Source organism: Pygocentrus nattereri, chromosome 12 (genome assembly GCF_015220715.1).
Source record: "Pygocentrus nattereri isolate fPygNat1 chromosome 12, fPygNat1.pri, whole genome shotgun sequence".
Lineage (NCBI taxonomy): Eukaryota > Metazoa > Chordata > Actinopteri > Characiformes > Serrasalmidae > Pygocentrus > Pygocentrus nattereri.
The window spans coordinates 9531363-9595634 of record NC_051222.1 but is presented as its reverse complement, the minus strand read 5'-3'; the positions used below and the strand labels follow the sequence as shown (position 1 = coordinate 9595634).

At 41.4% G+C, this 64272-nt stretch overlaps 4 protein-coding genes across 5 annotated transcripts; 3 read left to right on the top strand and 1 right to left on the bottom strand.

The window, feature by feature from the left end:
- Positions 1-4396: 4396 nt before the first annotated feature.
- fbxl18 (F-box and leucine-rich repeat protein 18) lies at positions 4397-22015 on the top strand. The gene is made up of 6 exons (XM_017717272.2): positions 4397-4554; positions 5532-5720; positions 6981-8327; positions 9583-9809; positions 14117-14335; positions 21319-22015. The coding sequence occupies exons 1-6, from the start codon at positions 4534-4536 to the stop codon at positions 21467-21469; spliced, it is 2154 nt and encodes a 717-aa protein (XP_017572761.1). The 5' UTR covers positions 4397-4533; the 3' UTR covers positions 21470-22015.
- Positions 22016-28141: 6126 nt separating this feature from the next.
- LOC108439104 (endonuclease domain-containing 1 protein-like) lies at positions 28142-31011 on the top strand. Its single transcript, XM_017717310.1, has 3 exons — positions 28142-28225; positions 29873-30212; positions 30336-31011. Exons 2-3 carry the CDS (start codon positions 29919-29921, stop codon positions 30846-30848), a joined length of 807 nt encoding a protein of 268 aa, XP_017572799.1. The 5' UTR covers positions 28142-28225; positions 29873-29918; the 3' UTR covers positions 30849-31011.
- Positions 31012-36199: 5188 nt separating this feature from the next.
- LOC108439103 (endonuclease domain-containing 1 protein-like) lies at positions 36200-39404 on the top strand. Of its 2 annotated transcripts, none has more exons than XM_017717309.2 (3): positions 36200-36293; positions 38185-38517; positions 38641-39404. In XM_017717309.2, the coding sequence occupies exons 2-3, from the start codon at positions 38215-38217 to the stop codon at positions 39151-39153; spliced, it is 816 nt and encodes a 271-aa protein (XP_017572798.1). In that variant the 5' UTR covers positions 36200-36293; positions 38185-38214; the 3' UTR covers positions 39154-39404. The 2 variants fall into 2 exon arrangements, with proteins under 2 accessions (XP_017572798.1, XP_017572797.1); XM_017717308.2 differs by having other exon boundaries at positions 36221-36293; positions 38182-38517.
- A 12297-nt stretch (positions 39405-51701) lies between these two features.
- On the bottom strand, positions 51702-58414 carry LOC119264799 (endonuclease domain-containing 1 protein-like). Its single transcript, XM_037543777.1, has 4 exons — positions 58336-58414; positions 55552-55784; positions 55054-55438; positions 51702-51862 (listed from the first exon to the last, which is right to left on the bottom strand). The coding sequence occupies exons 1-4, from the start codon at positions 58412-58414 to the stop codon at positions 51702-51704; spliced, it is 858 nt and encodes a 285-aa protein (XP_037399674.1).
- Positions 58415-64272: the final 5858 nt, after the last annotated feature.

Here is a 64272-nt window from a genome sequence, read left to right as displayed (position 1 = left end):
TGTATATATATATATATATATCATTATCCCATCTCTTCCCTTGTGCTCACTCAGAAGTACAGCCACCTTCTGATTGCGGTTCTAGAATAGGGTCAGCATTATGGCTGCTGAATAGGGTGGGCATCACAATGCTGGGCTGTTGTTGCCTGTTGGATAATAGCAACTGTCCATGATGACAAACAGCTGAATGTGCACTGTGATGAACTGCCCACTATTCATGCACAGACACTATATGACCATAGAAGATGACTTGTAAAGTTTTGTTGGTGTAGTTTGAGAGATTGCAGAAAGCTGTGTGTTTTTGATTTAATGTAAGTGGAACCAGAGGTTGCCACCCCCCCCCCCAAGTCATTTTGGGCTGTTTCTCTTGGTCCATTCATCAACAGCAGCGATAGTCTTATGGGTGCTAATGCTGTGTGTGGGCATTCTGTGATTCAGTACCGTAGGAGGATCAGTACAGGTTGTGGAGGCTTGCGGTGATTGATGCCGGAACAGGGAGGTCGTTTTCTTGGTAAACGTCTTGATTTAATGGTATAAACCAGACTTTGTAGATGTTTTGCAGGAACCAGTGGAGAAACTAAGTGCAGTTTGTGGGTCAATTTTGGCCGAATACCAATCAGCCGTGAGAAGTTTGCCAAACTTTGATTTGTGGATTTGTTCACAAACCCCTCGAATCCAAAGGCAACACCCAGTGCTTGTAACCGACTGTTAACCACGATGGGAGGTGCTGAGCAGCATTCATCGGTCGATAGGAAGGAATATGAGGCCATTTTACAGGAACAGCCTCAAATATCCATATGAAAATCTGAAATATGGCGTATGATATGAGGCAAATCACTGCTGTCAGAGCAAAACCTCATGTCTCCTATTTTTGTCATTTTTCAGTTTTTGACACAGTTTAAGTACCAGCAGGTCTTTACATTGTGTGTAAATTTTATGATGAAATGACCAAAAGAAACAGCCCAAGCGGACACGGAAAAATGCCTGGTTCCATTGACTTACATTAAAAGCAGAGGATGTTTTTTCCTTCTCCTGTAAAGTTACTATTTTGGAGCTATGAGGCTTTGTTCCGACAGCATTTTACAATCCATGTACACATATTTAAGTATCAAATGTTGGGCATATATGCAAAATTTGCCTGGTTATAATTGTTACTATGTTACCTGATTAGTTTTTAACATTTAAATGTCAGAGAACAATTTTCTCATTAATTTCACGCTTTAATGAAGTTTGTGTGCATGCCTGTAAGCTGTATTTGTGCAGCTGTTAAGCTAATCTTCAGGTCATTAGGTATTTTGTGGATAAGATGCATCAAAACTTTAGATTACATAACAGGAAGCAGACACATATCAACTTTTTAAATCTAAATGAGGCCAAGACAGAAATTCTCCTATTTGGCCAGGAGAGACCTTCATGTAGTCCTCAATGGAACCTAGGCCAATGGCAGACTTTTATTCAGACCTCGGTCAAAAATCTGGGTTTTATATTCGATGAGGGTTGTTTTTACCAACTCAGACAGCTAGCCAAAGTTTTTTATCCGTTTTTTAGCCATTTTTATCTTTCTCAGACTTTGATATAGTAATTCATGCATTTATTTCCACAAAGCTCGATTATTGTAATTCACTATACATTGGTGCTGGTCATTCGTTGGTTGCTAAGCTACAGTTGGTGCAAAATGCTGCAGCGAGGCTTTTAACACGTACATCCCAGAAAGAACATGTTACTCCGGTTTTGGCTTCACTCCATTGGCTCCCAGTTGTTTTTAGAATACAGTATAAACTTTTGCTTTTAGTGTATAAATCTCTGCATGGGTTAGCTCCCAGCTACTTGGCTGAATTGCTTGTGCCTTATGTTCCGCCACGGGGCTAAGATCTGCCGATCAGCTTCGGCTGGTGGTCCCCAAGTCGAGGCTGAAACAGAAGGGGGCCCGAGCGTTTGCTGTGGCTGCCCCGAAACTGTGGAATGAGCTGCCGCTGCAGATTCGATTGGCACCCACTCTGTCAGGTTTTAAATCTAGTCTTAAAGCTCATTACTATTCCATGGCTTTTACGTAATTTGTTTTATAATTTTCTTTTAAATTGTTTTTACTAGTACTGTAGTTTAAGGTTTGTATTTGTGCAGCAGTTTGGTCAACTAACGTGTAAAATGTGCTCTATAAATAAATTGACATTGACATGTTTTCTATATTGTTAAATATCTGTTGATATGTAGCTAAAATATATTTCCCATATTACTGTGGTCAGAAGAACGCAAATCTCCATTTTTGTTGTTTTTGAGTTTTTGACTTCATTTGAACATTTTTTACCTTGTGTGTAAATTTTGTGATGAATGGACTAAAAGAAATGACCCAAAACGACATGGAAAAATTCTGGTTCCATTGACTTGCATTAAAAGGAAAGTAGGTTTTTTCCTTCACCTGTAAAGTTCCCATTCTGGAGATACAAGGTTTTGTTCCGACAGCAACGATATGTTGCCATATATCAGATTTTCGTATGCTTACAGTTTCCTCAAGAGGTTCCCAAATTCGCTGTCGAACTAGTTCAAGGGGTCTTTATGATCACCAAGGGCCTCCTTGGCCATCAGATCTAAACCTCGTCCAGTCATAATGGGAGGCTCGGAGAGTGAATATAACACTGAAGTACTGAAATACTGTGTAGAACTGCGGTGGATCTTCACTGCAGCGGCAATCGGCACAGGAACAGAAGATTGTTGGGCACTGTTCTTCTCTATTTGGATCCTTTTGGTCTGAAGTAAAATGATGAAGACCAGAGTTGAGACCAATCGCGAAGCAGTACAGATCCTGTCACCAGGGTAACACAGTGAAACACCAGTGGAGCAGTGACTAAATGGTACTGAATAAAGTGTAACTGGGTTAAAAGTGTATTTCTTTCCGCACAAATATACTTAGAAGTACAAGTTTTTGAAATTGATCTTTCAGACCACTGGCATTTGATTTGAGGACCATGTGCGGAAGTGTAACTAGTTACTGAATGCTTTATAACTTTATATCAGTATTTAGACCTGTTATAGTCATATGCCAGAGCTTGAATACTCCTGGCCAAATTTCATGTTGTTGATTTTCTAAGTGAAAACATGTTCCTGCGTCTTTTACAGTGAACACACATGAATGTGTTGTCTTCCTGCAGATTGTAGTGCATAATTTCTCGTTTTCTGAGTTTGAAATACTGGAGGAAATAAAACTTTTGTGCCCGCGCTGTTGAACTCAGTTAAAAATAGTTAGAAACGCACAAATCGTTTAGTTGTGAGTCATGGCTACTATTTCATGCGGCGCCCCTAAGGTGACATGATGATATTTTAATAAGGTGTGGCCACAAATTGTTATATTAAGGCCACAAGTTAAGTCTTCAGTAGAAATTTGTGGCCTCGATATAAGAAATGATCGCCTCAGTATGTTAATTTGTGGCCTCAATAAAGTAATTTGTGGCCTCAGTACAGTAGATTATCGCCTCAATTGGTTAATGGCTAGTGGCCTTAATATTGTAGCCACTAGTTAATTTTCTCATAACTCGTGGCCTCAGAATATTAATTTGTGGCCGTCATACAGTAAATTGTGTAAATTGTAGTAAATTGGTTTCTCAATATGATCATTTATGACCTCGATATAGTAATTTGTGACCTTAGTATGTTAATTTGTGGACTCTATATAGTAAACAATGATCTCATTATAGTCATTTGTGGCCTCATTACGTTAATTTGTGGCCTCAATATGGTAATGTGTGGCCGCAATATGGTAAATCGTTGCCTGAATATGTTAGTTTGTGGCCTCGATATGTTAATATGTGGCTTTAATATAATAAATTGGTGTCTCAATTTGGTAATTTGTGGCCATAATATAGTCATTTGTGGCATCGTTATAGCAAACTGTTGCCTCAATATAGTAATTTATAGCATATAATATTTATAGAATATAATAAACTGTCACCTCAATATGCTAATTTGTGGCCTCAATGTAGTAACTTGTTGCCTCAATATAGTTATTTGTGGCCTCAATATAGTCACATGTGGCCTCATTTGGCAAAGTGTGGCCCCTGTATAGTTATGTGCGGACTCAAAATAGTAATTTATGGCCTCCGTGTGTTAATTTGGGCCCTCAGGGTAGTAACTTGTTGCCCCAATATAGTTATTATAGTTATTTGTGCCCTCAAAATAGTAATTTATGGCCTCAATGTGTTCATTTGTGGCTTCAATATAGTAACTCGTGGCCACGCCTTATTAATAATGATCACCATGTCACCTTAGGAGCTCAGTGGGTTTACTCTCATTCCCTTTTGTGATTAAACTCACTGAACCGCGCTCAGTGACTCGGTGACTCAGTGACTCGGTGACTCGGGCTGAGAATGAATGAGACAGAGCCCGGCGCCTCCCGGAAGCCGGTGCGTCTGCAATAACCTTCCTACAGCGCACGGAGCTGCAGAGATGAGGCTGTGCTCGGGTTTATGAGCCATGGCTGAATAATATCCGACAGTCTGATATGGAGTCGTGTTTACCGTCAGCCCGCGTGTGAAAGACGGCATGGACGGTCAGATCGAAGCGGTGGGTGTCGGTGATCCGGGTCACCGGCGGCGCCTCTTATCCCTGTTAGCCAACTAGCGCGCTAAGGGTTAGCCGACTAGCGGGTCTCCTCACAGTTCAGCGCCTCTCAGATTTGAGTGTTTTAAGCGTTTATTGAGAAGTGTTTCCAGCAGCAGAGCTGATAATGGACGTGGTCTAGTTATGTTTTATATTTATACGTTACTGTTATGAAACGTTAGCGCGGACAGCGACGTAGCTGTGTGTGTTTACGTAGCTTAACCTACATGGGGATGGGCTGGGCTTGAAGTAGGTTAGCCAGGTGGACCCCATGATGTATATTGAGATGCTGTATATCCCTATTTAAGCTTCAGTTTTGGAGGAATCGACCACCTACAAAACATATTTACCCTAAGACTGTCTTCCTGTGTTATTTTGGCCCTGGAGCTATGAGGCCAGTGTAGATATGATCAGTGCTTCTCAACACTGTCCTGCACATTTGAATGCTTTTCCAACCACTTTACCTCCGTAATGGGCTGTTAATGAGCTGATTTGTTGTTGTTGGATCAGGCCTGTTGGAAGCAGGGAAAACACTTACAAAGTGCAGGGCAGTGGGCCTCCATGACCAGGGCTGAGAAACAGTGATGTAGCTACAAGTTTTATCCTCGTAGATCCACCGCAAAACTGAATGATCAAACTTTGGCTAAGTGGAGACTTTGGTCGCCCAGTAAACCATTCCTTTAAGCCAGAGGTGGGGAGCTGAGAGACCGAGTCCATCACTGTTCAGTGATTTCCCTGCTATAACACACCAGCCAAACAGCTTAACTAACAGCTGAGTGGAATCAGGTTTCAGTTTCAGTTTCCATTTTCAAGTTTATTTGTCATTTGCACAGCAGGTGTGTAACAGCAGGGAAATCACAGCCTATGCAGGGTTCTCCACATCCGGCGTTCCTCACCCCTTTGCGTTCTCAAGTTTGTGCTTCCCTTGCTCATCCCTCCAGGACCAGTGCTGCTCAGACACGGCTTCTGTAACCATCTCCGACTTCTCGGACGAGATTTTGCTCAACGTCCTGACGTACGTCCCAAGCCATGACCTGGTCACCAACGTGAGCCGAGTGTGCAGGAAGCTCCGGACGCTGTGTCTGGATAAGAGCCTGACTGCCCACATACACCTGCACAAAGAGTACACGGTGAGGATCCCCGGAGTGAGACTGCTGAGCTGTGAACAGGTCTCCTCGGGTCTGTCCATGAGTGAAGCCTATGGGACGTGCAGTAAAACATAACCTTGCTATTAGGAGGAGTGTTCCAGCAGTGTGTGGCGCATAGGCACTTCTATTATACTCTCTTTGAAGCTCGCATACTACGGCCAGTCCCTGTGCGGGAGCAGTTTGTACAAGAAAGCAATATTGGGGCAACACAAATCTGTTTTGATTCACTGATGTTTGTCATTTTCAGAAATTTTGCTTGTAGACGATGAGTGGGCCAAAGCATTACTTGCAGTTGTCAAGACAAGACAATTCGGTTTGAAAGTGATTTTAACTTAGAAACTATTAGAGCAGGTATGTCCAGGACAGTCCTGGGTTCCATAGTCCAGCATGGTTTGGCCGTTTACCTGCTCAAATGGACCAGTTTCAAATCAGCAGTTAGGGGGTTTCAAGTTGTCATGGTTCCCAAACACCATTTAAAATCTATGTATGTCATTTTTAATATTTCAGTAAAATTTAATTGATAACTTATTGGGCGATGGTTTGTAGAACGTATGTGCCTGTGTTTTTCAATCCGTCAGTAAGTAAGGGGTCATTCAGGGTTGTATTCTTTAATATTAAGGATAATAACGGTAGATGCAATATGATACGATTGTGAGAAACTGTTGTATATGGAAGTCATTGAAGTTCTCCTGGAAAGTCCTGAAAAATGATATCCTAAAACTGAGAGCACTACACGGTGCAGAGTAGCTTTTGCACACTGGGCACTTCCTGTGCGGAATTTCTTTGTGTGTGATGCTCCTGGTTTCCTGAGCAAAGCAGTAGCCTACGTAATGAGTGATTTTTGTCTGTGCTGACCGGTTGAATCAAAAGGAAAGCAGGCCATTTGTGACAGTTGTGGTCACTGAGTACTCTGAGCTGTATTTCACAGATCAAAATGAACACAACATGCCTAAGTTTAGCTTGATATCCCAGCAGCACAACACTTGCCCTGTTATGAAGTAATATCATTTCAAATAGCATGTGCCGGAGCTGATATATATTAAAACAGTAACTAGCTAGCAGAGCTGATTGCTTAGCAACAGGGAGACGTGCAGCCAGATACAGCAGTCTAGAAAAAGCCTTGTGTTTTTGGTCTTCAGAAAGAGTGCAATGGTGATCAAACATTGCCAAACTGCTTCTCATTAATGTGTGAAATGAAACGAGGATTATCACTGTTTATTTGAATTTCTTTTTTCCTATTAGGCAACCGACGAAGCTGTCAAACACCTTCTGAGGGAGCTGTCCAGCAATATCCAGACTCTGAATGTAAGTGGCTGCTATTGGCTGGCTGGCTCCACGTTGGACCAGGTAACTCGCTGCAAGAGCATGGTCCAGCTGGACCTGTCTGGCTGCCGTGTAACTCCGGCGCGCCTGTCTCGCTTGTTGAGCTCACTACAGTGCCTGCGCTCACTGGCCCTGGATGTGGGCCCTGGGTTCGACCTTCAGCAACTAAGTGCAGAGGGCAAGGCGGCTCTTGCCCGGCTACACGAACTGAAGCAAACGCTCTTGACACCCTCGTATGGCGTGGTGCCGTGCTGCAGTGCATTGCGGAGCCTGCGCCTCTACCTTGAGGCAAGTGAGGGCTGGCAAGAGGCCGGAGGCTGCGCTCAGCTGATGGTGGGCCAGAGCAGCGTGCCACATTATCAGAACCTGCGTTGGTTTTCCGCCCGTCTGGCACCAGGCGAGGTCAATCGCACCTTGCTGGCTCTCTACCTGGCCGTCTTCAGTATGCGTGTCCCGGAGGGCCTTACAGGGTTGGTCCTTTTTGTGCCTGGCCTCGCCCCTCCTAGGCCTGTCGCAGTGACGGCACTAACGGAGAGCATGGCATCATCCTCAGGAAGCAAGGTCCGTGCCCTGCAGCTTCCACGGACTTGGCTGGATGGCACTGTGTTGGGGCGGGTCTTGGCACACGGATGCCCAGCCTACCTGAACTTGTCCCGTTGTTCAGCTCCAGGATTTAATCCTCTGCATGTGCTGCTGGCTGCAGGCCGGGACCTCTCGCCGCTTCGTGGTCTTAACCTGCGTGGCTGTGGCCGAGGCTCATTACCAGAAAGCTGCAGCAAAGGGGAGGAGGAAATGGATGCAGAGAGCGTCAAAGCACTGACTGACTCTTGCCCCCATCTCACACACCTCAACCTGTCCGCCACTCACTACCATCACAATTCTCCAGCCGGACAGGACGGGCATCTGTGCGGCGCTTTGGGTCGTCTTGCTCACCTGCGGTCACTGGCACTCCCTGTGTGCGCATTAGCGCAACGGCCGCCAGCAGCAGCTCACGTCACAGACTCGAGTACGCATCTTTCCTCAGAGTCGCTGCTCCTCGGGCTAAAGAAGAACCGCCGGATTGGTGTGCCCACCTATCAGCCAGAGGTTGTGGGGGGGCAGGGTGGAGAACGGGAGGAAGCAGCTACCTCCTGTGTCCGGTCAATGCTGAAGGGCTGCCTTCATCTGGTGGAGTTGGAGCTCATCGGTGCCAGCTTCCTGTCAGCCATGCCACGGAATGAGCCAGCCATCCGCAAAGACCCCGCCGCCTGCCCCTGGGCCTGCCAGGTAGGGTTGGCTGATGAGACCGTATACACTGATCACATTCTGACCACCTCCTTGTTTTTACGCTTATTGTCCAGTTCACTATCAGCTCCACTTTGTAGTTCTACAGTTACAGACTGTAGTCCATCTGTTTCTCTGATACTCTGTTAACCCCCTTTTACCCTGTTCTTCAGTGGTCAGGACCCCCATGGACTCTCACAGAGCAGGTACTATTTGGGTAGTGGATCATTCTCAGCACTGCATTAACGCTGACATGGTGGTGGAGGTGGTGTGTTAGTGTGTGTTGTGCTGGTTTCAGTGGATCAGACACAGCAGTGCTGCTGGAGGTTTTAAACACTCTGTCCACTCACTGTCACACAGACCAGTGCAACACACACTAACGCACTTGCACCACATCAGTGTTACTGCAGTGCTGAGAATGATGGACAGTGAGCATAGAAACAAGGAGGTGGTCATAATGTTATGTCTGATGTATATTATCATTAATGTGATGCATGCATGTAAACAGTTTAGCTATCCAACTAGCCAACATTTTGCTATGTTATCTTTATTTGAAAACCTTGCATCCTAAAATGCGTATTAGGAATGGACCGATATAGGAGTCAGATATTTTTCATGTGTGTATCTGCTGATGCTGATACATAAACATTGATATAAGGTAGAAGTAGGGACTGCAATTACCTGGATAGATTAGTATTACAGGGAAGTATTACATTTATTTGTATAGTATTACAAGTGCAGTAAAATTAATAAAAGTCAGACATGATAGCGCAGCAACCCAGCATTACTAAAATATCCTGCTTTTCTAGAGTGTAGTAAACATTTCATCAGATATCCGTTTGAAACATCGACCAGATATAAACATCTGTCTGTTGCATCCTTCATGAAAAAGAAATAGAGGTTTAGACCAGTTCTAGAAGTCCCATAAACAACAATCACTGGTACCAAAACTATCAGATTTAAGCTGTCGAGTAACAAGGAGATGATTGGAAATAAGCTCATTATGAATTATTATTATTATTATTATTATTGTTGTTGTGTTGTTGTTCTTTTTTCACCAGTTGTTTGATTTTTCCTCATCACATTAAGTAAATAGATATAAAATCATGAATTTATTTATTTATGTAATATTTTTTCACTGAATTCATGTCCCTTTTTTCTTAACTGTTCACAAATGTTGTGCTGGTTTGTTGTGAATCGTGAAGATGTTTTCAGATGTTACTTTTTTTTTCCCCATTACGTCCACCCACACTGCAAGGTTGGGGACAGCCAGCTGGCCGCACTGGGGAACCTGAGGTTTTTACGCAAGCTCACCTTGGCCCACCTGCCCGGGGTCCTGAAGGGCACTGGACTTCTGCAGCTCGTTCAGGGATGTAAAGACCTTCAGGTGTTATCACTTGCCAACCTGGGGTCCTTAAAGACTGTGAACTACACACAGGCCCTGATGGAGGCGCTCAAGCACTGCACACAGCTCAGGGAGTTGAGGTGAGTAGTCATGCACACTGCAGTAGCTGTGACACAACTGGAGGAGGAAGGAGTACAAAGTCACTGTGATGACTTTGATGTCATGGAAATATTCAGATAAAAGTATTTTGTCAAAATCTAGCTCAAGTGAAGGTAAGTGAAGCCAAAGATATGCTTAAGCGAATGTATTGTCATTTAAACATGTGTACAATACAGTATGTTCTGTGTAGAACTTTTGCTTTTAACTAACCTGGACCTTAGACTAAAATCTTTTTGCTTTGAGCGACTCTGTACCTTAATTATGTTTATTACACTGAAACAAAAGATTGAACATTCCATTATTTCACCTCCAAAACAATCATAACACTACCAAATGTTTCAGTAGCAGTGGTGGACAGTAACTAAGCAAATGTAATTGGTTACTGTATTTAAGTGTTTGTTTGTTTTTTTGTGTATTTGAACTGAAGTTTTTTCCACTTTGGGCAACTTTTTACTTTCACTCCACTAAATTTCAGAGTCTAATATCTGACTTTTTACTCCGCTACATTTTGAGAAATCTGTCGTTCCTTTTGGTTTCTGTGTGTATAAAAACGTAACATATCAAAACAAAAGAAGTGCAAAGCCAGAGCACCAATCAGGGCCCAGCGGTCACTTTGTTTAGAGCTGGTTTTGACCTGTTGGTCATACCGACCCAGTGCAGCACACGGTTCAACGTCAGATTTGTGATCCTGAGTTTAAAGCCAGTTTTTATTCAACTTAAACTTGGAACTAAGTTGTAAATAAATCTGAAACTGAAACTTTGCTTGTGTGTAAAAAGTGATTTCAGAGCCACTCGGTTCTCCCTGATGGAAACTGTTTACCTTCAGTGTTTTGTGCTTATGATCATTTTAATAGACGTCAGCGTCACTAATTAATGACGTTCTATTAAAAGACTGGTTTACCAAGAGAGACGCTGGAGGACTTTCACCTGAAATGAGTTCATGAAGCCAGTCTTGTTATAAAAATGATAACAGGACATCAGAGCCAGAATTACTCTTTTAGTACTTTTACTTTATACTTGAGTACATTTGAAGGCAAATACTTCAGATCTAAAGGGAGGAACTTCTACTTTTACTGGAGTAATATTTACCTTGGGTATCTCTACTTTAACTCAAGTACATGATTTGTCTGCTTTGTCCACAATTGTTCAGAAGTGACGGTGCTGGCTAATTTTGAGCAGAACTCTGAAACATATCTAGCAAACACATCTTTGAACAGGTACCCAAGCAGAAAATCATACATTTTTCAATGAATACACAAAAAAAATCTGAAAAAAAAATGTAAAAAATGAAATATTGTGATGTGTATTTCAGTATTACATTGTTTTGGCCTACCACCAGTTGTGGGTAATTTTGATGTTTTAATAAATACAAAAACAGTAAATACAGATTGACTAGCAAAAGAAAATTTTGAAAAAAAAAATCTTGGAATTTGAGAACATGTACATTAAAGATATAACAAGAAAAGTTTCAGAATGAAAATTTATGTGAAAATGTAATGGAGTAAAAGCAATTTCAAATATAATATAAAATTTCCAAAATAAAATAAAGTACAACTCAAGAATTTTCCACCCCAGAACACAACGGTTCATAAACTAATTATCAAATTAATCATAAAGTTACTGTAGGAAAGACGCTGAACTTCATAAGACACTTCAGGACCGAGACTGAGCAGGAACAATTTAAAAATACTTTTGCCTTTAGCCAGTTGTGGGTAGTCAGTTTGGTATGAAAGACACTTTAAGGATCTGACCACTGTAACACTTTGCTCCTGAATTCTTACTGTACTCAGTATAAGTAAAGGCAGTTCTTCAAATCTCCAGTAGAGGGCAGCAGTGGTTTCATGTTTTGCTTTTCTTTTATATCATTAGCCATACATTCATATTAAGCACCAAATTGACATTGAATGTTGTCCATAGTCTGTGCTGGACAATCTTTGGCCTGTTCCCTTTTGGTAGATATGACCAAATTTGTGATTATACATGGCAGGGAATATTAGTCTTATCCGTAAAAGGCCAGTGTGGCTCCAGGTTTTCATTCTAAGATGTGGGATCACGTGTCCTTCTGCTTGATTGGTATGAAAACCTGCAGCCACACTGGCACTTTCAGGATAAGTTTGGTGACCCCTGTTTAGAGACATGAAGGCTAATGAAATTATTGATGTTTGCTTAGTCGCTATGGATGCTTATTGTAGGCACTGTTTTAATGCTTCACTTTGCTCATATTATCGTTTAAAAACATTGTGGTCAGATATTCTGAGAAGGTTCTGTTCTTTGTAAGAAATTGTATCCTAAGCCTTTTGAAATTCAGTTTTCTAAACCATGTTTGATAAACTAATTCAGCAACAATTGCTTAGAATAACTTGTATAATTCACCATTTTCTGTGAACCTTCAAGATCTTTAGTGGAAAGCACGCCAATCTTGGTGATGCTAGCACAGATGTCATTCATACGGCCAAAATTCTTTGCGGCTTATTTTTTTCAATGATTTTTTTGTGATCTGTTGTAAACCTGAAGCTCACAGAAGCCATGTTTACATGCAGCCAAATAAGCCATTAATAATCTGACTAATTGCTCAGTCAGAACAGAATACGTTCATGTAAACACCTCAGTCGGAATCGTCTAGTCCAATTAAGGCCATTCAGAATACAGTTTATATCTGTTTGAACGAGGTGGGTGATCCTGAAAATAACCTGTTAAATAGAAGAATAATATGTGTGTAAACATCTGTATCCAATTACGTTTTCAGTCTGAACGTTTAAGTCCATAGTGAAAGTTTATAATGCTCAACATGGTGGAGCTGAAACAGAGGAAGTTTATGCTCTGATGTTTCAAAGACTGCGGTGGGACGGACGTCCAGCTTATGTGTCTCAGACCTCGATGTCTTCCTCTCGGCCTTCTTTAATAAGGACATGTGAAGGACGTTTTCCTGAGTCTGACATTTTAAAACAAGTAAAAACACAAGCACTGCTCACTGCTGCTCATCTTACTCGGACTGGACTCATGAGGTTTGCTGTCATAGTAACGTTTCCTTTAAGTGGTGCTCCACGTGTCATTTTGGGTTGGATTTGGATCAACTAAACACCTCCATCTTAATCTGTAATCGGAATATATTCATTCGCGAAAATCTTTGCATGTAAACACAGCCACCGTGTGGTCTAAATGAGCACATTAGCACATTTTCAGTACTTTCTGTTAGCCACAACATACATCACAACATCTATTAGTCACAACATAAGAATTCTTATTTGGGCCGAACTGGCATTTTAAAATGAAAAATCATTTAAGCACACGAGTGAAAGTAAGAGGTTGGCTTTTTACCTGAATGAGTCCTGCATAATTGCATTAAGACATTTTGGTATAGCTGTAGCGTCAGTGTTGTAATATGAGTATTAGTGCAGTTACTTAGACTCACATGATTTATGCCAACGCAACACAGATTGGGCAACTGTTGATCAAGTTTCGAGAAACAAAAATGTGCTGATTCCTATCTTGGCCAGTTCCGACCATGCATTCCTACATCCTTGGACACTTTGTATACTGAGGTGAATTATACACACCAATTTATACAACAGTTCGTTCCAGCCAAGCACGCTGATTGGTTGTGAAGAATTCTAATTGTGCTGTTATTTCGTCATAACATCATGTTTTTTTTGACAAACACTGTATCACTCCGCTGAGACGCCATTGCTAAGCAGCTGTAGGAGACGCTCAAGCCATCTGAACGTTTTTCCTTCTTACTTTGCCACAAACAGAACACGGATACTTTTAAGATCACATTTGACCGGCAGCTGATTTGGTCAGACTCTGAAGATGAGACTACGCTAAATTCCCAAACTGTCATCACCACTGAGCAGCTTTTCAGTCGGCAGCTGTGACAGAAGAACAGCTAAACAACCTGGAATTAGAAATGAACCCAATACCATTCACCTCACTATGAACTGTAAGACGCTTTACAGACTGGCTGGAACAAAACAACATTAATACTGATCTGCAAAAACGGACAAAACTGAGCTAAACTTGATATTGCGTCAGTTTTATGGCTCAGCCTGATTTGATTTGATGTGATTTTGTGAAAACGCAGAACCTTGAATGTTTTATTGCTTAAGTAAGCAATACATAAATAAATAAATAGAATAAACAGACAAATATGCTGGTATGCAAATGTACCCTGAACGGGAGTTGTGAAAGTTGCTACTGTGCGTATAAGTTAAAAAGAAGTGACCTTTGAAATAGTGAATGTTAGAATGATGCTTCCTAACCCCCTCTGCTCTTTTGTGTAATATAACAGGCTGGAGCAGCCGTACTTCAATGGCAACGCTGCATTTTTTGAGGCGCTCAGCAGCTGTCGCTGCCTTCACCGCCTGTGTCTGGTGTCGCGCCATGGAACGTTCCTGCCAACCGCGGTAGTGAACTTCATGCAGAGCTGCGCAGAGGTCATCATGTGTCATATGTTCATGGGTGGGACTTTGGTAGCTTGCAAAACACTGCAGAAGACCCTGCTGGACAGGTTAGTAGTCTCCCTCCTAATCTGTCCCTTCAGCAACTTCATTAAGTACACATCCTTGTTTCTACACTCCTTGTTTTTATCAGCTCTACTTACTATATAGGTGCACTTTGTAGTTCTGCAATTACAGACTGTAGTCCATCTGTTTCTGTGCATACTTTGTTACCCTGTTCTTCAGTGGTCAGGACCCCCACAGCAACACCACAGAGCAGGTATTCTTTGGGTGGTGGATCATTCTCAGCACTGCAGTAATAGGTGTTAGTGTGTGTTGTGCTGGTCTGAGTGGATCAGACACAGCTGTGCCACTGGAGATTTTAATCACTGTCCACTCTATTAGACACTCCTACTTTGTCAGTCCACCTTGTAGATGAAAAGTCAAATGACAGCTCATCTGCTGCTGCACAGTTGGTGTGTTGGTTGTCCTTTAGTCCTTCATCAGTGGTCACTTAGGGTCCTGTTGGCTGGATATTTTTGGTTGGTGGACTATTCTTAGTCCAGCAGTGACACTGAGGTGTTTAAAAACTCCAGCAGCACTGCTGTGTCTGATCCATTCAGACCAGCACAACACACTAGCACCATGTCAGTGTTACTGCAGTGCTGAGAATGACCCACCACCCAAATAGTACTTGCTCTGTGAGGGTCCTGTGGCAGTTCTGACCATCGAAGAACAGGGTGAAACAAACTATGCAGAGAAACCGATGGACTACAGTCTGTACCTGTAGAACTACGAAGTGTACCTTTATGCTAATTTGAGTTTTTTCAGATTAAAGCAGAGTTCTAGAACTGTACTTTAAAAGTTACTTTAATTCTGTTTACAGCTCCATTCACAGGAATGCCAAGAATCACTGACCCGCCTTGCAAGGAGGTGGTAGATGAGTTTGGTATTAGCTTGAAATGTTTATATTTCCCTGTCTGCTGAGGACAAACATTGCCAGGCCCTCTTCTATGCTTTTGGAGCTTTTGGAGTTGCATGGCCCATCTGGAAACATTTATTGGTGGTGCTAGCATTAGGGATATTTAGGAATTGGAAAAACTCATAACGCTAAACTTACAGCATTCCTACTTGCTCCTGGTCCACATTGCTAGTACCTCCATCTTGTTGCTCAGGGATTTTTCTTTGTCCCTTATAACATTATAGCGTAGAGCAGGCTTATACCTTCATACCTTATACTTTTTGGCTTCAGTCTAGCTCTCCATCCCCTGTGAGGTCTTCTGATTACCCATTGCTCACTTGTGAATACTGTTACCTTTTGTAGTACAAGGAGCAAACCAGTCCTGGTGGGGTGACGCAGATTGGCTGCCATCTGAACTTGTAGTAACATGCTAAGATGCCAAAATAAAATTTATAAAGCACATTTTAACCCAAAGTGCTGTACACAGGTAAACGCTTTTAAAAGGACTGTATAGAGCAACATCTAATGTATAACAAAAAAACACAGCAGTGATCACTTTACAGAGACAAAAGATAATTTGATAAAAAATATGTTTTTAAGTGAGATAAAATCACCGGTAGAGGGTGAAGACTTAATGTCCAGGGTGCAGCAACAACAAAGGCCCGGTCAGCCTTGACGTTCAGCCAAGACTGTGGCACATTCAATAGCAGCGTATTTGATGGCCTCAAGGACCTGGAGCCAGGATAGAGTTGAAGCAAATCTCCTGGTGCCACTCCAGAGTGGAGCTGCTGCAACAGGTTTCCACTAGCCTGACCGTCTTGAAGGGGCCTAAGATATGCGAAAATAAAACCACTGCCGCCAGCCTGTTGACACGTGCAAGCCAGAATAGTTTTTACACAATTAGCTTGATTCACACATTAGCTAGAAAACACACATCATACTAGAAATCAAGATTAATCAAAACATCTGTTTCTCCAATCCTTAGTTGGACATTATCCCCTCATCTCGTTCCCAGCTGATACAATAAAACCTACCGAGTATCACATCACATTAAAGGTTTGAACTCAATGTCCTCTTGCATAGTATTACTGTAAATGGCTAATATTAGTATTTCTGACACTCACTGGACGCCTTTTCTCTCTAAACCCAGTTGGTAGTGCATGAAAATAACAAGACTGCAAAATAGCATGGATTGTGTGTCTTGCCAATTCTAAAGTTTACTACAACATGAACAACTAAACCATGGCTATTATCAGTAACAAGCAGGTATACCCAGTTTAAGAACAACATTCGTCAATGGGTGATTGCAAGGATTTTGGGTATTTCACCCTCTACGGTACAAAATATCATCAAAAGATTTAGGGATTCCAAGTGTGCATCGAAGGACAAGGCCAAAACTGAAAAATTCCACTGAGATGGCACTGAATTGAAAACTGGGATGCTCCCGGGATGAATATCAGGAATACTTTGATAAGTCGTTGTCAGTAACAGGATGTTGCTGCATCCTCAAATGAATTGAGACTGTACCATAGGCACAGCGGAAATCATATATCCACAACTTCCAGATACACTGCCAACTTCTCTGGGCTCAAGCTCATCAGACTAATCTTCTTCTTCTTTCGGCTGCTCCCTTTAGGGGTCGCCACAGCGGATCATCTGCCTCCATCTTGCCCTATCCACTGCCTCCTCTACTTTTACACCAACCATCTCCATGTCCACCTTCACTACATCCATAAACCTTCTCTGAGGTCTACCTCTACTCCTTCTACCCGGCAGCTCCATCTCCAACATTCTTTGACCAATATATCCACTATTCCTCCTCAACACATGTCCAAACCATCTCAGCCTGGCCTCTCTGGCTTTATCTCCAAACTGCTCCACCTTCACTGTCCCTCTGATCTGCTCATTTCTAATCTTGTCCATCCTTGTCACTCCCAATGAAAATGTCAGCATCTTCATCTCCACCACCTCCAGCTCAGCCTCCTGTCTTTTAGACAGAGCCACAGTCTCCAAACCATACATCATAGCAGGACACACTACTGTCTTGTAAACCTTCCCTTTCACTCTTGCTGCAATCCTTCTTTCACACATCAGCCCTGACACCCGTCTCCACCCACTCCATCCTGCCTGCACCCTCTTCTTCACCTATTTTCTACACTGTCCATTGCTCTGGATGGTTGACCCAAGATATTTGAAGTCATCCACCTTTACGACCTCTACTCCTTGCATCTTCACCTTTCCACCTGCCTCCCTCTCATTCACACACATGTATTCTATCTTGTCTCTACTGACCTTCATTCCTCTCTTCTCCAGTGCAAACCTCCACCTCTCCAGATTCTCTTCCACCTGCTCTCTACTCTCACCACAGATTACAATGTCATCTGCAAACATCATGGTCCATGGAGCCTCCTGCCTGACCTCATCTGTCAACCTTTCCATCACCATTGCAAACAAGAAGGGGCTCAAAGCTGATCCCTGATGTAACCCTACCTTCACATTGAAACCACTTGTCACTCCAACTGCACACCTCACCACTGTCTCACTGTCCTCATACATGTCCTGCACCACCCTAACATACTTTTCAGCTACACCTGACTTCCTCATACAGTACCACAGTTCCTCTCTTGGCACCCTATCATATGCCTTCTCTAGATCCACAAAGACACAATGTAGCTCCTTCTGACCTTCTCTGTACTTCTCTACCAACACTCTCAACGCAAAAATTGCATCTGTGGTACTCTTTCTGGGCATGAAACCAAACTGCTGCTCACTGATCTGAACCTCTCGCCTTAGCCTTGCTTCAACAACTCTTTCCCATACCTTCATGGTGTGGCTTATCAACTTTATACCTCTGTTGTGGACATGAGCTCTGCACATCACCCTTGTTCTTAAAAATGGGGACACTGCTTCTCCACTCATCAGGCATCCTCTCACTCTCCAGGATTTTGTTAAACAACCTGGTTAAAAAGTCCACTGCCTTCTCTCCTAAACATCTCCATACCTCCACAGGTATGTCATCTGGACCAACTGCCTTTCGATTCTTCATCCTGTTTAAAGCTGCCCTCACTTCCACCTTACCAATTCTCTGCACTTCCTGATCCACTATCTCTCCCCCTGTTGTCCTCCTCTCTCTCTCGTTTTCCTCATTCATTAGTTCTTCAAAGTACTCCTTCCATCAACTCAACACTCTGTTCACTCAATAGTAGCTGTTCCCTCTCTGTTCCCTCTCTATCCTTTATCAGCCTAACCTGCTGTACATCCTTTCCAGCTCTATCTCTCTGGTTAGCCAAACCATACAAGTCCTTTACTCCTTCTTTACTGTCCAGCCTCTCATACAGCTCATCATAGGCCTGAGCCTTTGCCTTTGCCACCATTCTTTTCACTATGTGACTAGCCTCACAGTACTCCTGCCTACTTCATTCATCTCTCTGGTTATCCCACTTTTTCTTAGCTGCCTTCTTCTTCTGAATACTCTCCTGGACCTCCTCATTCCACCACCAACTTTCCTTGTCTTCTTTCCTCTGACCAGACGAAACACCCAACACATTCTTGGAAGTTTCTCTCACCACCTTAACTGTAGTTTCCCAGTCCTCAGGTAGCTCCTCACTGCCCCCAAGGGCCTGTTGCAATTTTTCACTGAACTGCCTGCAACCATCCTCCTCCTTCAGCTTTCACCATCTAATCTTTGGCTCTGTCTTCACTCTCTTCCTCTTCTTTGTTTCTAATCTCATTCTACAGACAACCACCCTATGCTGCCTTGCTACACTTTCCCCTGGTACCACTTTACAATCTCCCATCTCCTTTAGGTGGCATCTCCTGCTAAGGATATAATCCACCTGTGTGCACCTCCCTCCACTCTTGTATGTTACCCTGTGTTCTTCCCTCTTCTGAAAATATGTGTTCACCACAGCCATTTCCATTCTCTTTGCAAAATCTACAACCATCTGACCTTCCGCATTTCTGTCTTTCACACCATACATACCCAGCACCTCTTCATCCCCTCTGTTCCCTTCACCAACATGTCCGTTGAAGTCTGCACCAATCACTAATCTCTCCTCTCTAGGGACACCATCTACCACTTCATCCATCTTACTCCAAAATTTCTTTCTCCTCTAACTGACAACCAACCTGTGGAGCATATGAACTGACCACATTCAAAATTACACCATCAACCTCCAACTTCAGACTCATGATCCTGTCTGACACTCTCTTTACATCCAGAACACTTTTCACAAGCTGTTCCTTTATCCCTACTCCATTCCTCTTCCTCTCTACACCATGATAGAACAGTTTGAATCCACCTCCAATGTTCCTGGCCTTGGTTCCTTTCCATCTGGTCTCCTAGACACACAGAATATCTACCTTCCTTCTCTCCATCATGTGTGCAAGCTCTCTGCCTTTACCAGTCATTGTCCCTATGTTCAGACTCCCTACTCTAACCTCCACACTCCTGCCTTTCCTTCTCTCTCGCTGCCTTCTAACCCGCCTTCCTCCTCTCCCCTTTGATGGTCTTCGACCTACAGTAGTCCAATTTCCACCGGCACCCTGCTGGTCAACAGCACCGGAGGCAGTCCTTGTTAACCCGGGCCTCGACCGATCCGGTATGGCAATCATATTTGTGATCCGCATGATAGTTTTGGCACAAGTTTTACGCCGGATGCCCTTCCTGACGCAACCCTCACCATTTATCCGGGCTTGGGACCGGCACCAGAAGTACACAAAGTACACCCCTAATGGCTGGTTTAAGCTCATCAGGCTGATGCACAGTGGAAATGTCTCTGAAGAGGCAACTTTGCAGATTGCTCACCTAGTCAAAAAAGAAATGCACCATACAGGTTGTCAGCAGGATAAAGGGTGTACTAGTGCCCATGTCCTGCCTTTTAGGGTGTTTTCACACTTGGGCCATTTCAGCCTCTGAAGTTAACTTGGACCCCTCTAAACGAACTCAGACCCCTCTAAACGGCCTCAAAAATGAACCGAACTGAGACCATCTCTCGAGGTGGTCTCAGTTCGGTTCGTTTGTAGTTAGTTTTGTGGTTCGATTAATTTGTGAAAACAAAATGGCCCCAGTCTGTTTTAGCTTTGCTTTATGTTGAAGACCTCAAGGCTCACCGTACATACAGCCACAGTCAGCCAGTAAAACAGACCAAGGATCATTTATAAGGTTCTACTCAGGATAAAATCTGTCCATGATGTGTGACAGACAGCAGTGCTGACATATTAAAGCGATGAGATGCAAGAGCTTGCGTGATTTTGCTGTGCTATAGACTCAGAGGAGCACAGCCGAAAACAGAGCCCACCATGGAAGACCCGCAGGGCCATTTTTCCAATTTTCAAACACCTGATAGGTTGGATTTATCAGAGAACATTGCACACTTGGCGAGCACTGTGCACATCGTGCGTGCTGTGAAAGGGGTCCAAGATGTAATGGAGTTGTGGGCTGGACAAAACATGGTCCGAGATCCCAAAGGACCAGAGAGAAAACAGTACTCTTTAGAGTTCACTTACATTGTTAACACAAAAAGAACTGAGGTCATTTGCAGTTGGTTCTTTTCCTGGTTCACTTTAACAGACCTCTGTTCGGTTCTTTTAAAACAAACTATGTGAAAACACTGTTGGACACCATTTGTTTCAGGGATGCTAATGCTTATTTCAGTATGACAGTGGCAGAACACATTCTGCTTGTTACAATATCATGGCTGCATAAATAGAGAATGCAGAGAGAACAGTTTCTTATTGACAACATGGAGTTTTACAAAGTGCAAAATACATCAACAAAGGTCCACATGTGGTTGTGCCACTGAAGAGAAGAAAGCTTTCAAAACCGGATCAGTTGGTGTCTTCAACCCCTGAACATTTATTAAGTGCTGTGAAAAGGAAAAGTGCTGTAACACAGTGGTAAACTTTCTCCTGTCCCAGCTTTTTTGAGATGTGTAGCAGGCATCAAATTTGGAATGAATGCCTAGTTGCCAAGTTCATAAGGAAAAACAAAAACATTGTGCTTTTGTTTTCAGTTGAATACAGCACAATACTGTGTTTTTTGTTTTTTTTTGTAATGCCATTTACTTACTGTGTCTCTTTGCCTCTGCATAGTCTGTCTCCATCCCGCCCAGCCCTCAGTGTGGTCATATACCCATTGTTGCATGAGGACCTGGGCCGTGTGATCAGGGAGATGCCGCTCTGCCACCTGGATGAGATCACACTCTTCAAAAGCCGTGTGGCGGAAGAGCCTACCATGCTGTAGCAGAGAGAGCGATGCATGAACTGAAAGCGGTCGATGCCTTTTGATGCCTCTGATGTTTTACCAAGTATTGTTTACACAGTTTGTTTTCTTCAGTAAATACAGGCATGTGTATTGTCAAGGGTGTTGTTTGACACAGCCCCCCAGCCTTCAACTAAAAGGACAATCATTTGCAAAAAGATGCATATCAAAAGAAATGACTATCTTATTATATGTAAGAGCCAGTTAGATCAAACTACATGCCAGCTTTGAACAATTTTGAGTCAGAAGTGTGCCAGAATCAGACATGCTTTGAAATTACATTAAATATGTTCTGGATTTTGGTTGACTGTTCATATTGTCACTGTCCAAAATAGTAACTTTACAAGAGAAGGTGAAAACATTCTTAATTTTCAATTGAAGTTAATGTAAAGAGGCTTTATTCTTAATGATTTTGGAGCATTTCTGTCGGTCCACTCATCATAAAATTTACACACAATGTTAAGAACAATGACTGCATTTAAATGTTCAGAAATAAAAACCAACTTACATGTTGTTCATGTACAGCAATGATTTCTTGATCTGAACAGTTTCTTGATCTGTTGACGATCAACTTTTTTTGCAGCAGCCACCACAGCCTCCCAGACACTGTTCAGAGGGGTGTACTGTTTTCTTTCACTGTAAATCTCCCGTTTAAGAATTGCCCACAAGTTCTCAATTGGGTTCAGGTCAGGTGAGGAAGGGGGCCATGTCATAATATTTCATCTTTATTGCCTTTACTGGCTTGTTGGATGCATGTGATGGAACATTGTCCTGCATAAAAATCATTGTCTTTTTGAAAGATGCAGATTCGTCCTGTACCGCTGCTTAAAGAAAGTGTCTTCTAAAAACTGGCAGTAGGCTTGGGAGTTGATTTTGAGCCCACCTTCAACCCGAAAAGGTCCAACCAGCTCATCTTTAATAATACCAGCCCATACCAGTAACCCACCTCCACCTTGCTGGCGTCTGACTCGAAGTGGAGCTCTGTCCCATTACTGATCCAGCCATGGGCCCATCCATCTCGTCCGTCAAGAGCCACTCATTTAATCAGTCCATAAAACCTTTAAAAAAATCTGTCTTCAGATTCTTCTTAGACCAGTCTAGACACTTCAGCTTATGTGTCTTGTTCAGTGGTGGTCGGGTTTCAGCCTTCCTTACCTTGGCCATGTCTCTGAGCGCTGAACATATTGTACTTCTTGAAACTCCAGCTAGGTTGCAGTTCTGGAATATGACAGAACTGGAAGATAATGGGTTCCTGGTAGCTTCACGCTTAATTCTTCTCAAATCCTTGGCAGTTATTTTGCGTCTTTTTTTCTCAGCACATTTCTTGCGACCCTGTTGACTATTTGCAACAAAACGTTTGATGGTTCTGTGATCACGCCCCAATATCTTAGCAATTTCAAGAGTTCTGCATCCCTCTGAGAGACTTTTGGTAATTTTTAAATTTTCAGAGTTAGTTCAATCTCTTTTTTTTTTTTTTTTTTTGGCCCATTTTGCCTAAACAAAAAAGCTGCCTAATAATTATGCACACCTTGACCTCCTTAGGCCACACCCTCCCTCATTACACAGATACCCATCACCTGCTATGCTTAAATCCATTAAGCATTCAAATTTATCCAGCTTGGAGTTAGAAAATATGCCTAAAAATGATAATATGGTCAAAATAATCACTTGACTAATAATTGTGCACACAGTGTATATAGGACCATATACACAGCATTCTACAGTTACATTGTAAATGAGCATCACACTAAATGTACTCTTATTTAAGTACAGGTTAATTGATTGATTGATTGAAAGCTATCCTAAGTAGGTATGATATTAGTAGATGTACATCAAGTTTTTTGTTTGAACTATATGTAAGCTTTTGCTTTTAGTGTTTGATTTTCACTTCGCCTTTCTTTGAAGATCATTGATCATTTGGTTTATGTTACATTGTTCCTAACATTATTATAACATTATAACCCTGTATTTGCTTCTCTGAGGCCCAGACCTCCCTTTCCCCAGCCACTTCCACTAGCTCTCTGGGGGGCGTTCCCGAGGCGCTCCCAGGCCAACTGGGCAATATAGTCACGCCGGTGTGTCATGGGTTTTCCCCGGGGTCTCCTCCCTCGTGGACTTGCCTGTGACACCACGAGGGAGGCGTCCAGGAGGCATCCTTACCAGATGCCCGAACCACCTCAACTGGCTCCTCTCGACGTGAAGAAGCAGCGGCTCTACTCCCGGATGAGCGAACTTCTCAGCCTATCTCTAAGGGAGAGTCCAGACACCCTGCAGAGGAAACTCATTTTGGTCGCTTGTATTCGCAATCTTATTCTTTCGGTCATTACCCAAAGCTCATGACCATAGGTGAGGGTAGGAACGTAGATCGACTAGTAAATCGAGAGCTTTGCCTTATAGCTCAGCTCTTTCTTTACCACAACAGACTGGTAAAGAGTCCTCATCACTGCTGACCCAGCACCAATCCGCCTGTCAATCTCCCGCTCCCTTGTACCATCACTCATGAACAAGACCCTGAGATGCTTAAACTCCTCCACTTGAAGCAAGAGCTTATCCCAGACCCAGAGAGGGCTCTCCACCCTTTTCCACCTAGGAACCAAAAGTCTTGGATGTAGAGGTACTGATCCTCATCCCGGCCGCTTCACACTCGGCTGCAAACCAATCCAGCGAAAGCTGAAGTTCACGGCCTGATGTCCCCAGTAGGACCACATCATCTGCAAACAGCAGCGATGTGACCTTGAGGTCACCAAACCGGGCACCCTCCATCCCCTGACTGCGCCTAGAAATTCTATCCATAAAAATTATGAATAGAATCGGTGACAAAGGGCAGCCCTGACGGAGTCCAACTCTCATTGGGAACGAGTCTGACTTACTGCCGGCCATGCAAACCAAGCTCCTGCTTTGTTTGTACAGGGCCTGAATGGCTCGTAGCAAAGAGCCAAGTACCCCGTACTCCCAAAGCACCTCCCACAGAATACCCCGGGGAACACAGTCGAAAGCCTTCTCCAGATCCACAAAGCACATGTGGACTGGTTGGGCAAACTCCCATGAGCCCTCCAGAATCCTCGAGAGGGTGAAGAGTTGGTCCAGTGTTCCATGACCAAGGCGGAACCCGCACTGCTCCTCCCGAATCCGAAGTTCAACTATAAGCCGGACTCTCTTCTCCAGTACCCCTGCATAGACCTTACCAGGGAGGCTGAGAAGTGTGATTTCCCTTGTAGTTGGAACACACCCTCCGGTCCCCTTTTTTAAAAAGAGGCACCACTACCCCAGTCTGCCAATCCAGTGGTACCGCCCCCGATGTCCACGTAATGTTGAAAAGGTGTGTCAGGCAAGACAGCCCCACAACATCAAGAGCCTTGAGGAACTCTGGATGGATCTCATCCACCCCTGGAGCCTTGCCACCAAGGAGCTTTTTAACTACCTTAATGACTTTGCCTCAGTAATGGACAAGCCTATTCCCGTGTCTCCAGCCTCTGCCTCCTCACTGGAGAATGTGGCGGTGGGATTGAGAAGGTCCTCAAAGTATTCCTTCCACCGCCCAATGACGTCTTCAGTCGAAGTCAGCAGCACACCATCTCCACTATATACAGTGGTAGTGGCACACTGCTTTCCCCTTCTGAGTCAGCTGACGGTATGCCAGAATCTTTTCGGAGCTGACTTAGTCACTTTCCAAGGCCTCACCAAACTCCTCCCACACCCGAGTTTTTGCCTTGGCGACGACTGAAGCTGCAGATCACTTGGCCTGTCGATACCTGCCAGCTGCCTCTGGTGTCCCACAGGCCAACAATGCCCGGTAGGACTCCTTCTTCAGCTTGACGGTATCTCTCACCTAGGGTGTCCACCACTGTGTTCGAGGATTACCGCCCCGACAGGCACCAACTACCTTGCGGCCACAGCTACAGTCAGCCACTTCAACAATGGAGGAGCGGAACATGGCCCATTCTGAGTCAATGTCCCCCACCTCCCCCGATATCAGGTCAAAGTTCTGACGGTGGTGTGAGTTGAAGATCAATCTGACAGGTTCTTCTGCAAGACGTTCCCAGCAAACCCTCACTATACGTTTGGGTTTGCCCAGTCTGATCTGGTGCCCCTACCACCTGATCCAACTCACCACCAGGTGGTGATCAGTTGACAGCTCAGCTCCTCTCTTTACCCGAGTGTCCAAAACACATGGCCGCAAGTCCGATGACACGGCTACAAAGTCAATCATTGAACTGCGGCTTAGGGTGTCCTGGTGTCATGTGCACTTATGGACATCCTTGTGTTCAAACATGGTGTTCGTGATGGACAAACTGTGGTTTGCACAGAAGTCCAAAAACTGAACACCACTCGGGTTCAGATCAGAGAGGCCATTCCTCCCAATCACACCCCTCCAGGTCACACTGTCATTGCCCACGTGAGCGTTGAAGTCCCCCAGTAGGACACTAGAGTCTCCAGGAGGAGCCCTTTCAAGCATCCTTCCCAAGGACTCTAAGAAGGCTGGGTGCGTAAGCACAGACAGCAGTCAGGACCCGTTCCCCAACCCGAAGGCATAGGGAAGCTACCCTCTCGTCCACCGGAGAAAACCCCAACATACAGGGGCTATGAGAGCCCACACCTGCCCGCCGCCTCTCACAATGGGCAACTCCAGAAAAGAATACAGTCCAGCCCCTCTCAATGAGATTGGACCCAGAGCCCAAGCTGTGTGTTGAGGTGAGCCCGACTATGTCTAGCCGGTATCTCTCAACCTCGCGCACCAACTCAGGCTCCTTCCCTGCCAGTGAGGTAACATTCTAAGTTCCAAAAGCCAGTTTCAGCAACCAAGGATCAGAACGCCAAGGCACACGCCTTCAGACATTGCCCAATCCACAAAGCACCAAACCCCTACTACTGCCCCTCCCATTGGTGGTGGGTCGATGCGAGGGGGGACTCATGTAACCCCTTTGGGCTGGACACTCGCTGGCGAGCCCCTCCCCCAGGCCTGGCTCCAGGGTGGGGCCCCGGTAACTCTGATCCGGGCAGGGTACACAAGTCTCCTTCTTTCATTATTTTCATAGGGGGAATTTTGGATCACTCTTTGTCTGACCTGTCACCTAGGACCAGTTTGCCATGGGAGACCCTACCAGGAGCTTTGCTCCAGACAACATAGCTCCTAGGATCATTCAAGAATGCAAACCCCTCCACCACGATAAGGTGATGATCCATGGAGAGGCTTCTCTGACTTTGTTTTCTCATTTTGTATGCATAATTATAGAAAGTGGACCAGTTTTGTTTACGTTCCTCTTCACGTCCCTCTTCCTGAGCTCCACCATGAACCTCCTCACTCCCGTCCTGTTGCTGCTGGCTCTCTCTGGATGTTCCAGCGAAGTCGTAAACAGTATCCATACTCAGTTCTTTGCTAATCCAGGAGGAACTGTGTCTCCTCCAACTGAACTTCGAGGTAGTAGTTACAAACAAATCTGCCAAGTTCGAGGCAACACCTATGAATATGCAACACTGTATGACACAGTAAACAAGGTCCCTTCTCAGCTCTACACGTCACAGACCTGCTCTGATGCCACCTTCACCCTCACCAATGCCGCCCCAGAAGAGAAGTCTTTCAACAGAGGCCAGTGGAGGAAGACCGAGAAAGCTGTGGCTGAAGCTCTGGTGTAAGGGAAGTGTAAGGGAAATTCTGCCTTTGTTGTCACCGGGGTGGCTCCCGGTGCTAATTAACTAAAGAACAGAGTTAATATTCCCGGTCACTTCTGTACCGCTTACTGCTGTCTAGATAACAATCTGAAAGTGATCGCTTCAGGTGCTTTCATAGGAGAGAATGCAAAGAGTGTGAAAGTGAAGGAAATGACAATAAAGAAGCTGGACAGAAATCAGAGTGATCTGTACGGTAAACGATTCCATGTATTTGGTGCTAACTCCAGTTAATCCAGCTCTGCTCCTCGTAGGTTCAGGTGGATTGGTTTTAACATCCAATTCAGTCTCACCAAAAAGAAAAGAACAAACTCCAAATCATGTTGGAGAACATCCTTTGCATCAGAAAATAAAGCTTTCTCTCTTTACTTGCATAAAGAAATCCGCACACTGTTTATTCTGCACTTTTAATCAGGGAGTTCTGTTGATGAATTTTCACAAATCACTTTGTAAATTGTTCGTTGTTAGCATTGTTTTCTTTCTAAATGCATTGAGCTGTGGCCGTGTGATTGGCTGATTAGCTATTTGTGTTAACAAGCAATTGAACAGTGTACCTAATAAAGTGGCCTGTGAGTATATAATACTGGGCTTCCTTGAGGAGAGGTTTGAAAATGGTTAAACAAACACACTAACATCCATAAAATCACTATTATTTATATATATAATATATATATATAATCATTATTAATTAATATTCTATAAATTTTTATCATTATTGGTAGTTAACATGCAACATTGTATTGGTTGTTTTTAAATTGTACTTCCTGACCTTTACAACACAGCCATTGTTCTTTTTAAAACTGATAAAGGCAAATGTGCTGAAACGCTTGAGTCATTTAATCTCAAAGTATGTTTAAAATGTTCCACAGGGGAAAAAGAACTTGATTCCCCACTCGCATATCTCTTCAAGTTCCTCATTCTTGATTAAATTTCTGTCCTTTTGGTTTAGCAGATGTCACATATTCATGCAGGTGTAAACGTGTATATATAGAAGGCTGAGCTGAAGAAGGTGAGCAAGTAAGGAACCAGCACCCTTTGGTGAGACCTCTGCATTGATCCCAGCAGTGACAGGTAGGAACTGGGTCTTATCTGCTTATTACTATTTAAAAATCAAGGCCTTGTAAATAGTGTCTTTGCAAGTTGAAGGAAGTGAATTGGGCTGTTTTTTAAGATGCAGAGGTTCATTTATTTATCGTTGAGCTGTAAATAAATCATTCAGTGTGGTTTGATGTGAAGCAATAGAGAAACGTTCTAAAGACCAGAGGTGACAATGTCTACAACACAAACATAGCCAGTTTATTTACTAGGAAACTTAGAAGTGTCTTCAGTGGTTTTATAAGGAATGTTATTGATGGTAAGAAGTTGGAGGTAGAAAAATGAATAAATGTTTCATTTGGGGTTGTTTTTAGAGGTCTTAAGCTCTAAATACACACCTACAGATTATTATAGTTGTCAGTTGTACAGTCCCTGTACTTTATAGAACTTTAATTGAAGGCCAAAAACAGATTGTAGATTGTTGTTTCCTTTAGTTGTAGGCATTAATGACAAACTTGTTTATATGCACTCAATAATCTGATCATAATCAGATTTCTGCAATTAACTAATAAACTTAATTAATAAACTAAATAAAATAAATTAATTAATAAACACTGTATTCCGATGTAGAAATCTGATTAAGAAATCTGATAAAGAGACTGGATTTTAGCTCAGTAATCAGGTTTCTCAGTGCATGTGGACTCTTACTGTGATTTCTTTCGTATTGCTCAGTCTGTGCATGTGCAAAACAGACAGCTGTACCAGAAATGAGCAAGCTGTGTTTTTTGGACTGACAATAATACCAAACCATATACATTCTTGATTAGATAAATGATTTAAATATTCTTCATCTTCTAGATGATATGTTCATGTTTTCAGGTAAAATGGTGCAATGTTTTTTTTTTTTAAAGAAGCCTCGGCATGAAGTTTTAGTCTTGAATCATGTTTATGTCATGTCTTCTTCAGTGAGTTTATTGGCTGGTTGCAAAGCAGCAATCTGATAACTGTCAGACCCATTGATTGGCATATATTGGATTACTAACAAAATCCGATTTTCTGCAGTTATCGGGTTACTAAATGCGTGTAAGCGCACTCACTGCCAATGTCCACGTGTTACAAATGGAACTTAACTCTTTTTAATAGACTGGGATGATAATAACACTAGTTATTCTCGTTTCTGCTAAGCCTTCTAAGCCACTTCTCCTTCTGGGTCACAATGGGGAGCTAGAGTCCATCCCAGCAGTCACTGGGTGGAAGGCAGGAAACACCTTGGACAGGTCACCAGTTTATCACAGGGCCAATTACATATAAAGCATGAGATATCAGTATGAACTATTTACAGAATTTCATGTCTGAATTGCTGTATGGAAGCTAGAGCTTCCACATATTAGTCTCCTCCTCAGACCAAGTTCTGCACAGGAGCCAACAAGGATTAGAAGTTACAACCACCATTCGGCATTTTGCAAACTTGCCTCAAATAACTCTTTTTAGATTAATATTTACATAACCTGAAATATTCATTTTTCAGAAGTGGATTTATTTGATTAATCCTTTACATTACACAGTTTTAATGATAGTGTTATTATTTGAGTGATAAGCTGATACTTTAACTGCCTGCTGCCTTTAAGCTCGTGTTTTATGGCGGGCTCTTCAGCCTTTATCTTTTTCCTTCATTTCTTTCAGATTCTGTTGTCCATTCTCCATCAAGTCCCTCTTCCTGAGCTCCATCATGGTCTTTCTCGCTCCGGTGCTGCTTCTGTTGGCTCTCTCTAGATGTTCCAGTGAAGTTGTAACTGATTTTACCCAGACGTGTCCTCAGTTCTTTGCTAACCCAGGAGGAACTCTGTCTCCTCCGACTGTATTTCCAGGAAAGAAGTACAAACAGATCTGCCAAATTCTAGGTAACACATATGAATACGCAACACTGTATGACACAGCAAACAAGATCCCCGTCTACTCAGCCTACAGGTTTAATGGTTTGATGCAATGTACAAGACAAAGCAACTGGTATATTGAACCTCAGGTATGTTAACCAGCATTGTGTCACTTTTTTGTGTACATGCATTTATTATATTATTTTCATGTTTTGAGCTTTGCCCGTCATTAATCAGATCTCGTCTTCTTCTCATTGAACAAATTATTACAGCTTGAAAACATAAATTATAGCAAAAAGATGGCAACTGAAAGCAGCGTGACCAACATACAAAATCAAGCTGTTGATGACGACTACGCAAATTCAGGCTATCACAGAGGACATCTGGCTCCGGTCCTCCATGCCACGTCACAGAGCTGCTCTGATGCCACCTTCACCCTCACCAACGCTGCTCCACAAGACAGCTCTTTCAACAGCGGAAAGTGGAGGACTACAGAGAAAGCTGTGGCTGACACTCTGGTGCAGAATTGTAAGGGAAATTCAGCCTATATCGTCACCGGGGTGGTTCCTGGCACTGGTAAACTAAAGAACAGAGTTTGTATTCCCAGTTACTTCTGGACCGCTTACTGCTGTCTAGACAATAATCAGCAAGTGAAAGCTGCAAGTGGTTTCTTAGGACAGAACGAAAATAATCCAGTGCAGGAAATGTCAATCAAGAATCTAGCTAGAAAGCTGAGTGATCTGTATGGTCAAGTTTTCCGTGTATTTGGTGGTAAATGTAATTAATCCAGCTCTTCTCCTTGGAGGTTGCTTTCAACATCCAATTCAGTCTCACCAAAAATAAAAGAAAGAGCTCCAAATCATGACGGAGAACATCCTTTGCATCAAAACATAAAAAAATCTCTCTCTTTCTCTCTTTACTATTTTTGCATTATGTACTTTTCATTAATCAATTTCCATCAATGATTTTTCACAAATCACTTTGTAAAATGTTCATTCTTAATATGTTTTTGACTTCAATAAAGTGTGTGAAAGAATGAAGTCGTTTATTTATTTAGGTTTTAGGTTTTACAGCCAATTTGGCCACTTTGAGAGTATCCATCAGCACCCATTGAGAGTGTTGGTAGAGAAGTACAGAGAAGGTCAGAAGGAGCTACATTGTGTCTTTGTGGATCTAGAGAAGGCATATGATAGTGTGCCAAGACAGGAACTGTGGTACTGTATGAGGAAGTCAGGTGTAGCTGAAAAGTATGTTAGGGTGGTGCAGGACGTATGAGGATAGTGAGACAGTGGTGAGGTGTGCAGTTGGAGTGACAAATGGTTTCAAGGTGAAGGTAGGGTTACATCAGGGATCAGCTTTGAGCCCCTTCTTGTTTGCAATGGTGATGGAAAGGTTGACAGATGAGGTCAGGCAGGAGGCTCCATGGACCATGATGTTTGCAGATGACATTGTAATCTGTGGTGAGAGTAGAGAGCAGGTGGAAGAGAATCTGGAGAGGTGGAGGTTTGCACTGGAGAGGAGAGGAATGAAGGTCAGTAGAGACAAGAAGGGAGGCAGGTGGAAAGGTGAAGATGCAAGGAGTAGAGGTCGTAAAGGTGGATGACTTCAAATATCTTGGGTCAACCATCCAGAGCAATGGACAGTGTAGAAAAGAGGTGAAGAAGAGGGTGCAGGCAGGATGGAGTGGGTGGAGACGGGTGTCAGGGCTGATGTGTGACAGAAGGATAGCAGCAAGAGTGAAAGGGAAGGTTTACAAGACAGTAGTGCGTCCTGCTATGATGTATGGTTTGGAGACTGTGGCTCTGTTTAAAAGACAGGAGGCTGAGCTGGAGGTGGCAGAGATGAAGATGCTGAGATTTTCGTTGGGAGTGACAAGGATGGACAAGATTAGAAATGAGCAGATCAGAGGGACAGTGAAGGTGGAGCAGTTTGGAGATAAAGCCAGAGAGGCCAGGTTGAGATGGTTTGGACATGTGTTGAGGAGGAATAGTGGATATATTGGTCAAAGAATGTTGGAGATGGAGCTGCCGGGCAGAAGGAGAAGAGGTAGACCTCAGAGAAGGTTTATGGATGTAGTGAAGGTGGACATGGAGATGGTGGTGTAAAAGTAGAGGAGGCAGTGGATAGGGCAAGATGGAGGCAGATGATCCGCTGTGGTGACCCCTAAAGGGAGCAGCCGAAAGAAGAAGAAGATACACACACACACACACACACACACACACACACACACACACACACACACACACACACACATATATATATATATATATATATATATATATATATATATATATATATATACATAAAAGAACTGGAGGCTACACACAATACTGAGCCTCATTTTGACTTGTTTTAAGGACATTACATCAAAGTTGGATCAGCCTGTCGTGTGTTTTTTCCACTTTAATTTTGTGTGTGACTCCAAATCCAGGCCTCCATTGGTTAATAAATTTGATTTCCATTGATGATTTTTGTGTGATTTTGTTGTCAGCACATTCAACTTTGTACAGAACAAAGTAGATTTCACTCATTCAGATCTAGGATGTGTTATTTGAGTGTTCCCTTTATTTTATTTTATATATATAAAAGAACTGAAATTACCATTATTGTTACAGTTTGTCACTTCTCACAGTTACTGTTATATATGGTTGTGCTAATATCTGTCCACAAACCTACTTTACTCCTTCTTCCTCCCCCCTTAATACACCACACAATAACAGTGTCATCTGACAACTCAGGACAATCCTCTCCAGTGACTTCACCAGATGAGACATCAGTGCTACAGGTCTGTAGTCATTCAGTTAATTGGGGTACTTGATCTTTGGTATTGGGGACAATAGCAGGATGTTTTCCAAAGTATCAAAACCATCTGCAGTTTCAGGCTCAGGTTGTAAATAAATTGCAGAACTCCATCCTGCTGGTCTGTGCAGGCTTTTGGTACTTTAACACTGACACCATCAGGGCCCACCACTTTTCCTGCCTTCAATTGTTGTAACTCCCTTCTCACTGGATGAGGAAAACGTGGGTGAGACAGCTGGGAGTGATCACTGTTTGAGACCGATGAGGACACAAAAGTGGAACGAGATGCAGTAAAGTCCCAGGTAAAGGAAAGGCCAATGGTCCACTATTGAACCTACTGAAGAAAGTGTTGAGCTCATTTGCCTTCATCCAGCTCTTGGTCTGATGATTGCAGGGCAAATTGTGGCCTGAAACTTTTGTTATTCCTTTCCATACCTCTTTCTCTTCTGCCCTCTAAAGATTGTCTCTCGATTTTTCTCCTGTAGTCCTCCTTGCACTCTTTAATTCTTACCTTCAGCTCCCTCTGTATGCCCCTCATACCATCCCTATCACCAGCCCTAACAGCCTTCTTCTTTTCATTCAGCAGGGCCTTCAGGTTGTCAGTGACCTACTGTTTGTTGTTCACAAAGCAACACTCAGTCTTGGAGAACATTGATCTCCTCAATATGGGATTCACAAAGAATGGCTTAGCCAGTGTTTCAAAGTGTCCATTTCAGGGCCTCAGCTGACCATTTCCTGATGGATGTGGTCTCCATGGGTTGCCTCAGTACAGGGGTTGTGGTTTGAGTTTCCCAGTGGAGGAAGTGTAAAAGAGTTATTTGCCTCATTGACATTGGCATAAAGGAAGTCTAATGTCCTCTGTTCCTGGTGGGACATCTGACGTGCTGTTTGAATGCTGGTAAAATGCAGGAAAGACTGTCAGGTTAAGGTCCTCTGATATGACGATGATCAGGGCTTGTAGGTACTGAGTCTGTAGTCCCCCTGTCATGTTGGGGATGACGTCACACACGAAGACAGCAACATCAGATGGTGGAATATACACCACTATTGCAAAAACATGCAAAAACTGCCTAGACAAGTAGTACAGTCGCATGCTTACTGCTAAAAGTTCAATGTCCATTATTTTGTCTACAAAATATCACATGACAAAGACTTTTACAAAGGCAGTTATTAGTTTGCAGTAGATTAAATGGCAGTAAGCATTATGAGCTATGACAATGAGCACTGATATAGCCTTTTTCAATATGTTAAATCAAAATTTTGTGGGGAAAACATATAATTTGACCATGAGGGAATTTCTTTCACATGTTTTCAAGTTTTCAAGTTTTCATATGTAATGTTGATAGAGGTTAAATAGTGGTAGATGCTCTACTTCGTCACCATGACTGAATTTTAAAACATAGTTGTGTGCAAATGTTTGGTGCCCTGGTCATAGTACATGTTTTGTTGATTTTCTAAGTGAAAAGAAGTTAACACACCTTTTGAGGTCTCACGGTTGATTTAACAATTGCTGTTTCACTGTAACACCACCAATTACATCTGCTATGGTCTCATGAATGTAAACCTCATGCATGTTTTACCAAGTTTTGCACAGTGTTACCACAGAAACAACCATACCTGGACTTGCTATGTGTTTACAGTGCACTTTGCAAAGTTATAAGTCAGTACAGATTAAAGTCTGGTGTGTTTATTTTGTGCGTGCTGGTGTTTAAACGGCATACAACAGAAAAAAAATGAATGGAGGACTTAATTTGATTGCAATGAGAACTTAATACTAAGGGAAATGCATTTTATAATTTGTCTGTATGTGGTAAAGATTGTTATGTTAGGGTTTTTCCTTCTCCTCTAAAGTTACCAATTTGGAGATATGAATTTTTGTATTTATATATACACTGTATGGCCAAACGAAGGATCCCTCCTATTTACTGAGTTCAAGTGTTTCAGCCACACCTATTGCTAATATATATATACATATCAAACACATAGCCAAGCGATTTCCACAAACACTGGCAGTAAAATGGGTCGTACTGAAGAGCTCAGTGACTAAATGTGGCACTGTCACAGGATGCCATCTTTGCCACAAGTAGAAGCAACATCAACACATAAACTGTTATTCAAGACCTTCAATAAAAGGGTTTCCATGGCTGAGCAGCTGTACAGAAGCCTAGGATCATTATGTGCAGTGTCAAATGTCGGCTAGAGTGGTGTAAAGTACACCACAGAATACCAATGAATTCTGCAGAGTGATGAATCACACCTCACTATTTGGCAGTCTGATAGATGAATTTGGGTTTGGTGGATGCCAGGAGACTCCTATCTACTGGAATGCATAGTGCCAACAGTAAAGTTTGGTGGAGGAGGGATAATGGGCTGGGGCTGTCTTTCAGGGTTTGGTCCCCTTAGTTCCAGTGAAATGACATGTTAATGTTACAGCACACAAAGACATTTTAGACAGTTATATGATTCCAACTTTGGGGAAGACCCCTATCCTCTTCCAGCATGACTATAGCCCTGCCTAAAATGAGATCCATAAAGATGTGGTTTAACAAGTTTTGTGTGGAGGAACTCCAGTGGCCTGCACACCCTGACCTCAACCCCACTGAGCACCTTTGAGATGAATTGAAATGTCAGTGGTGAGCCAGGCCTTCGTGACTAACATCAATGACTGACCTCACAAATGCTTTTTTGACTGAATGGGCACAAATTATGACAGACATACTCCAAAATCTTGTGGAAATCTGTCCAGAAGATTGGTGGCTGTTATAGCCACAAAAGGCTCTGTTATAATATATTATGAATACTAACTCTATATTAATGCTGATGATTTTGGAATGGAATGTCCAACAAGCTGATATTGGTTTGATTGTCAGGTGTTCACATACCTTTTGCAATTTAGTGACCAACCAAATGTCTAGGGCACGGGACAATATACACTATATTTCCAAAAGTATTCACTCAGTACTCACGTGGTGTAAAGCGACCTTCATGACCTGAATTCAGAGTATTAGATGAATCCTAACCTCCATAGCACTTTGGCCCAGAAGGTCCCCATTTTGACATGCCTGTTGTAAAGAAACCTGGTGACTATAATCACTTTACAATGGTGGTGATAAGAACCCTTTAAATATACCAAAAGGTGTGCTGATCATAGCATGGAGGCTATTGTTTTTGTCTGTTTGGACCATTAAAATGGCATGTTTAAAACGTTCCGTGTGAAAGAAGAACTTGCTTTATTTACTCCACTCTTTTATCTCTTGATGATTCACCAAGTTCCTCATTAACTTCCTGATTAAATTTGTCAAGTCATGGTGCGGCAAACGTCACTGAGAATGTAAGGTGTATATACACAGCATGAGCTGAAGGACGTGAAGGTGAAAGACAGGAACGAGTGCTGTTTGGTGAGACCTCTGCATTGAACCCAGCAGTAACAGGTAGGAATTAAATGTAATTTAATTTGAATTTTTTGAATTTACAACCATTTGTCACTGTGTTTGCACACTGTGAAATGAGACCTCTGCATTTAACCCATCCGTGCAGTGAAATGCCCACACTACACACTAGTGAACACACACACCTGCCTGGAGAAGTGGACAGCCCTTCCACGGCACCTGGGGAGCAATTGGGGGTTAGGTGCCTTGCTCAAAGGCACTTCAGTCATGGACTGTCAGCCAAGGGGATCGCACCAGCAACCTTCAAGTCACAGGGCTGGTGCCCTAACCTCCAGCCCACAAATGCCCCCTGTCTTCCATTTATTGTTATTATTAGTAGAAGTATTAGTATTATTATTATTGTTGTTTGTTGTGTTAAATGTTGCAGAAATTGAAAGAAGTATTCTTCCAAATTGATGTAATTGATTGAGATGTAAATATAGTCATTCAGAGTTGTTTGATAATTTACATTTAACATTTATGGTATTTAGCAGATGCTCTTATCCAGAGCGACTTACAGTTTGATCATTTTACACAGGTAGGCGAAGGTGGTGTTAGGAGTCTTGCCCAAGGACTCTTATTGGTGTAGTGTAGGGTGCTGACCTAGGTGGGGATTGAACCCCAGTCTACAGCATAGAAGTTAGCCACTACACTAACCAACCACCATAAATGATAATGAAACAGTAGAGAAACTTACTGATGTATTTTTTATACTATGGTAATGTGCATAGTGCGCAGAGCTTGCCAACTTTCTGCAGAGTCAATCCCTACAGACCTCCAAACTTCATGTGGCCTTCAGATTAGCTCAAGAACAGCTTAGAGAGCTTCATGGAATGGGTTTCCATGGCCGAGCTGCTGCATCCAAGCCTTACATCACGAAGCACAATGCAGAGTGTCGAATGTAGTGGTATAAATCGCTGCCACTGGACTCCAGAGCAGTGGAGACATGTTCTCTGGAGTGACGAATCACGCTTCTCCGTCTGGCAATCAGATAGATGAGTCTGGGTTTGATGGTTGCCTTGAGAACGGTACTTGTCCGACTGCATTGTGCCGAGTGTAAAGTTTGGTGGAGGGGGGATTATGGTGTGGGGTGGTTTTTCAGGAGTTCGGCTCTGCCCCTTAGTTCCAGTGAAAGGAACTCTTAATGCTTCAGCACTAAGAGATTTTGGACAATTTCATGCTCCCGAATTGGTGGGAACAGTTTGGGAATGGCCCCTTCCTGTTCGAACACGACTGTGCACCTGTTCACAAAGCAGGTCCATAAAGACGTGGATGAGCGAGTTTGGTGTGGAAGAACTTGACTGGCCTGCATAGAGTCCGGACCTCAACCTGATAGAACACCTTTGGGATGAATTAGAGCGGAGACTGAGTCAGGTCTTCTCGTCCAACATCAGTATCTGACCTCTCAAATGTGCTTCTGTAAGAACAGTCAAAAATTCCCATAAACACACTCTTCAACCTTCTTGAAAGCCTTCCCAGAGGAGTTGAAGCTGTTATAGCTGCAAAGGGTGGGCCGACATCATATTAAACCCTATGGATTACGAATGGGATGTTACCCAAGTAAGAAATCAGAGTATTATGTTTACACAAGTTTACACAACCATTTGAATAATCAGATAACTGCAGAAATCTGATTATGATGTAAATTCACTCAATGTCTCTGGTATAAGGCAACATGTTCTTTTTTGTTTAGTTATATAGTCAGAAACTCAAAGAAACACTGACATGATCTGCCTGAATGTTACAAATAGAACTGTTATTTTTACATTTTAATTTCTTTTAAATTTTTATTTCTTCAGTTTTTCATGAAGTGCTCCTCGACCTGTGTTTTTCCTTCGTTTGTGTGCATAACCCAGAAAGTGGACCAGTTTTGTTTCCTTTTTTCCTCCAGCAGATTCTGTTCCCCATCGCATCCCTCTTCCTGATGGTCATCATGAACCTATTCACTCTAGTGCTGCTTCTGCTGACTCTCTCTAGATGTTCCAGTGAAGTTGTAAACAGTTCCACCCAGACGTGTCCTCAGTTCTTTGCTGACCCAGGAGGAGCTCTGTCTCCTCCGACTGTATTTCCAGGAAACAATTACAAAGAGATCTGCCAAATTCTAGGTAACACATATGAATACGCAACACTGTATGACACAGCAAACAGGATCCCCGTCTACTCAGCCTACAGGTTTAATGGTTATACACAATGTACAAGACAAAGCAACTGGTATATTGAACCTCAGGTATGTTAACCAGCATTGTGTCACTTTTTTGTGTACATGCATTTATTATATTATTTTCATGTTTTGAGCTTTGCCCGTCATTAATCAGATCTCGTCTTCTTCTCATTGAACAAATTATTACAGCTTGAAAACATAAATTATAGCAAAAAGATGGCAACTGAAAGCAGCGTGACCAACATACAAAATCAAGCTGTTAATGACGACTACGCAAATTCAGGCTATGACAGAGGACATCTGGCTCCGGTCCTCCATGCCACGTCACAGAGCTGCTCTGATGCCACCTTCACCCTCACCAACGCTGCTCCACAAGACAAGTCTTTCAATAGAGGACAGTGGAGGATTACAGAGAAAGCTGTGGCTGACACTCTGGTGCAGAATTGTAAGGGAAATTCAGCCTATATCGTCACCGGGGTGGTTCCTGGCACTGGTAAACTAAAGAACAGAGTTCGTATTCCCAGTTACTTCTGGACCGCTTACTGCTGTCTAGACAACAATCAGCAAGTGAAAGCTGCAAGTGGTTTCTTAGGACAGAACAAAAATGTCCCAGTGCAGGAAATGTCAATCAAGAATCTAGATACAATGCTGAGTGGTCTGTATGGTCCAGTTTTCAATGTATTTGGTGGTAAATGTAATTAATCCAGCTCTTCTCCTTGGAGGTTGGTTTTAACATCCAATTCAGTCTCATCAAAAATAAAAGAAAGACCTCCAAATCATGACGGAGAACATCCTTTGCAACAAAACATAAAAAAAAATCTCTCTTTCTCTCTTTACTATTTTTGCATTATGTACTTTTCATTAATCGATTTCTGTCAATGATTTTTCGCAAATCACTTTGTAAAATGTTCATTCTTAATATGTTTTTGACTTCAATAAAGTGTGTGAAAGAATGAAGTTGTTTATTTCTTTAGGTTTTAGGTTTTGCAGCCAATTTGGTCTCATCACTTTGAGAATATGACACAGCAAACAGGATCCCCGTCTACTCAGCCTACAAGTTTGAAGGTTTAAAGAAGGTTTAAACAAATCTTTTTTTCTCCTTCCTTACAAGAAACCTGCACTCTGTAGATTCATTTTCACTTTCTGCAGTTTTAATAAATCATTTTGTAAGCTTCATTGTTCTTTTCTCTTTGACATCACTAAAGCAAGTAAAAGACTGAATTCTTACACATCAGTGTGTAAAGCCATTAGAAGAGCGGCGCTCTGAATTATAGCTGGAGTCTGAAAATTCTTAGTTTCATTAGTTTTTCAAACCGAATTTACAGATAGAATACAGCAATTTCAGATACAATAAAAAAAACTCACAACTGTAAAATTTTTGCCAAAAGCAACTTTTTCTCTTTTTTTCGATCTTAGACTTTACAGCCTAAAACGTTGCCTCACCAATTTTGGAGGTGTGGTTCCACTTGGGTTGCCATTTTCAATATGGACAAATCAGCCTTGATCGCCTTGATTGCTCACCTATGTATAAATAAAAGCTCTGCCTTGAACCCACGCTGATGTGTGTGCATTTCTAGGTTCATGTTTGGCTTCCCAACCAGTGTAAGTCAGCTCCTCCTCAGGATGACGCCACAGGCCAAACTTTACCTTCAGGAAATGTTTAGTCTTTCTTGAAATCTGAATACAGGTTCTAAACTGTGTGAGGCACCAAGCTACAAAAACTTGTGCATTAGTGTGAAGCAGAGTTAAACCCCCTTATCCATGATAACATCACTGTAATGCATGAGCACAAGTGGGAAACTAGACTGTCATTCAGAAAGTTCACTATTTCTGAGGGATGAAAAAGGCCTGCTTTACATTCCAGAAGGTTCAGAGCTCTAGAAGGTCCAGTTATGTTTGGACATTATTAAGAACAAGTCTTAAGAACATGGAGGGTGGCTTGGATGAATTCATCTAATGAACATCAATTTGTTCAGCGGTTTGAGGCATTATGACCTTCAAACATTGTGAAGGAAGACTGTCTCCACCATTGAACCTGGGCTCATAATTCTTTGAAATTCCAACAATTAATAAAGCAATTATTTGCACTGACTCTTAAGAGACAGCAGATTGTACTGTTAATTGATTCTGGAGACAGTAGATTATACTGTTAATTGATTCTGGAGACAGCAGATTATAATGTTAATTGATCATGGAGACAGCAAATTATGCAATTAATTGATTCTGGAGACAGTAGATTATACTGTTAATTGATCATGGAGACAGCAAGTTATACAATTAATTGATTCTGGAGACAGCAGATTATACTGTTTAATTGATTCTGGAGCCAGCAGATTATACTGTTAATTGATTCTGGAGACAGCAGGTTATACAATTAATTGATTCTGGAGACAGCAGATTATACTGTTAATTGATCATGGAGACAGCAAGTTATACAATTAATTGATTCTGGAGACAGTAGATTATCGTTGTTTCTGGAAACAGCAGATTATAATATTAATTGTTTCTAGAGAAAGCAAATTATAATGTTGTTTCTACAGACAGCAAGTTATACAATTAATTAATTCTGGAGCCAGGAGATTATACTGTTAATTGATTCTGGAGCCAGCAGATTATAATTACCTGATCCTGGAAACTGATCCTGGAAACAGCAGATTATACTGTTTAATTGATTCTGGAGCCAGCAGATTATACTGTTAATTGATTCTGGAGACAGCAGGTTATACAATTAATTGATTCTGGAGACAGCAGATTATACTGTTAATTGATCATGGAGACAGCAAGTTATACAATTAATTGATTCTGGAGACAGTAGATTTTTCTGTTAATTGAGTCTGGAAACAGCAGATTATACTGTTAAATGATTCTGGAGACACCAGATTATTTTTTGTTAATTGTTTCTGAAAAAAGCAGATTATACTGTTAATTTATTCTGGAGACAGCAGATTATAGTTAACTGATCCTGGACACAGCAGATTATACTGTTAAATGATTCTGGAGACAGCAGATTATAGTTAATTGATTCTTAACTGATTACTTCTCTTTACTGACAACTCTCCAGCCAAGCATTGCTGCTCCAGCCAAATCCGTCCTCCCTACCTTGGAAAGTCTCCGTTTTTAAAGTGTCTTGGCTCCTCACCTGAACCAGTGCACCTGTCCTTTGTTAAGGGCCCATGTGCCCTGGGCTCTGACAGCAGCTCCACCTCTCCACCGCCACGGGCGCTACTCCTTTCACAACACTTAAAGGGAAATTCTACACATATTTCAATATATCTGCATAGCTCAAATACTGGAATGTAAGCAATGAGGAACTGACTCAGATTTCTTTACAGTAGTGGTGAAAGGAATCCTTTTAAGATACTCAATGGAATGGGGCGTAAGATGGAGGCTTTTGTTTTTGACTGCTTGAGGCTTCCCCTGCTTCCACAGGGGAAAAAAGAACTCGATTCCCCACTCGCATATCTCTTCAAGTTCCTCATTCCTGACTAAATTTCTCACCTTATGGTTTAGCAGATGTCACAGAGCTATATGTTCATGTAGTTGTAAACGTGTATATATAGAAGGCTGAGCTGAAGAAGGTGAGCAAGTAAGGAACCAGCACCCTTTGGTGAGAACTCTCCACCGGTCCCAGCAGTGACAGGTAGGAACTGGGTCTGATCTGCTTATTACTACAAGAATCAAGGCCTTTGGGGGAAATGATGTCTTTGCAAGTTGAAGGAAGTGAACTGGGCTGTTTTTTTAAGATGCAGGTGTTTCACTGACTCAAACATAGACCGTTTATTTATCAGTGAACCTACACATGCCTTCTGAGTTTTATATGGAGTATTGATGATGGTAATGTGGTGGTGAAATAAGTAAATAAATAAATAAATGAATATATACATACATACATACATACATAAAAGTTTCGTAAGGGGTTGTTGTCAGAGTAGAGGTGCACCTATACGCTACTTAGCATGGATATTGATCCGATACTGGCCAAAATTCCTGGTTCTGATACCGGGAGAAGGAAAAAATACAATCCGATATGGTCCATTAGCCTAAACTATCACATAAATGCTCGACTAAACTATTCCACAAAGTTGCGCTTTAAATTTCATTTTGAATGTTTAAATTGTGCTGACCAATCAAAGTCATGCTGTGTGATGTATATGTTTCCTTGGAGTAAAATATTCGCTTTACAGTTTGAGCATGACGCTATTTAGATGGCTAGGTTAAGCAAAAAGCATCCAAATATATTATTGACAGCATTTAAGAGGGGCAAAACGACGGTATCGGATTGGTATCGGTATTGGCAGATACTCAAGCGTGCGGTATCAGTATCAGACATTAAAAAGTCATATCAAGCCACCACTGTTTTAGAGCTAACAAACTCTTCCAAAAAGTGAAAAGAAAGTTTATAGCTAAGTTGAAAAAGAGTTGTCAAATAATCATAAAACTTATAGCTGTCAGTTTTGTTGTACATTATAAAACTTTAATTAAAGCCGAAAACAGATTGTTGTTTCATTTAGTTACAGTCATCAATGATAAATTTCCCTCGCGATCAATGAAGTATCATCTATCTATCTATCTATCTATCTATGATAAAATCAAGAAACACCTGCCCTGTCTGTGTTGTTTATAACACTTTTTTTTACTGGACTTTGATTATAATAACATTAGTTATTATTAGTCCTTCTTATTTCTTCCTAATTATCATCATACTGATCATTAATCATTTTATTATGTTATTTTACCCAAATATTTTTGCAAGTCAGACTAAGAATTGTTAAACTATGGAAAAACGCCATTCAAGAAGGCAATAAAACTGAATCTCTGTACTGAATATGTATGACATTATTCCTGTTAACCCTCTACTGCACACATTATGAGAGCAATTTAAAAACAATTCAATTCACTTTTTTGCATAAAATTGTCATTGATTTATTTTTTCAAAACTAATTATTAAATTCAAAAAACATTTAAAGGAAATAATGTAGGGGTCCTTTTGGTGTATGTTGCCTTGAGTCAACATTGTACGACGATGGGCAGAAATGATGAAGAGCTGTATCCCCTGAACGGGTGAGATCTGGCTTGTGACTGGCTAAATCCATTCCAGTGTCCCACAAAGTTGCTTCTAGGCAACAAACATATTTCTGCAAATTCATACAATAAAAGAAATGTTAAAAAAAGAGGTTTAAATGTGTTCACATGAACGTGCTTTAATTGACTCAAATGGAGCCCTTTTGTTAACCCTATTCTTGTCTTAAAATATGTATAATGTCATTGTAAATTGAGGAAAATGAGTTTGTTGCCCTGAGGCAACATTGTGCAATTGAGCATTAATATTTTTTGTTTTTGTGTTTTGATTCCCCACATTGGTTTTCTCTCATTCAGACCAAATCTGGACCCCTGGTCTGTTCCACACAGGAGCTATGACACTAAAATAGCTAACAAGCAATAAAAGCTACAACCACCAATTGGCATTGCGTAAAGGATGTATAGGCTACTATTTACCTACCAATCTAGTTAAATATTCATTTTTCAGAAACGTTGACTTTTCCATGTTTGTGGTGATCATTAAAAATGGTTTTAACATTAGTTTCATTATTTGAGCGATAGGCTGATTTTTGACTGTCTGGTGCTTCATGCAAGCTCTTCAGTCTTTGTTTCTCTTTCTTTTCTTTCTGAAGATTCCGTTCCTCATCACGTCTTCCTGATTTCCATCATGAAGCCCCTCACTCCCGTGCTATTGCTGCTGGCTCTCTCTGGATGTTCCAGTAGCGTCGTACCTAATTTTACCCAGACGTGTCCTCAATTCTTTGCTAATCCCGATGGAATTGTGTCTCCTCCAACTGTATTTCAAAGACAGAATTATAAACAAATCTGCCAAATGCAAAACAACACATATGAATTTGCAACACTGTATGACACAGCAAACAGAATCCCTGTCTACTCAGCCTACAAGTTTGAAGGCATAATGGGTTGTAAAAGGAAAACAAATTGGCACATTGAACCTCAGGTGTGTTAAACAGCATTGTGCATTTGCATTGCTATCATGCTATGCTGGGTAGTTTTTGGGTGCAGTGTATCCATGTGGCAAAGGGAAAAACAGCACAGCAGATTTAGGGCTACACATTCAAGACAGAAGGTCCACCAATTTAGAATGATTTAGCTTTGCACAACATGCCTAAAGTGCCACTAATACAGAATAATGCGTTCAAACTCTCACTGTTAATTGATAGTGCACACAAAGTTTAGTTTCACTTTGTTTGTACAAAAAACAGTGCATTTAGTGGGACTTGAAGATTGTATAGTAGGGCATTGCCCCACTAAATGACCCCCTGACGCTGAGCCTGTAACAACATCACAATTGAAAGTACAGAAACCTGTTATTACAGCATGCAAATGAAATGTAATGCAAATGTTTACAAAACTAACTTTGTATTCAATTAAAAAACCAGAATGCAATGATTTGCTGATCTCATAGACCCATATTTTATTCACAATACAACATAGAACACATGTCAGATGTTGAAAGTGAGACATTTTACCATTTCATGAAAAACATGAACCTGTTTAAAACTCGATGGTAGCAACACGTCTCAATAATGTGCAGACAGGGCCGTGTCTACCATTGTGTAGCATTCCCTCTGTAAATGTCTGGGAAGTGAGTAGACCAATTGCTGGAGTTTTGGGAGAGGAATGTTGTTCCATTCTTGTCTGATGTAGGACTCTAGCTCCTCAACAGTGCTGGATCTTATTTGCCGTGTTTTTAGTTTCTTGCCAAATGATTTTATTGGTGAAAAGTCTGGAGAGCAGGCCAGTTCAGCAACTGGACTCTTCTTCTGAGAAGACATGCTGTTGGGATGGGTGCAGTATGTGGTTTAGCATTGTCTTGCTGAAAAATGCAAGTCTTCCCTGAAGAAGACGTCGTCTGAATGGGAGCATATGTTGTTCTTAAACTTCTATACACTGTTCAGCATTAATAGAGCCTTTCCAGACGTGTAAGCTGCCCTCGCTATAGGCACTAACGCAACACCATACCATCAGAGATGCAGTCTTTTGAACTGGGCACTGGATGGTCCCTCTCATCTTGAGTCCACAGGACATGGTGTCCATGGTTTCCAAAAAACGTTCTTATTTTGATTCATTTGACCACAGAACAGTTTTCTGTTTTGCCTCAGTCCTTTTAACATGAGCTTTGGCCCAGAGAAGACGGGGGTGTTTCTGGATTGCGTTGACTTATGGCTTCTTCTTTGCATGATACAGCTTTGACTAGCATTTGTGGATTGCACAGCGAGCTGTGCTCACAGACAATGATGTCTGAAGTGTTCCTGAGCCCATGCAGTGATTTCCAGTACCTGTTTTGAATGCAGGGCCCAAAGATCACAAACATCCAATACTGACCGTCAACCTTGTCCCTTGTGTACAGGGGTTTCCTCAGATTCATCAGATGTGATGATGTTATGAACTGTAGAAGGAAGGATATCTAAAGTCTTCCCAGTTTTATGTTGAGGAACATTTTTCTGAAATTGTTCCACAATATTTAGATGAAGTTTTTGAAGTGAATATTTTTCTTGAAATGGTAAAATGTCTCACTTTCAACATCTGATATATGTTCTATGTTCTATTGTGAATCAAATATAGGTCTATGAGATTTGCAAATCATTGCATTCTGTTTGTATTTACATTTATTTACATTTTACACATCTTTTTTGTACAAAAAAATTGGGGTTGTACATTTAAAAAGGGCAGTAAAATGACCGAAAAAAATACTTGTTTTTGTTTCTAAACAAACTTTGCAGCTTGACAACAGTGCTGCAGGTGGAAGAATGGGTCCTGATCGGAAAATAGCTTTACCAAATCAAGCTGTGAAGGCAGACTACACCGGGACAAGCAATCATGGATATGAAAAAGGACACCTGGCTCCAGTTTACCATGCCAGGTCACAGAGCTGCTCCAATGCCACCTTCACCCTCACCAACGCCGCTCCACAAAACTGCAGCTTTAACCATGGAAAATGGGAGACGACAGAGATAGCTGTGGCCAATTATCTGGTGAAGAACTGCTCACCAAATAATTCTACCTTTATTGTCACTGGGGTGGTTCCTGGCCCTAAAAAACTAAAGAACAGAGTTCGTATTCCCAGTCACTTCTGGACTGCTTTTTGCTGTCTAGACAACAATCTGAAGGTGAAAGCTTCACGTGGTTTCTTAGGAAAGAACAAAAATGACCCAGTGCAGAATATGACAATCAGTAATCTAGAAGGAGAGCTGAGTAATCTGTATGGTACAGTGTTCAGTGTATTTGGTGGTAGGTGTAATTAATCAGCTCTGCTCCTCATGTTCATGTTGGTTTGTTTCAAGATCCAATTCAGTGTCACAAAAAAGAAAAGCCTCCAAATCATTGAAGAAGATGTGTCAGAGAACATCCTATGCATCAGAAAAAGGCAAAAAAAAACCTCTTTCTCTCTTTAATTACATAAAGTTACATAAAGCACTATGTTGATTCATTTTTCCTTTCTGTATGTTTAATCAATTAATTTCTGTCAATTCACAAATGACATTGTAAACTGTTCAGTGTTTAGATTTTTTCTTTCTGACATCAATAAAACAAGTGTGTAAAGTCAGTAGAAGAGCAGCACTTTGAATTATAGCTGGAATCTGTTCATTCTTAAGCCAGAAACAATACCCAACCAGTGGTGGATGAAGTACACAAATCATGTCCTTGAGTTAAAGTAGAGATACCCAAGGTAAAATATTACTCCAGTAAAAGTAGAAGTTCCTCCCTTTAGACCTCCACTTGAGTAAAAGTACAAATGTATTTACCTTCAAATGTACTTAAGTATAAAGTAAAAGTACTAAAAGAGTAATTCTGGCTCTGATCTGGTCCTGTTATCATTTTTATAACCAGACTGGCTTCATGACCTCATTTCAGGTGAAAGTCCTCCAGCGTCTCTCTTGGTAAACCAGTCTTTTAATAGAACGTCATTAATTAGTGACGCTGACGTCTATTAAAATGATCAGAAGCACAAAACACTGAAGGTAAACAGTTTCCATCAGGGAGAACCGAGTGGCTCTGAAATCACTTTTTACACACAAGCAAAGTTTCAGTTTCAGATTTATTTACAACTTAGTTCCAAGTTTAAGTTGAATAAAAACTGGCTTTAAACTCAGGATCACAGATGAGCTCCTTTACTATGTTGATCTGTAGGCGTCTGTTCATAAACATAAACCAGCCCAAACTCATTTACTATAAAATGAAATGGTGTTTGTAGAAATTCAGAAAAAAGCCGCGTCAGTCTCGACTGCATATGTGGACATATTTCTATATTGAGCTCTATTTACACAAAGTGAGGTTAGTTCATCATTTATGTTGAACAGACTCTCCCAAGTTTTACGCTGCTGCGCTGACGTTGAACCGTGTGCTGCACTGGGTCGGTATGACCAACAGGTCAAAACCAGCTCTAAACAAAGTGACCGCTGGGCCCTGATTGGTGCTCTGGCTTTGTGCTTCTTTCATTTTGACATGTTACGTTTTTATACACACAGAAACCAAAAGGAACGACAGATTTCTCAGAATGTAGGACGAAAAAGTCGGATATTAGACTCTGAAATGTAGTTGAGTGAAAGGAAAAAGTTGCCCAAAATGGAAAAACTTCAGTACAGGTACACGAAAAAAAAAACTACTTAAGTGCAGTAATGAATTACATTTACTTAGTTACTGTCCACCTCTGTGCCTAACACAAGTACACAAACACAAATGACAATGCCAAGCCAGCGCTCAGTCTTTCGGTATAAACTCACCATGTGTTCTTACGCTTCTGTGGTGGATAAAACACTCTGGATGCAAGGGGGTCATAGAGAGAGGAATCTACTGCTATAAGATGTGGCCACAAAACAATAGTTTTGTTTGTCTGTATTTTAAGCAAGAACCAAGTGCTATGAGAAAAACAGTGTCATTTAAAAGTTGAAGGAAGGGAAAATTGGGATGTTTCCATAATTCAGCGTTGCAGATATTTAAAGAAGTATTTCCACACAATTCATTAATGTTTCTGCAAAATTTTATTTTTGAGATGTAAATAGAGTCATTCAGAGCAGAGAAACCACCAGTAATATGGATTACAGTGATAAAAAAAAAAAACAAAAAAACAATTTAGGTCAAAAGTTTATCTCAAAACAATAAATAATAAATGATGTTTCAGCGATCAGGCACTGTATTCATAACCACTGCATGTAACAATTTTCCATGAGCAAGATTTTAGAGGCACTGAACTCTTCAGACGTGACTTAATGAATTTCTCCAAAATGCAGCATCTCACATCAAACCACTCTGATTGACTTTGTTTACAACTTAACAACTGAATTATGCAGAAATTTTGAAGTTTAAAGAGGTGTCTTGCTTCAAGTTGAATCAAGTTGTAGTCTGATATGTTCAGTTTCCCAGAGGGTAAATGCAGTTGTGGCTTAGCGAATAGAACAGTTAAAGGTAAACACTGGATTATTGTAATAGCTCAGACAAATAAAAGATATTAAGCAGTTCCTCTAATCTAAATGTAGTCAATCAGCCAACCTGCATACCTGAACTACCACAAACTACCTCCTCAATGGATGTTTCTTTTTCAGAAACTTGTCAGCTCTTTCATTGTATTGTGGTATTTTGAACTAACATGACCTTTTTGAAACAAGGTATTTAATCCTGTATTATCAGGAGTGTCAAGAAGAGCTCCTGGACCTTTATGTTCTCCTTCTTTTCTGTGCATAACCCAGAAAGTGGACCAGATTTGTCCCTGCAGCAGATTCTGTTCCCCATCACGTTCCTCTTCCTGAGCTCCATCTTGAATCCACCTCCTCGCTTCAGCGCTGCTTCTGCTGGCTCTGTCTGGATGTTCCAGTGAAGTTGTACCTGATTTTACTCTGACATGTCATGCATTCTTTGTTAACCCAGCAGGAACCGTATCTCCTCCAACTGGAAAGAATTACAAACAAATCTGCCAAATTCAGTATAACACATATTGCCTGTGATTCAGGACTCTGAGTATCAAACACCTGTCAACACTCTGCTTCTCTGGACTTGTAATCACACACAACTGTTTCTCCCTGTATTTTACCAACCTGTTTGTAACCCATCATTGCCTTGTTGTGCATACCGAGTGTTTCTGTTTATCTTTTCTCCGTGTATGATTTGTGTTTTGTTCATGACCATTTAATCCTTGTCCCTTTGCTCAGTTTTGGTTTCCTGGTCTTCGACTCCCTGTTTCTGTTTATTGACTGTAATTTCAAATTCTCCCTTTTGCATTAAAGTTTCTAACTGGATAATCAGGTCCACCATTTGCTGCAGCCTGACGGCCCTGGCTATAACGCTATGTAACTTTGGAGGAGCGGATACAAGACCTCTCAGGAGAACTGCTTGTAGCACTCCTACCATCTAAGCACCAAAAAAGGGTTTAACATTTAGAGGACAAGGCCATGGGCTTGTAGCTTTAGCAGAAAGCTATGAGGTTTGCTTAACCCCAACATGAAAATACTCAATCTGATTAATTAGTGTATATTGTGAGAAATAACTACACCAGAAATGTAATTGGAGTGAAATTATTGTGGGTCTTTACTCTTTTTTTTCCCCTTTTTTCTTTTTTAAATTCCAGAAGCAGAGTAATTTAAACAAAAATGCAATGATAAGAGGCTTCATTGAGCACAACCAAATAATACAGTTATTAAATACAATAATAGCCATCAAAGCTCATAAGCTATCCACAGCTGTCACGCATCCCTCAGCCTCTCTCACTCTGACTGCCGAATCCTCAGGGAGATCACATGACTCCTGCAACCTCTGAACTGTCTTCATGCTCCACTCAGCACTCTCACTCTTCGGAATACTAATTTGGTTCTTCTGTTTCATAGGTCATGTGATATCTTTAGTTCAGCTTATAAGCCCAGGCTTTAGCATAGTAAGGTTGCAAAGTATTGTATCGTTTTTGATCTACTGAGTGTTCTATTGTATATCTTGGCATTTGTTTTCCTTATGTCATCATATATCATCAAATCATATATTTCATAGTCATGTACAGATTACTGCAGTTATCACTGCAGAAAAATGTGCATTTCACTTCAAAATATGGCCTCACCCTTTACACATGACTGTGAGGATGAGCTCTTCTGTGGTACTTGGAATTCTATATGAGTGATTTAAAAACCAATATTGCTAAATTGATGATGCAAGAAGGTATATTTGTTAAAATAACTAATAATGTTATTTAAAAATATAAATAAGTTTGTAAGAAAGCCAGTTCACAAGCACTCCCAGTGCTTAAAACAGCATTATACAGAATTATACTGCCCACAGGTTTGCTCTAAACCTCTCATACAAAATAAGAGTCTGAAAAACGCTATTGCTAAGTTTTTTCTTGCAACCCTCTCCTCTCATTTTTTCCTTTCTCTTCTACTCCCTCTTCTGCCTCTAACCCATCAAAACTGGGGAAATCTGTGACTGACATTCTGAATACTTAATCAGTTGTTTCAACTGTCCTAGTCATTCTAAAAAGATTGGTTGTTTCTCATTCACAAGTCTTTCTAACTCACAGTTCTTAAAGTGACAGAGCCTAAATGGAATAACTGAAACACTAAAGTACTTATGAAGTACTTTGTGACTGGGGGACACCTTCCCCATCAAAACTGAGGGTGCAACATGACTTGTAAACTTCCACAATTATACATTAGCCATCATCATTTCTTACACTGCACAACCAGAGCACAATGGCATTGGATGGCACCAGATGGTATGATTTGGGCAGCTCTTTACACCTCCATAGCCACCATACCCCACTAGTACACCCATGCGCAAGGTATCCAGTGGATGATTTGAAAGTTCTCCCAGTTTGTCATACCACTGGTCTCTTTTGTCTCTTCAACCTTTTAATGTATGCATTTCATCCAACATCGTATTGCATACCTTTGGCTGCTGCTCCCCCTTCTATGTAAGTTCAGGAACTGAATCTAGGTTTGGAAATGCCTCTTCAACTTGTTCAATGCAGCTTGCTGAGGGGGCTTTTTGACTGTTGTCCCCATTAGAATCCTGGCAGACAGCAAATAAGTCGAAACCTTGCAACACGTCTCCCAGCTATGGCCTACTATGGCTCACAGACTGGAAAACTTTAAAAAGTCCTCTGATCCAGTGAAGGTCAACTCAGCCTCCCCATTCTGGATCCTGCAAGCAACCTTGGGTTCATGAACTGGCTGGCCTTCAATCTTTTGCCACTGTGGCCTCGTCACTCATCTCTGGGAGGCACCTGGTGAGTCAGTGTCCACTGGCATCCGCACCAGACATCTAATAGGCAGGAGATGATTGTGTCCAAAATTCTTGACATACTCCTCAATGTCTGCACCCATCCTGGGCCAGTAGAAGTGGTCTCTAATAAGTTCAGCTGACTTATCTATAACAAAATGGCCACAATTATCATGGAGAGACCTGAGCACTTCCAGAATGTGATTTTGGGCAAAACTAGCTGCCTCACATTTGTGCAAGAGGGTCTTTTCACCAATCTCTAAAGTAAACCATCAAAAGGGAAGAGGTAGAGTAGGCAGATGGCTTTCTATCTCCCTCCATAAAGAGGCATCTTCCAATGTAAAAAAGAGCATCAGCATTCTCCACTGTGCTACTCAGTAATACCAGAGCATACTGGGACATCTAAGCCCTTCTCTGTCATAAGATGAGTGGAACAGTGATGGTCGCAAGCTGGGGCATCTGTTGTTCCATAGCAATGTGAGGAAAAGAGACAAAGAGAAAATGAGAAAACAAACATAACAGCTTAGGAAGTGTGTTCATTATGAGAATATTTATTTTCCCTTTTTCCCTAAGACAAGGATTTGAATGGCCATGTACACGAAACAAACAACAACTTGAAAAATCATAATCAAGCTGAAGGTTTCAAATGTCTCAATCTGATCAAACAGGGCAGGGATAGATTTTCCCAAATCATTGAAAAAAGTTACTGACGTCATCCTCATATAAAGCCAGATGGTGCTCCTGCTGTCCTATGGTTATTCCTGAAATGGTATTATGGGTTCTTACTGCAATTCCTATGATAAATAACAGTGGGGATAGGGGATATCCTTGTCTGCATCCTCATTTTACCTCAGTAGTTTTAGAGATGTTACTTTAGTGAATATTTCTGCATATGGTTCCATACAGAGCAGTCTTATCCAAAACATGCAAGAATTTCAAAAAGGTAGGGCCACTCAATTCAGTCAAAAGCCTGAACAGTGTTACATATTCATATGTGTTCTCTCAAATTTAGCAGATTTGTTTTTAATTATTTCCTGTAAATACAGTTGGAGGAGACCGAGTTCCTCCTGGATTAGCAAAGAAATCAGGGCACATTTGGGTAAAATTTGTTACAACTTCACTGTAACATCCAGAAAGAGCCAGCATAAGCAGCACTGGATTTGACTCATGATGACGATCAGGAAGAGGGACGTGATGCTGGGAAAAACGGGTCCACTTTCTGGGTTATTCAAAAAAAAAGTTGAGAAAACAGAAGCTCAGAAGCTCTTACGAAATACAGGATTGAAAACACCGGGTATATTCACTTCATTAAAAACAGCCGTATACAAAGGTTTGATCCAATGACATGTTTTGTTGAAAATAAATGAAAACATCCTCTACAGTGAACACAGTTCTGCACGTTTTAATATTGATAACTGTTCATTTGAGGAATTTGACATATTTGGAGGAAAAATAAAACATAAAACATGAGAAAAGTTTTCAGGACATTTTATATTTCACATTTATTTTTCCACTATGATAAATTCAGCAAGTAAACTGTAATTCTGCATTAATATTCTCCATAGAGGATGTGTTAACAAAACACTTCACTTGACCAGGGGTGTTTAAACTTGTGCACACAAATTTTTGGTATTCTACAAAGGAATTAACCTGTTGCATAAAGGTTGCACATAAACGTGAAAGAATAAATGGTAACACTCCATTCTAGGGTGCTGTTCATAAGGCTACATGACGCCTACATAAAGTTGTCATTACAACTGACATAATCCTACATAACTGTTTATAAATGCTTATTCCAATAAGCGTCATTCACTATAAAGGTTATATTTGCCAATTTTGATCAAAGTCAGCTGAAATAGCATCTATGACAGATGATGCCTGTTGTAATAAGCATTTATAAACAGTTATATAGGGTTATGTCAGTTGTAATGACAACCTTATATAGGTGTCATGTAGCTTTATGAACAGCACCCTTCAATAAAATGTTACCAAATAAATCTTACAATTAACTTTTTAGACTGATTCTTGGCTAAAAATCAACAAAACAAAAGACAATCGAGCTCAGTTTTTACCTGTCTGTGCTGGAACCAGTGCAGTCTGCTTCTTTATGACTCTCTCAGTACATGTTTATATGGAGGCCATCTAATGTGTGTATAAATAAAGACAGAAGTTTTTTTCATCAGTGATGAAGAGTTTTAGGAAACGTGCTTTACTGAGGAACTGCTGAGTGGCACTTGGCAAGGAACCATCTAAGTGTTGAGGAAACAGCCGCACACCATAGTTCCTTTTTTCCCATGAAGCATTTAAACTAAAACGTCTTTAACAGATTAAGAGAAATCAACAATCAATCAACCTTTATTTAAACTCAGAGTACAATGAAGATCTTCATTTACAATGTAGCCGAGCTGATAAAGAACCACATTAAACAAATGAGACTAAAATATGAGATTTGCTTAATAATTTATTTAGGAGAATCACTCAATATCACACATCTGTGAGTGGCAAAAGTATGTAAACCGTTGTTTTCAGGATCTGGTGTGACTCCCTTTTGTAGCAATAATGGCAAGTAAGTGTTTCCGGTAACTGTTCATTTTATATCCATACAAAATGGGAGCTCATAGACACACAAGCACCAGCACAAGTGATGAACGTGCTTTATTTACACATATCTGTGTGAAACAAAGTATATATATATATATATGTGTGTGTGTGTGTGTGTGTGTGTGTGTGTGTGTGTGTGTGTGGCACAGAGAATATTTTGACTTATTTTCTCTACGAAAACATGTCAAACAAGATGTGCCCAAACTTTTACAAAGGCTAAATAATGTTGAAAGTTTAAACATTTTTCTAAAGAAAAATGCACAAGACCCCTAGGCCAGATTCATAAAACGCACCATTTACTTTACCTTAATATTAAGAGCAAATAACTTTGTAGTAACACATTTTTCTTTCATAAATGATGTTCAGAAATGACTGTTCTCAATTTGTGTAAGGTAAGAAAAGAATTCTCTTTGGGATGTAGTGAGTGTGCCAGCATTTCTGAAGGGCACTGTATGAATTAAGTTTCCCGCTGGGCTTTAAAGATCTTGCTTCTCCTACGCATGGTGTTGTGGTAGGTTTCAACACATTGTTTGGGAAGCTTTCTTTTTTGGCCTGGAATTAGACTAGGCCATACCAAATCATCACCTGAGCTGAAGCTATGAGTAGTGCTGCTGGGTTCTTTACACTTTCCGCCAAATATGTGGAAAGTCCCTTGATTATACAGACGAGTCCGATTTTTTTCTAGATTACTGACTGACGTTTGCTTCACTGGGTCATTTTGGTTCTGTCCTATGAAACCATTTGAATCTATCACTATAAAATTGTTGTCTAGACAGCAGTAAGCAGTCCAGAAGTGACTGGGAATAATAACTCTGTTCTTTAAAGGAGGCTCGATGTAGCCAGGAACCACCCCAGTGACAATAAAGGCAGAATTCGGCAAACATGACTTGTTCAGAATGTCGGCCACTTTTATCTCCGTCTCCTTCCATTGACCTTTGTTGAAAGAGCAGTGTTGTGGAGCAGTGTTGGTGAGGAAGCAGCTCTGTGACTTGGAGTGGTAGACATGAGCCAGGTGTCCTCTGTCATAGCCTGACTTGTAGTAGTCTTTATTAACAGCTTGATTTTGTATGCTGGTCACGCTGCTTTCAGGCGCCATCTCTTTGCTATTAGTTATTTGTTCAAGCTGTAATTTGTTTAGTGAGAAGAAGAGGAGATCTGTTCAAATAAGGAGCTAGCATCAAAACATGAAAATATTATAATAAAAGGTATGTGCACCAGAAAGTATACAAAACCTACCTGAGGTTCAATATACCACTTTGTTAGTCTTTTACAACCCATTACACCTTTAAACTGGTAGGCTGAGTAGACGGGGATCTTCTTTTCTGTGTCATACAGTGTTGCGTATTCATGTGCATTCTCTCGAACTTGGCAGATCTGTTTATAATTGTTTCCTTTAAATACAGTTGGAGGAGACACAACATCATTTGGATTAGCAAAGAATTGAGGGCCCGTCTGGGTGAAATCATTTACTTCAGTGGAACATCCAGACAGAGCCAGCAGAAGCGAGGAGGGTCATGATGGAGCTCAGGAAGAGAGACGTGATGAGGAACTGAATCTGCTGTACGAAAATGGACACAAAACTGATCCACTTTCTGGATTCACACATAAAAAATCAGGAAAAGACAAAGGCTGAGGAGCTCTTCATGAAATACAGGGTTAAAGGCACCTGGTATATATACTTTAGTGTTAGTTCATTAAATACAGCCGTATACAAAGGTTTGGTCCAATGACATGTTTTGCTGATTTATTTGTGAAAATAAGTGAACACACCCTCTACAGTGAACACACTTCTGCACAATTTACTACACAATTACTGTTTATTTGCTGAATTTAACATACTGGGGAAAATAGATGAAATATGGAACCAGTTCGCAAAGGTTATGGCTCATTATACACTCACCAACCACTTTATTAGGTACACTTGTTCAATTGTTTGTTAACACAAATAGCTAATCAGCCAATCACAGGGCTGCAACTCAATGCATTTAGACATGTAGAGGTGGTCAAGACAACTTGCTGAAGTGCAGACCGAGCATCAGAACGGGGAAGAAAGGGGATTTAAGTCACTTTGAACGTGGCCTGGTTGTTGGTGCCAGACGGGCTGGTCTGAGTATTTCAGAAACTGCTGATCTACTGGGATTTTCACGCACAACCATCTCTAGGGTTTACAGAGAACGGTCCGAAAAAGAGGAAATATCCAGTGAGCGGTCAGTTGTGTGGACGAAAATGCCTTGTTGATGTGAGAGGTCAGAGGAGAATGGGCAGACTGGTTCCAGATGATAGAAAGGCGACAGGAACTCAAATCACCAACCAACATCTCTGAGGAACGTTTCCAACACCTTGTTGAAAGTCTGCCACGAAGAATTAAGACAGTTCTGAAGGCAAAAGGGGGTCCAACCTTTTACTTGCAAGGTACCTAATGTGTACCTAATGTGTACCTAATAAAGTGACAGGTGAGTGTATGTTTTATGTTGATTTTTGTTAAATTCAGCAAGTAAACAGTAATTGTGCATTAATTATGGAAGAGTATGTTTTCTCTCTGTAGAGGACGGGTTCACTTATTTTCACTTAGAAAATAAACAAAACACATAACTTGATCAGAGTGTTCAGATTTTTGACACAAATGTGCTCCATTGGTTCAATTCAAAAGTCCCTGTAGTTACTGAATAATAAGCGTCAGTATGTAAAAGGCCTGGATTTTTAAAGGGTTAACCTGAAAGCCCATGTTAAAAATGCTTGGCACACTGTTGAGCATAAACGTGAAAGAATCACAATCAACTTTTTACACTGATTGGTCTAAAAATGAAACGAAACAACAAAAAGGAATTTAAGCTCACTTTTTTACCGGTCAGTGCTGGAAGCAGAGCTCTCTACTTCTTTCTGACTCTCTCCTTCAGCTCCCTCAGTACATTTTTATAGAGACCAGCTAATGTGTGTGTATGTATATAAAGACAGAAGTTTTCTTCATCAGTGATGGCAAGATGTGCTTTACTGAGAAACTTGCTGAGTGGTGCAAAACATGGTTCTGGTTCATGGTCACCCTCTGAGAGTTGAGGAAACAGCTATGTATACCGTAGTTCCTTTTTTATCATGAAACATTTCAAATAAAATGTCTCCAACAGATTAAGAGAAATAATCAATCAATCAATCAAACAATCAATGAAAGTTTATTTAAACTCAGAGTACATTGAGGGAGACCCTCATTTACAATGTAGCCAAGACAATACAGAAAACAGATTAGTAGATAAAGAGAATCAAATTAAACAGCTACAAAAATATTAGACTTGCTGATTTATTTATTGAGGAAAACCGAGCCAATATCACACATCTGTGAGTGGCGGAAGTTTCCAGTATCTGGTGTGACTCTTTTTGCAGCAAGATCTGCATCTAAATGTTTCTGGTAACTGCCTCTATGACTACCATCTCGTTGCACTCACTCCCATCATCATGAAGTGCTTTGAGAGGCTTGTCATGTGGCACATTAAAGACCAGCTTCTACCACACTCCACCTGGCTCTCACCCATCTGGACAATAAAGACACCTATGTCAGAATGCTGTTTATAGACTTCAGTTCAGCATTCAACACCATCATCTGATGGTGCAGCAGCTGATTGGAAAACTGAGCCTGCTGGGCCCGAACACTTCCATCTGTAACTGGATCCTGAATTTACAATCCAAGAGACCTCAGTTAGTCAGGATAGATAATATCATCTCCAGCACCACCATACTGAGCACCAATGCCCCTCAGGGTTGTGTGCTCAGTCCACTGCTGTTTACTCTGCTGACTCATGACTGTAATGCAAAGTACATCTCAAACCACATCATCAAGTTTGCTGATGACACGACTGTGGTGGGTCTGATCAGCAAGAACAAGAACAACCTGTTTCTGAATGTAGACAAAACTAAGGAGATGGTTGTTGACTTCCAAAGAGAGCGAGGTGACCACCCCGCACTGAACACTGCTGTGGAAATCGTCAGGAGCACCCAGTTCCTTGGTGTCCACATCACAAAGAACCTCACCCCCTCCCTCAACACCAACTCCAAAGCCAAGAGAACCCAGCAGCACCTCCACCTCCTGCAGACACTGAAGAAGGCTCATCTACCCCCTCCCATCCTCATGTTCATGTTCTACAGGGGAACTATAGAGAGTAGCCTGAGCAGCTACTTCATCACTTGGTTTGGGAATTGCACCACCTCAGACCACATGACCCTACAGCATATAGTGAGGACAGCTGAGAAGATCATTGGGGTCTCTCTCCCCTCCATCATGGACATCTACACCACATGCTGCATCTGCAAAGCCACTAGCAATGTGGACTCCTCATGTCCAGGAGTGTGTGTTGTGTCAGCGCTGCACTGTCCTATCTGTTTACTGTGTCTAATGTCTGTTTATCGTATTTATTGGTGAAATTTTAGCCCATTCTTCCATACAAAACAGATTCAACTCTTTTATGTTGGTGGAGTTTCTTCTGCTTCAGGTCCTTCCACAACATTTATATAGGACTCAGCTCATGGACAGATGTCCTGACATTTTCCTTTAGAATTTTCCTGCCATAATTCAGAGATCATTGTTTTAGAAATAATGGTAAGCTGGCCCATCCCAGATGCAGCAAAACAGGCCCAAACCATGATACTACCACCGCCTTGTTCCACAGATGGGAATGCAGTGTTTTCCTTTCTGCAAACATTACACTAATCATTTAAACCAAAAAGATCTATTTTGGTCTCATCCATCCAGAAAACATTACTGCAATAGCCTTCTGGCTTGTCCACATGATCTTTAGCAAACTAGACAGGCAGCAATGTTCTTTTTGGAGAACAGCATCTTCTCCTTGCAACCTGCCATGCACACTATTGTTGTTCAGTGTTCTCCTGATGGTGGATTCGTTAACTTTAACATTAGTCCCTGTGAGACAGGCCTTTAGTTGCACAGAAGTACCTTGGGTTCCTTTGTGACACCATTACACGCCTTGGTCTTGGGGTGATCTTTGTTGGTCTACCACTCCTGGGGATCGTAACGAATGGTCTTGCATTTCTCTCATTTGTATGCAATCTGTCTGACTGTGATTGATGGATGGTTTTGTAACCTTTTCCAGCCTGATGAGCATCGACTCTTCTTCTGAGGTCCTCAGAAATCTCCTTTTTTTGTGCCATGATACATTTCCACAATCATGTCTGTGATACATCCCTGTTCTTTAGATAAAACAAGATGGTCACTCACACCTGAAACATAGAAAATTCTAAAGTGTTCGCAAACTTTCAAGCACCATTTAGGTAACTTAATAAATAACAAATCAATGAAAGAAAAAATAAAGAAAATAACAGAATGAAAGAAATAAAGGAATAAACTATATAAACCAATACCTTGGCAATGATAAAGTAAATGGAAAAAAATATAAAAAGTGAAATAATAGCCAAAATCATGTTAGAACTTTACTAAAATGTAAAGTAAAACAGTTGCAGGCTGAGTGAAGGTGGTTGCAGACAGTAAACAGTTGACAGTTCCCTATTTCTATCAGGCTTGTTGGCACAAAAAGCATTGCACTTTCGAGAAAACTGACCTTATGTCATGGGGTAAGAACACTTGCTAGTTCCATATTTCAGCTTTGGCAAGAGGCCATTTTCACTTTCTATATGAATCATTTTAACATACCCTTAAAACAAAGCATTCCAAACAAACAGACAACAGTGGGTCTTCATTCAGATAAACTGTAGCACTAGTTTAGTTTCATCTCAGTAAATGTTTTCTTGATGTGTTGGAGGTACACTGGCTAATCTACTGGTCAAAAATTAAAAATCAGTGTTGGAGACCATGGACCAAGACTGTATGAGAAAAAACTGCTCCCAAGCAGCCAACAAATACTAAAATATTTAAAACTTCTTCTGTGACAACCTCCATACATCATCAGTGAGAGTGAGACCCTCTGCAAGCTCAGAGACCCTGCCTTTTTATTGATGGATTGGACCCCTATCTTTTTATTTGCTGGAAAACAGCTCATATTAGGAGGCAAGGCATCTGATCTAAATAATTATAGACCCATTTCGAAACTTAGTTACTTAGTTTATAATTGGTTTTGATACAAATAAAATAAACTGAGCCCAAAATTAACAAATGTGTGGTACTGGGTACTTATAAATCAGATTTAATGCATTAAAGGGTTCCGATGCCATAATCTGCTCTGGCCCCATCCCAATGCGGCGCGACGCTGAAGCCTACAGCAGGCTTATGGCATTAAACTGCTGGATGTCCAAGTGGTGTTCCGAAAATCAAGTGGGCTTTATAGACAATTGGTTGCGTTTTGAGGGCAAGCCTGGTCTTATAGGTAGGGTTGGTGTCCAACCCACGCGGGAGTGTGCTTCCTTACTTTTGTGCAGCATAGCACATAGTCTTTTAGTTAGTTGGCAGAGTAGTGTAAACAGCTGCTGACAGTCCAGAGCCGGGACCAGGCCACAGACAGACAGGCTAAACCGACCGTCTGCATCTGCCTTGAGGCGTCACCCAAGATCAGCTTTATAGAGACTGTGTCTTTGCCCCGAATTAAAACTAAATTTAATCATAGAAAAACTCAATCAGTCTGTTTAAATAACCTAATCTAATCTCATCTAACCTAACCTAACCTAATTTACAGACTAAGTTGGTCAATAGCGCAATGCTGTCGCCTCCACAGTCTTAGTCAATATGTCTGTGACACGATCTCAAATGTGTAGAGTAAGTGACCCACTGTAAACACTACCATGTTACATATCAGGTCACCTGCTGAGATATTATATACACTAAATACAGTCAGTATTAAAGACATTCTTCATTTGTTTGTTTGTTTGTTATTGAATCCAGCCCAGCGTTGTATTTTGGTGTTATGCTCAACCTTACATGGCCACTGCTAAGAAGATATTAATTATGCAATTGTTCTACAATGAATTCAGTAATTAATCATATCCCTACATAATGTAATTGCCACTCTGTCAGAATTATGATTTTATAAATAAAAGCAGTCATAAAAACACCTATTAGCATGTGGTCTAAAAGTTGAGCAACTCTTTAATTTGTTGTACCAGCAATAAAGAAACAAAAAATCTAAGTAATGATATTTGATTCATTATAAAGTTTTAATAAACTTTATGATAAAGTACTGAAGTTGATGTCCCATGTACCACTGTTGTTCCTAATTAGCCCATTGGCCCAAAAGCCATTTTGCCTAATTTAAAAAGGCCTGAAAAACTGCATCTTAATTTAACGGTTAAAATGTCCAAGAAGTCATTCAAAGTGTTAAGAGGTGAAATAGTACATGTGTACAAAAACAGTTTATCGTGAACTCAATACCAGTCAGTTATACCTTTCATGTTGCTAAGATAAACATTAATAGCATATAGAACATATACATCATTTTCATACATTACCTCTGCAATATCTGAACAGCTCTTTAGAGAACTAAACATTGTGCTTCTATGATGCTATATAAAGCAACTTTACCAGCCTTTTATTCCTCCATCCCAACATGTTGTTGGCATCAAATTCAATATGAAACCATAAAATGTCACTGTTCCAACATTTGATATGTTGTCTTTGTACTATTTACATTGACATATGAGGATTAAATGATTTGCACGTAATTGCATTTTATTTTCATTTACATTTTTCACTGCACACCAACTTTTTTGGAAGTGGGGTGGTTAGACTAACTGTGTTCTGTATATTGGTTACTGTTTCATGTGAAGGTGAGAGAACCTCTTTATGGCTGTTCATATGCAGAAAATTTACAAAATAACAGAAACATCTCATAAAAAAATGTAATTTTAATATTAAATTACTTGCATAACATTTACAAAGGCAGCTATGCAAGTGTGTAACTTTGGAAGACTAAATGGCAGTATGAGTCAGCTTTGAAAGAGCTCTGACCAGTCGTATGCGGTCATGGACTGGAGGTTAAAGGAACCAGCCTTGTGATTGGAAGGTTGCCTGTTCGATCCTCTGAGCTGACAGCAGGTGACTGAAATGTCCTTGAGTAAGACACCCATCCTGCAATCTGCTCCCTGGATGCTGCGGATATGGCTGCCCACCACTCTGGGCAAGTGTGTTCACTAGTGTGCAGGTGGTGTTTCACTGCATGGATGGGTTAAAATGTTACAGTTAAGCTTGCCTGTTGTGGGATTAATAAGGGAAATAGTTAACACATTTTCTACAAACAGAACACATTTTAATGCACTATTACTGTTCATTTAGTGAATTTAACATACTAGGGACAAAACAACAACATACTGTCACTTTACAGACTTGTTGGTAATAGCGCAATACTGTCGCCTCCACAATGGCCACAGATCTTAGTCAATATCTCTGTGACACAATGTCAAATGTGTAGAGGAAGTGACCCACTGTAAACACTGGCATGTTACATATCAAGCCACCTGCTGAGCTATTATTTATTTCATACATTAAATACAGTCAGTATTAAAGAAATTATTTGTTTTTTTTGTTTGTGTGTTGTTGAAGTATAATAAGTAAATATGCAATTATTCTACAAGGAATTCAGCAATTAATCATATCCCTACATAATGTAATTGCCACTCTAATAATAATTATGATCTATAGATAAAAGCAGTCATAAAAACGCCTCTAGCACGTGGCCTAAAAGTTGAAGAAGTCTTTAATTGGTTGTACCAACAATAAAGAAACAAAAAGTCTAAGAGGGTGAACAGGTCTGGAGTGATGACCCAAATTAACGTGATCCAAAACCCCAACATGAACAACGGATCCTGCCCGGGAGAGGGTGTCCGGGACCTACCCCTGAAGACAGGCCTGGGGGTAGCATTCCTTGGTGAGTGCCTGGTGGCTGGGCAGCCCATGTAACCCAGCCTTGCTCAGCCTGAAGAGACAACATGGGGAGACCATGTGGGCCCACCACCAAAAAGGTCCAGCATGGGGGAGCAGTGCAGTCCCGTATAGGCAGTGAGAGATTGCAGAGAGGTCTTTGGTGGTCTAGGCCTCTGCAGCAGAAACTGGCTCTTGGTATGTGTAATGTAACCTCACTGGGGTGGAAGGAGCTGGAGCTTGTGTGGGAGGTTGAGAGGTACCAACTAGAGTGTCGGTTCTAGAACCAAACTCCTAAGGTTTGGTCCCTCTACTACTCAAGGTTTGCACAGGGTGAGAGGTGCTGGGCGGGTGTGGGGATACTCACCAGTCCCCGGCTGGTGGCCGTGCAGTTGAAATTTGTCCCGGTGGATGAGAGGGTCACCTCAATGTGAATTAAAATCGCAGAGAGGAAAACTCTGACTGTTGTGTGTGCTTATGCACCAAACAACAGGTCGGCCTTCTTGGAGCTAATGGGTGGGGTTCTGGAAAGGCCGCCTACAGACTCCATAGTCTTAATGGGAGACTTCAATGCTCATGTTGGCAATGACTGGGAAGAGCAGCCTGCCTGATCTAAACCCGATTGGTGAATTGTTATTGGACTTCTGTGCCAGGCATGGATTGTCCATAACAAGCACCAAGTTTGGACACAAGGATGTTCATAAGTGTACATGGTACCAGAGCTCCTTGGGTCAGAGGTCAATGATCGACTTTGTTGTCATTTCATCTGGATGGCCCAAAGGACTCCCAACTCAGCAGATAGGTAATAAAGGCAATAAAGGTGGCAGCCGCAATGGTGGCAGAAGCAAAATCCAGGGCATGGGAGGAGTTTGGTGAAGCCATGGAAAAAGACTTTCTTTCAGCTTAAAGAAGGCTCTGGACAACTGTCTGGTGACTCAGGATTGGTCGGGGTGGCTGCGCCCAAGCTAAATTCGTCAGGGGTGGAGAAACTGACTTCAAGTGAGGATATTGTCAGTGAGTGGAAGGAGCACTTTGAAGAACTCCTTAATCCAGGAGACATGCCTCCCTCCGGGAGTCAGGGCCAGAGGCTTCTGGCGTGTCAGGCTCCATCTCCCTGGTGGAGGCCACTGAGGTGATTGGCATGCTCTTAA

Coding starts and splice junctions, on each gene's coding strand:
- fbxl18 (XM_017717272.2), top strand. CDS start 4,534: ATGGACGGTCAGATCGAAGCG. Junction 8,328..9,582: donor CCTGCCCCTGGGCCTGCCAG/GTAGGGTTGGCT, acceptor CCACACTGCAAG/GTTGGGGACAGCCAGCTGGC. Junction 9,810..14,116: donor ACACAGCTCAGGGAGTTGAG/GTGAGTAGTCAT, acceptor GTAATATAACAG/GCTGGAGCAGCCGTACTTCA.
- LOC108439104 (XM_017717310.1), top strand. CDS start 29,919: ATGGTCTTTCTCGCTCCGGTGCTGCTTCTGTTGGCTCTCTCTAGATGT. Junction 30,213..30,335: donor ACTGGTATATTGAACCTCAG/GTATGTTAACCA, acceptor AAATTATTACAG/CTTGAAAACATAAATTATAG.
- LOC108439103 (XM_017717309.2), top strand. CDS start 38,215: ATGGTCATCATGAACCTATTCACTCTAGTGCTGCTTCTGCTGACTCTC. Junction 38,518..38,640: donor ACTGGTATATTGAACCTCAG/GTATGTTAACCA, acceptor AAATTATTACAG/CTTGAAAACATAAATTATAG.
- LOC119264799 (XM_037543777.1), bottom strand. CDS start 58,414: ATGAGCCTTCTTCAGTGTCTGCAGGAGGTGGAGGTGCTGCTGGGTTCT. Junction 55,785..58,335: donor AGTTGGTGTTGAGGGAGGGG/GTGAGGTTCTTT, acceptor GTTCCACTGAAG/TAAATGATTTCACCCAGACG. Junction 51,863..55,053: donor TATAGTGATAGATTCAAATG/GTTTCATAGGAC, acceptor ATTTTGTTATAG/ATAAGTCAGCTGAACTTATT.